Genomic DNA, 72,089 nt, shown 5'->3' with positions numbered 1-72,089 from the left:
ATTACTGGTCGAGGTATAAATTTGATCGTAGAGAGCACATGACATAAAGATGTTCCCTAAACTTTGTAATTAATGCTGCGTTCAGTGGACCTTAGTAAATACGATGACAGAATGCCCGGAAATCACAAGCTCTGACCTCTCACTTTGTGATTGCGATAAAGTAGTGACGATGGTGGGGACAGTGGGTAAACTCGACCATAAACTCAATCTCCCTCCCCAAACTCTGCAAACGCAGGAATGAGGGAGAAGTCAAAATAGTGCCCAATCATTAATGCAATTGTTTGAGATTATGTAGTAGCTCAGAGCATTAACATCAAATTAAATGGCTCTATCCCATGAGCTAAACCAAATCATAGATTCCCTCCAGTTTGGAAGCTGGCCATTTGGCTCATCAATCCTCCAAAGAGCATCCGCCCAGACCCACCCTTCCCTATAACCCTGCATTGCCCATGGCTAACCCACCCAGCCTGCACATCCCTGGACACTATGTGGCAATTTAGCACTGCCAATCCTCCCTAACCTGCAAATACTTGGACACTATGGGACACTTTAGCACGGCCAATCCACGCTAACCTGCACATCCCTGGACACTATGGGACAATATAGCATGGCCAATCCACCCTAACCTGCACATCCCTGGACACTATGGGACAATTTAGCATGGCCAATCCACCCTAACCTGCACATCCCTGGGCACAATGGGGGCAATTTAGCACAGCCAATCCACTCTAACTTACACGTCCCTGGTCACGATGTGCAATTTAGCACGACCAATCCACCCTAACCTGCACATCATCAGACTGTGGGAGGAAACCCATGCAGATATAGGGAGAATGTGCAAACTCCACACAGACAGTCACCCGAGGGTGGAATCGAACCTGGGTCTCTGGCGCCGTGAGGCAGCAGTGCTAACCACTGAGTAACTACAAATAGTTCAAGTTACCTGCTGGCTTGTTCAACATCCAAATACATCATAAACTGACAAGTCTATCTAAGCAGGGACATTCTGACTGTTTTGCCCAAAGGTACAATTGTTAACCAAAGCACACTGTAGAGTAGTTCCATTCACTAGCTCAGTCAGGATAAACAAAGTCTACAGCACTATCAATCCTGGCCTCGGTGAACACTTTAGATATAGAGGTTTATAAACCTGATAGAGGTTTATAAAATCATGAGGACAATAGATAAGGTGAATGCCAGTGTTTTTGTCTGAGGGTGGGGGATTTGAAGACTGAGGGGCATATTTTTAAGGTGAGAGGAAAAAGATTTGTAAAAAAGGCATGAGGGGCAAAGTTTTTACACAGAGGGTGGTTCATGGGTGAAATGAGCTCCCAGAGGAAGTGGTGGATGCAGGTACAGTTAGAACATTTAAAAGGCATCTGGATAAGTACATGAACAGGAAAGGTTTGGAGGGATATGGATCAGGAGCAGGCAGCTGGGACTGGTTTAGTTTGGGATTATGGATGGCACGGACTGGTCGGGCCGAAGGGTCTGTTTCTGTGCTGTCTGACTTGAGAAATGAGTGCAAAGGGTGATGTTTGGGAAATGTGTGAAAGCTAATATATAAGCTATGAAGAAGGAGACATGATTATATTTTCCCTTCTTCATTGGTGCAAGACAGTTATATATTCAGTGGAGAATGGGGGTGAGACGAATGAATAAAAATAAAAGTAATTATGTTCATTTAAGTTTTGAAAGAGCAAAATTAACTTGTAATTAATGCAACACTGAATGTACGAATTGCTGAACGGATTATGCTGAAGGTGTAGATTCTGAATTCACTCTGTGCTGATACTGTTAACGTCAATTTCTCTGTCCCACAGGATCGGGTGGTTATGGAACAGGTACGCTCAATCAGTTTAATGGTCGGTTTTACACATGACAGAGGGACTGAGCACCAGAGCTGTTGATGTTACCCACCACATCATTATACTGCAATGTGGCATCTACTCTTTGGTTATACAGAAGTAATGGATTGAATGCTTGAAATTACTGGTCGAGGCATAAATTTGATCGTAGAGAGCACATGACATAAAGATGTTCCCTAAACTTTGTAATTTATGCTGCGTTCAGTGGACCTTAGTAAATACGATGACAGAATACCCGGAAATCACAAGCTCTGACCTCTCACTTTGTGATTGCGATAAAGTAGTGACGATGGTGGGGACAGTGGGAAAACTCGACCATAAACTCAATCTCCCTCCACAAACACTGTAAAGGTAGGAATGAGGGAGAAGTCTAAATAGTGCCCAATCATTAATGCAATTGTTTGAGATTATGCAGTAGCTCAGAGCATTAACATCAAATTAAATGGCTCTCTCCCATGAGCTAAACCAAATCATAGATTCCCTCCAGTTTGGAAGCTTGCCATTTGGCTCATCAATCCTCCAAAGAGCATCCGCCTAGACCCACCGTTCCCTATAACCCTGCATTGCCCATGGCTAACTCACCCAGCCTGCACATCCCTGGACACTACAAGACAATTTTGCACAGCTAATCCACCCTAACCTGCACATCCCTGGGCACAATGGGGGCAATTTAGCACGGCCAATCCACCCTAACCTGCACATCATCAGACTGTGGGAGGAAACCCATGCAGATACAGGGAGAATGTGCAAACTCCACACAGACAGTCACCCGAGGGTGGAATCGAACCTGGGTCCCTGGTGCCGTGAGGCAGCAGTGCTAACCACTGAGTAACTACAAATAGTTCAAGTTACCTGCTGGCTTGTTCAACATCCAAATCCATCATAAACAGACAAGTCTATTTAAGCAGGGAGATTCTGACTGTTTTGCCCAAAGGTACAATTGTTAACCAAAGCACACTGTAAAGTAGTTCCATTCACTAGCTCAGTCAGGATAAACAAAATCTACAGCACTATCAATCCTGGCCTCAGTGAACACTTTAACATGTTCATTAAACAGCAGATAGCTCACTCATTCATTGTCCCCAACGGATCTGACTAAACATATTGCCAAAAGGAACATAAGGCAGATAGAGTTTAAAGTGGATAAACGCAAGGTTTTGTATTTTTGTCAAAAAAACGAGGGCAGGTCTTAAACAATTAAAAGTCAGGCCCTGGTTAGTGTTGTAGAACAGAGAAACCTAGGGGTTCAGATCTTTGAAGTTCTCATTACATATAGACAGGGTAATTAAGAAGGCATTTAACATAGGTTCCTTCAGTGCTCCCACCTTTGAGTATAGGAGTTGGAACGTCATGTTCAGATTATGACCAGTTCTGGTTGCCCAGTTATAGGAAGGATACTTTTAAACTAGAGAAGGTTCAGAAGAGATTTACCAGGATGTTGCCGGGAATGGAGGGTTTGTGGGACGGCATGGAGGCTCAGAACATTTTTCCTTGGCGCGTAGGAGGTCAAGGAGTGACCTTATAAAGGTTTATATAATCCTGAGAGGTGTAGGTGAGAGGAGAAAGATGTATAAAAGGATATAAGGGGCAAAGTTTTTACACAGGGAGTGGTTTGTGTGTGAACTGAACTTCCTGAGGAAGTGGTGACTGTGGATACAGTTACGATGTTTAAAAGACATTTGGATAAGGACATGAAAAGGATGGGGTTCGAGGGATATGGCCAAGTGCAGGCAGGCAGGATTGGTTTAGTTTGAGATTATGGTCGGCATGGACTGGTTGGGCCGAAGGGTCTGTTTCTGTGCTGTATGACTCCATAAGTGAGTGCAATAGGTGATGTTTCCAAAATGTATCAAAGCTAATATATTAACTATGAAGAAGGAGTAATAATTATATTTTATCTTCTTCTTTTGTGCTAGACTGTGTCCAGTTCCGGCCACCCTGTTATAGGAAGGATATTATTAAACTGGAGAGATTTACCAGAAGGTTGCTGGGAATGGAGGGTTTGCGTTATAAGGAGACGCTGGATAGGCTGGGACTTTTTTCACTCTAGTGTAAGAAGTTGAGAGGTGACCTCATAGAGGGTTATAAAGCCATGAAGAGTATAGATAATGTGAATGGCAGGTGGCTTTCCCCGAGGTTGGAGATTTTAAGACTAGGGGCATATTTCTAAAACAAGAGCAGAAAGATTTAACAAAGACATGAGGGGCAATTTTTTTTTAATGCAGAGAGTGGTTTGTGTTTGAAATGAACTTCCCGAGGAAGTGGTGGATGCAGGTACAGGTACAGTGTTTAAAAGATATTTGAATAAGTCCAGGAGTAGGAAAGGGTTGGATGGATATGAGCCAGGAGCAGGCAGGTGGGACTAATTTAGGTCCAGATTATGTTTGGCACAGACTGGTTGGACGGACGGGTCTGTTTTGATGCTGGATGACTCTGTACATGAGTGCAAAGGGTAATGTTTGCAAATTGTGTAAACATTAATATATAAAGTATGAAGAAGGAGAAATGATTATATTTTACCTTCCTCTTTGCTGCATGAAAGTTCGATATTCAGCTGAGAACAGAGGTGAGGTGAATGAACTGAAACAAAAATAATTATAAATGATAATTTTTATTACATTTTTCAAAGAGCACAATTAATTTGTGATTAATGCAACACTGAATGTAAGAATTGCTGAACTGATTATGTGTAGATTCTGAATTCTCTCTGTGCTGACACTGTTAACATCAATTTCTCTGTCCCACAGGATCGGGTGGTTATGGAACAGGTATGCTCATTCAGTTTAAAGACCGGTTTAACAAAATGACAGAGTGACTGTGCACTATAGCTGTTGATGTCAAACACCACATCATTATTCTGCAATGTGACTTCTGATGAATACATAAAAACATAAGAACTAGGAGCAGGAGGAGGTCATCTTGTCTCCCCAGCCCGCTCCACGCTTCAATAAGATCATGGCTGATCTTCCTCATGGACACAGTTCCACTCATCCACCCACTCCCCTAACCCTGAATTCCTTTACTGTTCCAAAATCTCTCAATCAACATTCAAGGATGTAGTCCCAACTGCTTCCCTGGGCAGGAAATTTCACAGATTCACAACTCTTTTGGTGAAGAACTTCCTCCTCAACTCCGTCCCAAATCTGCTCCTCTTATTTTAAGGCTATGCCTCCCCCGCCTTCCCCCCCCCCGTTCTAGTTTCACATGTCAGTGGAAACAGCCTCCTTGCTTCTATCTTATCTACTCCTTTCATCATTATATATGTTTCTGTAAGACTCCTTAATCTTGGGTGCTTAATCTAGGATAGAAGTTCGGCACAACATCGTGGGCCGAAGGGCCTGTTCTGTGCTGTATTGTTCTATGTTCTATGTTCTATGTCCTCCCCACCCCCCCCCAATTCTTCTCGATTGCAATGGGTATAGTCCCAGTCTGCTCATTTCCTCCTCATAACCCTCTCAATTCCGGAATCAACCTCGCGAACCTCCTCTGCATCCCCTCCAGTGCCAGTACATCCTTTCTCAAGTAAGGAGACAAGAATTGTGGACAGTACTCCAGGTGGTGGCCTCCCCAGCACCCAAAACGTCCCTGCTTTTAAACTCCATCCCCTTAGCAATGAAGGTGAAAATTCCATTTGCCTCCTTCATCACCCTCAGTACACGGACACCCAGTTCCCTGTGCACCCGGACTCCCAGGTCCCTGTGCACCCGGACTCCCAGGTCCCTGTGCACCCGGACTTCCAGGTCCCTGTGCACCCGGACTCCCAGGTCCCTCTGCACCCGGACTCCCAGGTCCCTGTGCACCCGGACTTCCAGGTCCCTGTGCATCCATACTCCCAGGTCCCTGTGCACCCGGACTCCCAGTTCCGTCAGCACCCAGACTCCCAGGTCCCTCTGCATTCAGACTCCCAGGTCCCTCTGCACCCGGACTCCCTGGTCCCTGTGCACCCGGACTCCCAGGTCCCTCTGCACCTGGACTCCCAGGTCCCTCTGCACCCGGACTCCCAGGTCCCTCTGCACCTGGACTCCCAGGTCCCTGTGCACCCGGACTCCCAGGTCCCTCTGCACCTGGACTCCCAGGTCCCTCTGCACCCGGACTCCCAGGTCCCTCTGCACCCGGACTCCCTGGTCCCTGTGCACCCGGACTCCCAGGTCCCTCTGCACCTGGACTCCCAGGTCCCTGTGCACCCGGACTCCCAGGTCCCTGTGCACCCGGACTCCCAGGTCCCTGTGCACCCGGACTCCCAGGTCCCTGTGCACCCGGACTCCCAGGTCCCTGTGTACCCGGACTCCCAGGTCCCTCTGCACCCGGACTCCCTGGTCCCTGTGCACCCGGACTCCCAGGTCCCTGTGCACCCGGACTCCCAGGTCCCTGTGCACCCGGACTCCCAGGCCCATGTGCACCCGGACTCCCAGGCCCATGTGCACCCAGACTCCCAGGTCCCTCTGCACCAGACTCCCAGGTCCCTCTGCACCCAGACTCCCAGGTCCCTCTGCACCCAGACTCCCAAGCCCCTCTGCACCCAGACTCCCAGATCCGTGTGCACTCAGACTCCCAGGTCGCTCCGCCCCTGAACTCCCAGGTCCCTCTGCACCCGGACTCCCAGTTCCCTCTGAACCCGGACTCCCAGGTCCCTCTGTACCCGGACTCCAGTTCCCTGTGCACCCGGACTCCCAGATCCATCTGCACCCAGGTTCCCAGGTCCCTCTGCACCCGGACTCCCAGGTCCCTCTGCACCCGGACTCCCAGGTCCCTCTGCACCCGGACTCCCAGGTCCCTCTGCCCCTGGACTCCCAGATCCCGGTGCACCCGGACTCCCAGGTCCCTGTGCACCCGGACTCCCAGTTCCCTCTGCACCCAGACTCCCAGTTCCCTCTGCACCCAGACTCCCAGGTCCCTCTGCACCTGGACTCCCAGGTCCCTCTGCCCCCGGACTCCCAGTTCCCTCTGCACCCGGACTCCCAGGTCCCTCTGCACCTGGACTCCCAGGTCCCTCTGCCCCAGGACTCCCAGTTCCCTCTGCACCCGGACTCCCAGATCCATCTGCACCCAGATTCCCAGTTCCCTCTGCACCCAGACTCCCAGGTCCCTCTGCACCTGGACTCCCAGGTCCCTGTGCACCCGGACTCCCAGTTCCCTCTGCACCCGGACTCCCAGGTCCCTCTGCACACAGACTCCCACGTCCCTCTGCACTGCAGCACGCTGTGATTTTTCACCATTTCAATAACGGTCCATTTTGCCGTTAGCCCTATGGAAATGGATGACCTGACATTTCCTAACAGCTGCCAAACCCTTGCTCACTCACTTAACGTCTCTCCATCCCTCTTCAGACCTTCAGTGTCCTCTGTACATTTTGCTCTCCAACACTGATCCCTGAGACACGCCACTAGCCACTGATTGCCAACTAGAAAAAGACACATTTCTCCCCACTCTTTCAGCACTGCGCTCTTAGCACTGATTAATGCTGAGGTTATCCACCTTTGACCTGAAATGTGGCATCTACTCTTTGGTTATAAAGAAGTTGAAATAACCGCACTGAGTTGAGTAACCCATCGCCAAGTCACCCTTTATTTAATTGTGCATGGTACATAGCCTGTGACCAGCCGGCTCAGAGTCAGTCCCTGGACTGAGGAGATCCTAATCTCCTAGTTATTTTTTTTCAAGATGATGTTTACTATTAAATTAGCCACTTCAAGACATATTGAATGGATTGGATCTTTCAGCATCCTGTGCCATACATTTGTAAATAATTTGGTAGCAGAGAGCACACGAGATAAAGGTGTTTGCCAAACTTTGTAGTTAACGGTACATTCAGTGGACCTGAGTAAATATGATTACATTAGCCCGGAAATCACATGCTCTGACCTCTCACTTTGTGATTGCGATAAAGTAATGACAATGGTGGGGGCAGTGGGTAAACTCGATCATAAACTCACTCTCCCTTCCCAAATTCTGCAAACGCAGGAATTAGAGAGAAGTCAAAATAGTGCCCAATCATGAATGCAATTGTTTGAGATTATTCAGCAGCTCAGAGCATTAACAGCAAATTAAGTGGCTCGATCCCACGAGTGAAGCCAAATCATAGAATCCCGACAACGTAGAAGTGGACCATACCGTCCTTCTGTAGGGCATCACACCCCACTGACCATATCCCTGTATTTGCCATGTTTAACCCATTCAGCCATCACATCCCTGGTCACCATGGGACAATATAGCATTGGTAATCCAGGTGAACCAGCACACTTTAGGACTGTGGGAGGAAGCTAGAGGAAACCCACGCTGAACATGCGCACAGTTTCCCGAGGGTGGAATTGAACCCAGGTCCCTATCGCTGTGAGGCAGCAGTGCTAACCATTTGAGCTATTGTGCCAATTTGCTGGCTCAGGTAACATGCAAGTATATCATAAACATATCATTCTATCCAAGCAGGGAAATTCTGACAGTTTTGCCTGAAAATTGTTAACCAAAGCACAGTAAGGATAGCTCAGTAAGGATAAACAAAATCTACAGCACTATCAATCCTGGCCTCAGTGAACACTTTAACATGTTTATTAAACAGCAGACAGCTCACTCAGTCATTGTCCCCAACGGATCTGACCCAACATATTGCCAAAGCGAACATAAATAAGTTGAGATGAAGCAAGTGTTCATGATAAAATGTGTTAGCGATTGTGGATTTTGACGGGCGGAATATATATTCTCATTTTCGTTTGATGTAAGATCATTAAATATTAATCTGAGAAGGGAGAATTATTCCTATTTTTAATGAGAAAGCGCACACACAATTCATAATAATATGAATGAACCAACTGTCGAAACAATTGTGTTGAATGTGTAAGTTCCCCATTAGTTTTTTGCAACGTTCATTAACCCTCTCTGCTTCGGTACCTTCCACAGGAAAAGACCATGGTACTACAGGTACAGTCTTTAATGTTAGAAACTGGCTTTAGAGATTACGGTGAAGTCCCTATTTAAACAAGTGAGACAACTCTGACCGGAATGTTATGAATGTTTTCTCCCAGGTGTCCCACAATTCTGAGGCGAACACGAACCGGTGCCAACGCAAAACACTCCCAAGTTTATGAGGAAACACATTATAATAACCCTTAATACTAAACATATTCTCTCATCCTATTCGGCCCCTTAAGCTTACAATACATCCTGAGTCTCTTGTAGATTCATGAAGTTGTTTGCATTCTGGCTTTGACTCTGCAAAGCTGATTTCTCTCTTCCTCTCTCTCTATCTCTCGCTTCCTCTCTCTCTCTCTATCTCTCTCTCTCTCTCCCTCTTTCTGAATAGCCAGCTGGTTTCTCCCCCTTGCCATGCTGGTCCCCTCAGAAGGTCTAAGAGAATTCAAGAGAGCAGTCTGCAGGCAAACCCTGTTTTTATACCTTTTTGGATGGTTTGCTGGGAGCTTTCTGCACTTCTGGCCAATCAGGGAGACACACTTAACAGTTTGAAACATTGTCAATCATTTAGATGTCAGTTTGTTTATGTAGCAGGACCCAGTACCTTTCTGTCTGGGCCCTGTATTGTTTGGTGGGTAAGTTATTGGGGGATATGTCTGTCCAGGATAACTGCTACCTTTTACAATATGCTTATGTCACTAGCCCCCAGCTGCTGTGTTTGCACTGTGTCTGGTGTGTGGGTTTTATGATTTCAAAGTTTTACTTGGCCAATGTTCCCAGCATCCTTTGCTCCTTGGCCAAGTTAGCATCTATCTGTGACTTATCAGCCAGGAGGCTGCTGCAAATGACAGGGACTGAGCAGTAAACAATGTCAGTGAGAGACACACACAAAGTGTCACTGCATCAGAACCCTAAACATGGACAACTGTTCACCTAGGACAAAGTGATAATGGGGAGAAGATCCTGCTCTTCAATTTACAGCACTCACAAGAGAAAAGGCTTTGCTCAAACGTTGTAATTGACTAAGACTGTGAAATATAGTGACTGTAAATATATCAGATCCTGTCTGGGAAAGGCCACAATGCTGCTCTCGAACTTTGAGATTGGAATAGTACAGGAAGGACACTAACAGTGCTGGGTGAATATAGACAGTGGGATAACCCCCCCCCCCCCCCCCCCTCCCCCTCCCCTCCACCAGCTAACCATATCACCCAGGATCCTTCAGCACCACCTCCCAAACCAGTGACCTCTTCGGGCAGGACTTATACAGTTAATGGTAGGGCCCTGGGGTGTGCTGTTGAACAGAGAGACCAAGGGGTTCAGGTACATATTTCAGTGAAAGTTGGGTCAAATGTAGACAGGATGGTTAAGAAGGTGTTTAGCATACTTGCCTTCATTGCTCAGACAATGAGTATAGGTACTGGGTCGTCATGCTGTACAGGACATTGGTGAGGCCTCTTCTGGAATATTGTGTCCAGTTCTGGCCGCCCTGTTATAGGGAGGAGATTATTAAACTGGAGAGAGATACCAGGATGTTGCTGGGATTGGAGGGATGGCGTTATAAGGAGAGGCTGAGACATTTTTCACTAGTGTATAGGACGTTGAGAGGTGACCTTATAGAGCTTTATAAAGTCATGAAGAGCGTAGATAAGGTGAATGGCAGGTGGCTTTTCCCTAGGGTGGGGGGTTTGAAAATGAGGGACATAAGTTTTCAATGTAACAGCAGAAACAGCATGAGAGGCAATTTGTTTACACAGAGAGTGGCTGATGTATGAAACGAACTTGATGAGGAAGTGATAGATGCAGGTACAGGTACAGCATTTAAACTACATTTGGATAAGTACATAAATGGGAAAGGGTTGGAGGGATATGGGGCAGGGGCAGGCAGGTGGGACTAATTTCGGTTTGGATTATGTTTTTGCACAGACTGGTGGGACTGAGCATCTGTTTCTGTGCTGTATGACTCGATAAGTGAGTGCAAAGGGTGATGTTTGCAAACAGTGTAAATATTAATATATAGAATAAGAAGAAGGAGAGATGATTATATTTTACCTTCTTCTTTGGTGCATGAGAGTTAGATATTCAGCTGAGAATCGAGATGAGATGAATGAACTGGAACAAAACTAATTATAAATGGTAATGTTCATTAAATTTTTGAAGGAGCAAAATTAATATCTAATTAATGCAACACTGAATGTAGGAATTGCTGAACTGATTATGCTGAAGGTGTAAATTCATTCTGTGCTGATACTGTTAACATCAATTTCTCTGTCCCACAGGATCGGGTGATTATGGAACAGGTACGCTCATTCAATTTATGATCGGTTTTACAAAATGGAGAAATGACTTTTGGAATGTTGAGTGCAATTCTAGTCTTGGTCCTAGCGGAAGGATGTTGTGAAACTTGAAAAGGTTCTGAGAAGATTTACAAGGATGTTGCCAGGGTTGGAGGGTTTGAGCTACAAGGAAAGGCTGAATGGGCTGGGGCTGTTTTCTCTGGAACATTGGAGGCTGAGGGGCGAACCTACAGAGGTTTATAAAATCATGAGGATCATGGATTGGATAAATGGTCTTTTCTCTGGGGTGGGGGAGTCCTGAACTAGAGGGCAGAGGTTTAAGGTGAGAAGGGAAACATTTAAAAGGGACCTGAGGGGCAACATTTTCATGCAGAGGGTGGTGCATGTATGGAACAAGCTGCCAGAGGAAGTGGTGGAGGCTGGTACAATTACAGCATTTAAAAGGTGTCTGGGTGAGTACATGAATCGGAAGGGTTTGGAGGGATTTTGGCCAAGTGCTGGCATATGGGACGAGATTAGTTTAAAATACCTGGTTGGCATTGGACACGGTGGACTGAAGGGTCTGTTTCCATGCTGTACATCTCTGTGACATTATGACCTCGATGGATGGCTGATGTTAGCCATTGTCCCATTATCCTGCAATGTGACATCTACTCTGTGGTTATAAAGAAGTAATGGAACATACAACCTTCTGTTGAAATTAATGGTCGAGAGGTAAATTTGATAGTAGAGAGCACATGACATGAAGATGTTGCAGAAACTTTGTAATGAACGATACATTTAGTGGACCTTAGTAAATACGATGACAATCGTCTGGAAATCACAAGCTCTGACCTCTCACTTTGTGATTGCGATAAAGTAGTGACGATGGTGGGGACAGTGGGTAAACTCGATCATAAACTCACTCTCCCTCCCCAAACTCGGCAAATGCAGGAATGAGGGATAAGTCAAAATCGTGCCCAATCATGAATGCAATTGTTTGAGATTATGCAGCAGCTCAGAGCATTAACAGCAAATTAAATGGCTCGATCCCAAGAATGAAGCCAAATTATAGATTCCCTACAGTGTGGAAGCTGGCCATTCCACCCATTGAGTCCACACTGACCCTCCAAAGAGCAGCCCACCCACACCAAACCCTGTATTTCCCCTGGCTAACCCACCTAGCCTGTACATTCCTGGGTACTTTCCCATGGTCAATCCACTTAAATGCACATTGTTGAATTGTGGGAGGAAGGCCATGCAGACACAGTGAGAATGTGCAAACTCCACACAGACAGTCACCCAAAGGAGGAATTGAACCCAAGTCTCTAGTCCTGGGAGGCAGCAGTGCTAACCACTGAGCCACCGTGCCTCCTCTCATAGATCCAGTTCTAAGTCAATAGCCAAGTATATCACAAACATAATTCTATCCAAGTAGGGAGGGTCTGATGGTTTTGCCCTAGAATTGTTAACCAGAGCACACTGTAAAGTAGTTCCATTCGATAGCTCAGTAAGGATAAACAAAATCTACAGCACTATCAATCCTGGCCTCAGTGAACACTTTAACATGTTCATTAAACAGCAGACAGCTCACTCAGTCATTGTCCCCGATGGATCTGACCAAACGTATTGTCAAAGGGAACATGAATAAGTTGGAAATGAAGCAAGTGTTAATGTTAAAATGTGTTAGCGATTGTGGATTGATGCCTTTTTGAAGGGGGGAGTATATTTTCATTTGATTTGATGTAAAATCATTAGGTATTAATCTGAGAAGGGAGAGTTATTCCTTTAGTACTTGTTTTTAATAAGAGATGCACGCACACACAATTTGTAATAATCTGAATGAACCAACTGTTGAAACAATTGTGTTGAACGTGTAAGTTCCCCGTTTATTTTCTGCAATTTTCACTAACCCTCCCTGCATCGGTACCTTCCACAGGAAAAGGCTATGGAACTACAGGTACAGTCTTTAATGTTAGAAACTGGTTTTAGAGATTACTGTGTTTTCTAGTCCCTCTTTAATCAAGTGAGGCAGCTCCAACCAGAATGTTATGAATGTTTTCTCCCAGGTGTCCCACAATACCGAAGTAATCAATTCACAGCAAACACAAGCCGGTGCCAACACAAAACAGTCCCAGCTTTATGAGGAAACAAATTACAATGACCCTTAATACTAAACATACTCTCTCTCATCCTATTCGGGAAGTTTACAATACATCCCAAGTCTCTTGGAGATGTACATAGTCGGTCGCTCTCTGGCTCTGTCTCTGCAATGCTGATTTCACTCTTCATCTCTCGCTCTTTCTCCCTCCCTCACTCTGAATGGCCAGCTTGTCTCTTCCTTTTGCCATGCTGGTCTCCTTAGAAGGGTCTAAGAGGGTCTAAGAGAGCAGTCTGCAGGCAAACCCTGTTTTTATTCCTTTTTGGATGGTTTGCTGGGAGCTTTCTGCACTTCTGGCCAATCAGGGAGACGCACTTAACAGTTTGAAACATTGTCAATCATTTAGATGTCAGTTTGTTTGTGTAGCAGGACCTAGTACCTTTCTGTCTGGGCCCTGCATTGTTTGGTGGGTAAGTTGTTGGGGGACTATGTCTGACCAGGATAACTGCTGCCTTGCTCTTTGGCCAAGTTAGCATCTATCTGTGGTTTATCAACAAGGAGGCTGCTACAAAGGATAGGGACTGACCAATAAACGATGTCAGTGAGACACATACACAAAGTGTCACTGCATCAGAACCCTGAACATAGACAACTGTTCACTTGGGACAAAGTGATAATGGGGAGAACATCCTGCTCTTCAACTTACAGCACTCACAAGAGAAAAGGCTTTGATCAAACTTTGTAATTGACTAAGACACTCAGCAGTCCATGTGAAATATAGTGACTGTAAATATATCAGCCCCTGTCTGGGAAAGGCCACAGTGCTGCTCTCGAACTTTGAGATTGGAATAATACTGGGAGGACACTAACAGTGCTGGGTGAATATAGACAGTGGGATAACCCCCGCGCCCCCCCCCTCCCCCCACCACTCCACCAGCTAACCATATCACCCAGGATCCTTCAGCACCACCTCCCAAACCAGTGACCTCTTTGGGCAGGACTTATACAGTTAATGGTAGAGCCTTGGGGAGTACTGTAGAACAGAGAGACCTAGGGGTTCAGGTACATAGTTCAGTGAAAATTGGGTCAAATACAGGATGGTTAAGAAGGTGTTTAGCATACTTTCCTTCATTGCTCAGACAATGAGTATAGGTATTGGGTCGTCATGCTGTACAGGACATTGATGAGGCCTCTTCTGGAGTACTGTATCCAGTTCTGGTCGCCCTGTTATAGGGAGGAGATTATTAAACTGGAGAGATTTACCAGGATGTTGCTGGGATTGGAGGGATTGTGTTATAAGGAGAGGCTGGATACGCTGGGATTTTGTTTCACTCGAGTGTAGGAAGTTGAGCGGTGAGCTTATAGAGGTTTATAAAGTCGAGAGGGGCATAGATGAGGTGAATGGCAGGTGGCTTTTGCTGAGGGTACGGGATCTGAAGACGAGGGGCATATTTTTTCAATATAATAGCGGAAAGATTTAAAAATAACATCTGGGGCAATTTGTTTACACAGAGAGTGTCTGGTGTGTGGAACCAACTTCCTGAGGAAGTAGTGATGCAGGTACAGGTACAGCGTTTAAACGACATTTGGAGATGTTCGTGAATAGGAAAGGGTTGGAGAGATATGGACCAGGAATGGGTGGGTGGGACTAATTTAGATTCGGATTATGTTTGGCATGGACTGGTGGGACCGAAGGTTCTGTTTCAGTGCTGAGTGACTCTATAAATGAGGGCAAAGGGTGATGTTTGCAAACTGTCTAATATATATAATTAATAATTAATATATAAAGTATGAAGAAGGAGACATGAGTATATTTTACCTTCGTCTTTGGTGCATGAGTGTTAGATATTCAGCTGAGAACAGAGGTGAGAGGAGTGAACTGAAACAAAATAATTATAAATGGTATCATTCATTAAATTTTTGAAAGAGCAAAAGTAACTTGTAATTAATACAACACTGAATGTACGAATTGCTGAACTGATTATGCTGAAGGTGTAGATTCTGAATTCACTCTGTGCTGATACTGTTAACATCAATTTCTCTGTCTGACAGGATCTGGTGGTTATGGAACAGGTACGCTCATTCAGTTTAATGATCGGTTTTACAAAATGGAGAAATGACATTTGGAATAGTGGTTGCAATTCTGGTCTCCCTCCTATCGGAAGGATGTTGTGAAACTTGGAATGGATTCAGAGAAGATTTAGGAGGATGTTGCCAGGGTTGGAGGGTTTGAGCTGTAGGGAGAGGTTGGATCAGCGTGGGCATTTTTCTCTGGAGCGTCGGAGGCTGAGGGGTGAACTTACAGAGTTTTATAAAATCATGAGATGAATGGAAAGGGTAAATGATCTTTTCTCTGGATTGGGGTGTCCAGAACTAGAGGGCATGGGTTTCAGATGAGCGGGGAATAATTCCAAAGTGACCTGAGGGGCAACATTTGCATGCAGAGAGTGGTACAGATATGGAACGAGCTGCCAGAGGAAGTGGTGGAGGCTGGTACAATTACAGCGTTTAAAAGGCATCTGGATGAGTAAATGAATAGGAAGGATTTATAAGGATATGGGCCAGGTGCTGGCAAACGGGACTAGATTAGGTTAGGATATCTGGTCAGCATGGGTGCAATGGACTGAAGGGTCTGTTTCCATGCTGTTCGTCTCTATGACCTCGGACGGATGGCTGATGTTAGCCATGTTCCCATTATCCTGCAATGTGACATCTGCTCTGTGGTTATAAAGAAGTAATGGAATGCACAACCTTCCTTTGAAAGTAATGGTCGAGGTATAAATTTGATAGTAGAGAGCACATGACATGAAGATGTTGCAGAAACTTTGTAATTAACGGTACGTTCAGTGGACCTTAGTAAATACGATGACAGAATGCGCAGAAATCACAATCTCTGACTTCTCACTTTGTGATTGCAGTAAACTGGTGACGATGGTGGGGACAGTGGGTAAACTCGATCATAAAATCAATCTCCCTCCCCAAACACTGTAAAGGTAGGAATGAGGGAGAAGTCAAAATAGCGCCCAATCATTAATGCAATTGTTTGAGATTATGCAGCAGCTCAGAGCATGAACATCAAATTAAATGGCTCTATCCCATGAGTGAAGCCGATTCTGTTATACATTTACATAGTCGCTCGCTCTCTGGCTCTGGCCCTGTACTGCTGCTTTTTCTCTTTCTCTCTCTCTCCCTTTCTCTCTCCCTTTCCCTCTCCCTCCCTCCCTCTCTCCCTCCCTCTCTCTCTCACTCCCTGAACCTCTCCCTCTCTCTCTCTCCCCTCTCCCTCTCCCTCTCCCTCTCTCTGAATTGCCAGCTAGTCTGTCCCCTTGCCTTGGCCAAAGAGGGTTAAAGAGCAGTCTGCGTGCGAACCCTATTTTTATACCTTTTTGGATGGTTTGCTGGGAACTTTCTGTACTTCTGGCCAATCAGGGAGACGCACTTAATAGTTTGAAACATTGTCAATCATTTGGATGTCAGTTTCTGTGTGTAGCAGGACCCAGTATCTTTCTGTCTGGGCCCTGCATTGTTTGGTGGCTAAGTCATTGGGGGATATGTCTGTCCAGGATAACTGCTACCTTTTACATTATGCTAATGTCACTAGCCCCTGGCTGTTGTGTTTGCACTCTCTCTGCTGTGTGGGTTTTGTGATTTCAGAGTTTTATTTGGCCAATGTACCCAGCATCCCTTGCTCCTTGGCCAAGTTAGTATCTATCGGTGATTTATCAGCCAGGAGGTTGCTACAAAGGACAGGGACTAGTAAACGATGTCAGTGAGAGACACACACAAAGGTCACGGCATCAGAAACCTGCTCATGGACAAATGTTCACCTGGGACAAAGTGATAATGGGGTGAAGTTCCTGCACTTAAACTTACAGCAATCACAAAATAAAAGGCTTTGATCAAACATTGTAATTGATGTAGCTGTTCAGAAGTCCCTGTGAAATATAATGACTGTAAATATCAAACCCTGTCTGGGAAAGGCTACAGTGAAGCTCTCTAACTTTGAGATTGGAATATTACAGGGAGGACACTGACTGTGCTGGGTGAATATAGACAGAGGGATAAACAACGAGGTAAAAACAATGACTGCAGATGCTGGAAACCAGATTCTGGATTAGTGGTGCTGGAAGAGCACAGCAGTTCAGGCAGCATCCATATAGCTTCGAAATCGACGTTTCGGGCAAAAGCCCTTCATCAGGAAAGGGGCTTTTGCCCGAAACATTGATTTTGAAGCTATTTGGATGCTGCCTGAACTGCTGTGCTCTTCCAGCACCACTAATCCAGAAGAGGGATAAACGACCCCCAGCTAACTAAATCACCCAGGATCCTTCAGCACCACCTCACAAACCAGTGACCTCTTCGGGCAGGATTTATACAGTAAATGGTAGGGCCCTGGGGAGTGTTGTCAAACAGAGAGACCAAGGGGTTCAGGTACATAGTTCAGTGAAAGTTGGGTCACATGTAGACAGGATGGTTAAGAAGGTGTTTGGTACGCTTGTATTCATTGCTCAGACAATGAGTATAGCATTTGGGACGTCATGTTGAGGTAGTACAGGATATTGATGAGGCCTCTTCTGGAGTACTGTGTCCAGTTCTGATTGCCCTGTTAGAGGACGGATATTATTAAACTGGAGAGATTTACCAGAGAGTTCCTGGGAAAGGAGGGTTTGTGTTATACGGAGAGGCTGGATAGGCAGGGACTTTTTTCACTCGAGTGTAGGAAGTTGAGAGGTGACCTTATAGAGGTTTATAAAGTCAAGAGGGGCATAGAAAAGGTGAATGGCAGATGGCTGTTCCCGAAGGTGGGGGACTTGAAGAGGCATATGTTTTGAATGTAACAGCAGAAAGATTTAAAAACGACATGAGGGGCAATTTTTTTACATAGAGAGTGGCTGGTGTGTGAAACCAACTTCCTGAGGAAGTGATGGATGCAGGTACAGGTACAGTGTTTAAATGACATTTGGATAAGTACATGAATAGGAAAGGGTTAGAGGGATATGGGCCAGGAGCGGGCAGATGGGACTAATTTCGGTTCAGATTATGTTTGGCATGAACTGGTGGCACGGAAGGCTCTGTTTCGGTGCTGGATGACTTGATAAATGAGTGCAAAGGGTGATGTTTGCAAACTGTGTAAACATTAATATATAAAGTATGAAGAAGGAGAAATGATTATATTTTACCTTCGTCTTTGGTGCATGAGAGTTAGATATTCAGCTGAGAATGGAGATGAGATGAATGAACTGAAACAAAAATAATTATAAAAGATAATGTTCATTAAATATTTGCAAAAGCAAAATTAATTAGTAATTAATGCAACACTGAATGTAGGAATTGCTGAGCTGATTATGCTGAAGGTGTAGATTCTGAATTCACTCTGTGCTGATACTGTTAACGTCCATTTCTCTGTCCCACAGGATCGGGTGGTTATGGAACAGGTACGCTCAATCAGTTTAATGATCGGTTTTACAAAATGACATTTGGAATAGTGGTTGCAATTCTGATCTCCCTCCTATCGGAAGGATGTTGTGAAACTTGGAATGGATTCAGAGAAGATTTAGGAGGATGTTGCCAGGGTTGGAGGGTTTGAGCTGTAGGGAGAGGCTGGATCAGCGTGGGCATTTTTCTCTGGAGCGTCGGAGGCTGAGGGGTGAACCTACAGAGGTTTATAAAACCATGAGGAGGATGGATAGGGTAAATGATCCTTTCTCTGGGGTGAGGGAGTCCAGAACTAGAGGGCATGGGTTTAGGGTGAGAGAGGAAAAATTCTAAAGGGACGTGAGGGGTAACATTTTCACGCAGAGGGTGGTGCATGCATGGAATGAACTGTCAGAGGAAGTGGTGGAGGCTGGTTCCAATTACACCATTTAAAAGGCATCTGGATGAGTATATGAATAGGAAGGGCTTAGAGGGATATGGGCCAGGTGTTGGCAAATGGGACGAGATTAGGTTACGATATCTGGTCAGCATGGACGTGATGGACCAAAGAGTCTGTTTCAGTGCTGTACATCTCTGTGACTCTGTGACCTAGGATGGACAGCTGATGTTAGCCATTGTCCCATTATCCAGCAATGTGGCATCCAATCTACGATTATAAAGAAGTAATGGAATGTACAACCTTCCTTTGAAATTAATAGTCGAGAGATTACATTTTATTAGCAGAGAGCACCCAACACAAAGATGTTCCCTAAACATTGTAATTAACAGGAAGTTCGATGGACCTTAGTAAGTAGGATGACAATAGCCTGGAAATCACAAGCTCTGACCTCTCACTTTGTGATTGCGATAAACTGGTGATGACGGTGGGAACAGTGGGTAGATGCTATCATAAACTCAATCTCCCCCACCAAACACTGCAAACGCAGGAATGAGGGAGAAGTCAAAATAGTACCCAATCATGAATGCAATTGTTTGAGATTACGCAGCAGCTCAGAGCATTAACATCAAATTAAATGGCTCGATCCCATGAATGAAGCCAAATCATAGAATACCCACAGTGTGCAAGCTGGCCATTCAGCCCACTGAGTCTACACAAACCCGCAGAACAGCAGCCCACCTATACACTCCTCATCCCTGTAATCCTTCATTTCCCCAAGAAACCCACAACTCCTGTACGTCCCTGGTCACTATGGGCAATTTCCTATGGCCAATCCACCCTAATCTGCACATTGTCGAATTGTGGGAGGGAACCCACGCAGACACAGTGAGAATGTGCAAACACCACACAGACAGTCACGCAAGGGTGGAATCATACCCTGGTCCCTAGTTCTGTGCGGCAGCAGTGCTAACCACTGAGCCACCATGCCTCCCCTCATAGTTCAAGTTGTAGGTCAACAGCCAAGTATATCACAAATATAAGATCATTCTATCCAAGTAGGGAGGGTCTGACGGTTTTGCCCTAGAATTGTTAACCAGAGCACACTGTAAAGTAGTTCCATTCGCTAGCTCAGTAAGGATAAACAAAATCTACAGCACTATCAATCCTGGCCTCAGTGAACACTTTAACATGTTCATTAAACAGCAGACAGCTCACTCAGTCATTGTCCCCGATGGGTCTGACCAAACGTATTGTCAAAGGGAACATGAATAAGTTGAAATGAAGCAAGTGTTAATGGCAAAATGTGTTAGTGATTGTGGATTGATGCCTTTTTGAAGGGGGCAGTATATAATTCTCATTTTGGTTTGATGGAAGATCATTAGATATAAATCTGAGAAGGTAGAATTATTCCTTTAGTGTTTGTTTTTAATGAGAGATGCACACACACCACTTATCATAATCTGAATGAACCAACTGTTGAAACAATTGTGTTGAATGTGTAAGTTCCCTGTTTGTTTTCTGCAATGTTCACTAACCCTCCCTGCTTCGGTACCTTTCACAGGAAAAGGTTATGGTACCACAGGTACGGTCTTTAATGTTAGAAACTGGTTTTAGAGATTACAGTGTTGTCTCGTCCCTCTTTGATCAAGTGAGGCAACTCCAACCAGAATGTTATAAATGTTTTCACTGAATGTACGAATTGCTGAACTGATTATGGTGATGGTGCAATAAACGATGTCAGTGAGAGACACACACAAATGTCACTGCATCAGAACCCAGAACGGTGGACAACTGTTCACCTGGGACAAAGTGGTAATGGGGGTGAAGTTCCTGCTCTTCAACTTACAGCAATGACAAGGGAAAAGGCTTTGATCAAACGTTGTAATTGATGGAGACCTTCAGCAGTCCCTGTGAAATATACTGACTGTAAATATATCAGATCCTGTCTGGGAAAGGCCACAGTGCAGCTCTCGAACTTTGAGATTGGAATAATACAGGGAGAACACTAACAGTGCTGGGTGAATATAGACAGTGGGATAACCCCCCCTCCACCAGTTAACCATATCACCCAGGATCCTTCAGCACCACCTCCCAAACCAGTGACCTCTGAGCTCAGGACTTATACAGTTAATGGTAGAGCCTTGGGGAGTACTGTAGAACAGAGAGACCGAGGGGTTCAGTTACATAGTTCAGTGAAGGTTGGGTCAAATGTAGACAGGATGGTTCAGAAGGTGTTTAGCATACTTGCCTTCATTGCTCAGACAATGAGTATAGGTATTGGGTTGTCATGCTGTACAGGACATTGGTGAGGCCTCTTCTGGAGTACTGTATCCAGTTCTGGTCGCCCTGTTATAGGGAGGAGATTATTAAACTGGAGAGAGATTTACCAGGATGTTGCTGGGATTGGAGGGATTGTGTTATAAGGAGAGCCTGGATATGCTGAGATTTTGTTTCACTCGAGTGTAGGAAGTTGAGCAGTGAGCTTATGGAGGTTTATAAAGTCGAGAGGGGCATCGATGAGGTGAATGGCAGGTGGCCTTTGCTGAGGGTGCGGGATCTGAAGAGGAGGGGCATATTTTTTCAATGTAACAGCGGAAAGATTTTAAAAAGACATCTGGGGCAATTTGTTTACACAGAGAGTGTCTGGTGTGTAGAACCAACTTCCTGATGAAGTGGTGGATGCAGGTACAGGTACAGCGTTTAAATGACATTTGGAGCTGTTCGTGAATAGGAAAGGGTTGGAGAGATATGGACCAGGAATAGGTGGGTGGGACTAATTTAGATTCGGATTATGTTTGGCATGGGCTGGTGGGACCGAAGGCTCTGTTTCAGTGCTGACTGACTCTATAAATGAGTGCAAAGGGTGATGTTTGCAAACTGTCTAATATATATCATTAATAATTAATATATAAAGTATGAAGAAGGAGACATGAGTATATTTTACCTTCCTCTTTAGCGCATGACAGTTAGATATTCAGCTGAGAACAGAGATGTGATGTATGAACTGAAACAAAAATAATTATAAATGGTATTGTTCATTACATTTTTGAAAGAGCAAAAGTAACTTGTCATTAATACAACACTGAATATAGGAATTGCTGAACTGATTATGCTGATGGTGTCGATTCTGAATTCACTCTGCGCTGATACTGTTAACATCAATTTCTCTGCCCCACAGGATCGGGTGGTTATGGAACAGGTACGCTCAATCAGTTTAATGATCGGTTTTACAAAATGGAGAAATGACATTTGGAAGAGTGATTGCAATTCTGGTCTCCCTCCTATCGGAAGGATGTTGCGAAACCTGGAAAGGATTCAGAGAAGATTTAGGAGGATGTTGCCAGGGTTGGAGGGTTTGAGCTGTAGGGAGAGGCTGGATCAGCGTGGGCATTTATCTCTGGAGCGTCGGAGGCTGAGGGGTGAACCTGCAGAGGTTTATAAAACCATGAGGAGGACGGATAGGGTAAATGATCCTTTCTCTGGGGTGAGGGAGTCCAGAACTAGAGGGCATGGGTTTAGGGTGAGAGAGGGAAAAGTCTAAAGGGACCTGAAGGGTAACATTTTCACGCAGAGAGTGGTGCATGCATGGAATGAACTGCCACAGGAAGTGGTGGAGGCTGGTTCCAATTATACAATTTAAAAGGGATCTGGATGAGTATATGAATAGGAAGGGCTTAGAGGGATATGGGCCAGTTGCTGGCAAATTGGTCGTGATTAAATTAGGATATCTGGTCGGCATTGACGGGTTGGACCGAAGGGTCTGTTTCCATGCTGTACATCTCTATGACATGAAGATGTTGCAGAAACTTTGTAATTAATGCTGCGTTCAGTGGACCTTAGTAAATACGATGACAGAATGCCCGAAATCACAATCTCTGACCTCTCACTTTGTGATTGCGATAAAGTAGTGACGATGGTGGGACAGTGGGTAAACTCGATCATAAACTCACTCTCCCTCCCCAAACACTGTAAAGGTAGGAATGAGGGAGAAGTCAAAATAGTGCCCGATCATGAATGCAATTGTTTGAGATTATGCAGCAGCTCAGAGCATTAACAGCAAATTAAAGGACTCGATCCCATGAGTGAAGCCGATTCTCTTGTACATTTACATAGTCGCTCGCTCTCTGGCTCTGTCTCTGCACTGCTGCTTTCTCTCTCTCTATCTCACTTTTCTTCACTCTCTCTCTCTCTCTCTCTCTCTTCCTCCCTCCCCGTCTCTCTGAATGGCCAGCTAGTCTGTCCCCTTGCCTTGGTCAAAGAGAGCAGTCTGCATGCAAACCCTGTTTTTATACCTTTTTGGATGGTTTGCTGGGAACTTTCTGTACTTCTGGCCAATCAGGGAGACGCACTTTACAGGTTGAAACATTTTGTCAATCCTTTGGATGTCAGTTTCTGTGTGTAGCAGGAACCAGTACCTTTTTGTCTGGGCCCTGCATTGCTTGGTGGGTAAGTTGTTGGGGGATATGTCTGTCCAAGATAACTGCTACCTTTACATTATGCTAATGGTATTAGCCCCCAGTGGCTGTGTTTTCACTCTCTCTGGTGTGTGGGTTTTGTGATTTCAGAGTTTTATTTGGCCAATGTACCCAGCATCCCTTGCTCCTTGGCCAAGTTAGCATCTATCTGTAATTTATCAGCTTGGAGTTGCTAGAAAGGACACACACTGAGCAATAAACAATGTCAGTGATAGACACACACAAATGTCACTGCATCAGAATCCTATGCATCAATGACTGTTCACCTGGGACAAAGTGATAATGGGGTGAAGTTCATGCACTTAAGCTTACAGCAATCACAAAATAAAAGGCTTTGATCAAACATTGTAATTGATGTAGCTGTTCAGCAGTCCCTGTGAAATATAATGACTGTAAATATCAAACCCTGTCTGGGAAAGGCTACAGTGAAGCTCTCTAACTTTGAGATTGGAATATTACAGGGAGGACACTGACTGTGCTGGGTGAATATAGACAGAGGGATAAACAACCCCCAGCTAACTAAATCACCCAGGATCCTTCAGCACCACCTTGCAAACCAGTGACCTCTTTGGGCAGGACTTATATAGTTAATGGTAGGGCCCTGGGGAGTGTTGTCAAACAGAAAGACCAAGGGGTTCAGGTACATAGTTCAGTGGAAGTTGGGTCACATGTAGACAGGATGGTTAAGAAGGTGTTTGGTACGCTTGTATTCATTGCTCAGACAATGAGTATAGCATTTGGGACGTCATGTTGAGGTAGTACAGGATATTGATGAGGCCTCTTCTGGAGTACTGTGTCCAGTTCTGATTGCCCTGTTATAGGACGGATATTATTAAACTGGACCACTGCAACGGACAGCTGGAACTGACAACCGGAAGCGGCAGATTCAAACCACTATAAATGCCGGAGGAAACATCACAGAAGCGCTTCACAGGAGGCTCCCAAGCACTGAGGATGTCACCTAGACAGGGGACGAAACGTCTGCAACACAAATTCCCAGCTCGGCGAACAGAACCACAACAACGAGCACCCGAACTACAAATCTCCTCACAAACTTTGATTAAACTGGAGAGATTTACCAGAGTGTTCCTGGGAAAGGAGGGTGTGCGTTATATGGAGAGGCTGGATAGGCAGGGACTTTTTTCACTCGAGTGTAGGAAGTTGAGAGGTGACCTTATAGAGGTTTATAAAGTCAAGAGGGGCATAGATAAGGTGAATGGCAGATGACTGTTCCCGAAGGTGAGGGACTTGAAGAGGCATATGTTTTGTATGTAACAACAGAAAGATTTAAAAATGACATGAGGGGCAATTTTTTTACATAGAGAGTGGCTGGTGTGTGAAACCAACTTCCTGAGGAAGTGGTGGATGCAGGTACAGGTACAGTGTTTAAATGACATTTGGATAAGTACATGAATAGGAAAGGGTTAGAGGGATATGGGCCAGGAGCGGGCAGATGGGACTAGTTTCGGTTCAGATTATGTTTGGCATGAACTGGTGGGACCGAAGGCTCTGTTTCGGTGCTGGATGACTTGATAAATGAGTGCAAAGGGTGATGTTTGCAAACTGTGTAAACATTAATATATAAGTATGAAGAAGGAGAAATGATTATATTTTACCTTCGTCTTTGGTGCATGAGAGTTAGATATTCAGCTGAGAATGGAGGTGAGATGAATGAACTGAAACAAAAATAATTATAAATGGTAATGTTCATTAAATATTTGTAAAAGCAAATTTAATTAGTAATTAATGCAACACTGAATGTAGGAATTGTTGAAGTGATTATGCTGAAGGTGTAGATTCTGAATTCACTCTGTGCTGATACTGTTAACGTCAATTTCTCTGTCCCACAGGATCGGATGGTTATGGAACAGGTACGCTCAATCAGTTTAATGATCAGTTTTACGAATTGCAGAAATGACATTTAGAATGTTGGGTGCAGTTCTGGCCTGAGAAGATTTCGAAGGATATTGCCAGGGTTGGAAGCTGAGTGGGCTGGGGTGTTTTTCTCTGGAGCGTCAGAGACTGAGGGGTGACCTTACAGAGATTTTTAAAATCATGAGGGGCATGGATAGGAGAAACAGACCAAGTTGTTTCCCTGGGGTGAGGGAGTCCTGAACTAGAGGACACAGGTTTAGGGTGAGAGGGGAACGATTTAAAAGGGATCTAAGGGGCATCTTTTTCACGCAGAGAGTGGTGCATTCATGGAACGAGCTGCCAAAGGAAGTGGTGGAGACTTGTACAATTGCAGCATTTAAGAAGCATCTCGATGAGTACATGAATAGGAAGGGTTTAGAGGGATATGAGCCATGTGCTGGCAAATGGGACTAGATTAGGTTACGATATCTGGTCAGCATTTGGGACATCGTGTTGAGGCTGTACAGGATATTGATGAGGCCTCTTCTGGAGTACTGTGTCCGGTTCTGATTGCCCTGTTATAGGACGGATATTATTAAACTGGACCACTGCAACGGACAGCTGGAACTGACAACCGGAAGCGGCAGATTCAAACCACTATAAATGCCGGAGGAAACATCACAGAAGCGCTTCACAGGAGGCTCCCAAGCACTGAGGATGTCACCTAGACAGGGGACGAAACGTCTGCAACACAAGTTCCCAGCTCGGCGAACAGAACCACAACAACGAGCATCCGAGCTACAAATCTTCTCACAAACTTCGGGACGGACTGAAGGGTCTGTTTCGGTGCTGTACATCTCTGTGACTCTATGACCTCAGACGGAGAGCAGCTGGTAGCCATTGTCCCATTCTCCTGCAATGTGGCATCTACTTTGTGGTTATAAAGAAGTAATGAATGAACAACCTTCCTTTGAAATTAATGGTCGAGAGATACATTTGATAGCAGAGAGCACATGACATAAAGATGTTCCCTAAACTTTGTAATTAACAGGAAGTTCAGTGGACCTTCGAAAATATGATGACAGAATGCCAGGAAACCACAAGAAATGCTATAGCCTCTCACTTTGTGATTGCGATAAACTGATGATGACGGTGGGAACAGTGGTTAAACTCGATCATAAACTCAATCTCCCCCACCAAACACTGCAAATGCAGGAATGAGGGAGAAGTCAAAATAGTGCCTAATCATTAATGCAATTGTTTGAGATTATGCAGCAGCTCAGAGCATTAATATCAAATTAAATGGCTCGATCCCATGAATGAAGCCAAATCATAGAATACCCACAGTGTGCAAGCTGGCCATTCAGCCCATTGAGTCTACACAATCCCTCAGAACAGCAGCCCACCTATACACTCCTCATCCCCATAATCCCTCATTTCCCCTAGCAAACCTACACAGCCTGTACATCCCTGGTCACTATGGACAATTTCCCATGGCCAATCCAGCCTAATCTGCACATTGTTGAATTGTGGGAGGGAACCCACCCAGACACGGACAGAATGTGCAAACTCCACACAGACAGTCACCCGAGGGTGAAATCAAACCCTGGTCCCTAGTCCTGGGAGGAACAGTGCTAACCACTGATCCAGCATGCCACCCCACATAGTTCAAGTTGTAGTTCGATAGCCAAGTATATCACAAAAATAAGGTCATTCTATCCAAGCAGGGAAGTTCTGAAGGTTTTGCCTTAGAATTTGGGGCGGCACGGTGGCACAGTGGTTAGCACTGCTGCCTCACAGCGCTAGAGACCTGGGTTCATTTCCCGCCTCAGGTGACTCTCTGTGTGGAGAAGGAGCGTCGCTCTGAAAGCTCGTGTGCTTCCAATTAAATCTGTTGGACTATAATCTGGTGTAGCCTTTTACATTATGCTAATGTCACTAGCTCCCTGCAGCTGTGTTTGCACTCTGTCTGCTGTATGGGTTTTGTGATTTCAGAGTTTTACTTGACCAATGTACCCAGCATCCTTTGCTCTTTGGCCAAGTGAGCATCTATCTGTGATTCATCAGCCAGGAAGCTGCTACAAGGGACAGGGACTGAGCAATAAACGATGTCAGTGAGAGACACACACAAATGTCACTGCATCAGAACCCTGCTCATGGACAACTGTTCACCTGGGGCAAAGTGATAATGGGGTGAAGTTCCTGCCCTTCAACCTACAGCAATCACAAGAGAAAAGGCTTTGATCAAATGTTGTAATTGATGCAGACCTTCAGCAGTTCCTGTGAAATATAGTGACTGTAAATATATCAGACCCTGTCTGGGAAAGGCCACAGTGCTGCTCTCGAACTTTGAGATTGGAATAATACAGGGAGGACACTGACAATGTTGGGTGAATAGAGACAGTGGGAAAATGCGCATTACAAGGAGAGGCTGGATAGGCTGGGACTTTTTTCACTAGAGTCCAGGATGTTGAGAGTTGACCTCATACTTGTTTATAAAGTCAAGAGGGGCAGAAATAAAGTGAATGACAGGTGGCTTTTCGCTCGGGTGGGGGATTTGAAGACTAGGCGCCACAATTTTAAAGTGACAGGAAAATGATTTTAAAAAAAACATGAGGGGCATTTCTTTTGTACAGAGAGTGGTTTGTGGGTGAAACCAACTTCCTGAGGAAGTGGTGGATGCAGGTACAGGTACAGCGTTGAAACGACATTTGGATAAGTCCATGAATAGGAAAGGGTTAGAGGGATATGGGCTAGGAGCGGGCAAGTGGGACTGGTTCAGATTGTGATTGTGTTCGGCACGGACTTGTGGGACCAAGCATCTGTTTCGGTGCTGGATAAATGAGTGCAAAGGGCGATGTTTGCAAAATGTGTCAACATTAAAATATAAAGTATGAAGAAGGAGAAATGATTATATTTTACCTTCGTCTTTGGTGCATGAGACTTAGATATCGAGCTGAAGATCGAGGTAAGAGGAATGAATTAAAACAAAAATAATTATAAATGGTAATGTTAATTAACTGTTTTAAGCGCAAAATTAATTAGTAATTAATGCAACACTGAAAGTAGGAATTGCTGAACTGATTATGCTGATGGTGTAGATTCTGAATTCACTCTGTGCTGATATCGTCAATGAGGTACACTCATTCAATTTGAAGATCAGTTTTACAAAATCAAGAAATGACATTTGGAATATTGGGTGCAGTTCTGATCTCCATCCTATCAGAAAGATGTTGTGAAACTTAGAAAGATTCAGAGAAGATGTAGAAGGATGTTGCCAGGGTTGGAGGGTTTGAGCTATGGGGAGAGGCTGAATACGTTGGGGCTGTATTCCTTGGAGCGTCATAGGCTGAGGGGTGACCTTACAGAGGTTTATAAAATCATGAGGGTTATGGATAGGGTGATGGGTCTTTTCCTAGAGGTGGGGGAGTCCAGAACTAGAGTTCACAGGTTTGGGTGAGAGGGGAAACGTTTAAAAGGGACCTAAGGGGCATCTTTTTCACGCAGAACGTGGTGCATGTATAGAATGGTCTACCAGAGAAAGTGATGGAGAATGGTACAATTACAACATTTAAAAGGCATCTGGATGAGTACTTGAATAGGAAGGGTTTGGGGGGATATTGGCCAAGTGCTGGCACATGAGATGAGATTAGATTAGGATATTATAGAATCCCTAAATTGTGGAAGCTGACCAATCGGCCCATCGACTCCACAAAGAGTAGCCCACCAAGACCCATACCATCCCCATAACCCTGGCTAACACAAAGAACCTGTACATTCCCGGATATTATGGGCAGTTTCCCATGATCAATCCGCGCTCATCTGCACATTGTCGAATTGGGGGAGACACGGGGAAGAATGTGCAAACTCCACACTGACTGTCACCCAAGGCTGGAATTGAACTCAGGTCCCTAGTCCTGGGAGGAGCAGTGCGAACCACTGAGCCACCATGCCTCCCCTCTTAGCTCAGGTTATAGGTCAATACTCAAGCATATCACAAATATAATACAATTCTATCCAAGCAGGGAAGCTTTGACGGTTTCACCCGAGAATTGTTAACCAGAGCACACTGTAACGTATTTCCATTCGCTAGCTCAGTAAGGATAAACAAAATCTACAGCACTACCAATCCTGACCTCAGTGAACACTTTAACATGTTCATTAAACAGCAGACAGCTCACTCAGTCATTGTCCCCGATGGGTCTGACCAAACATATTGCTAAAGGGAACATGAATAAGTTGAAATGAAGCAAGTGTTAATGGCAAAATGTGTATGTGATTGTGGATTGATGCCTTTTTGAAGGGGGTGTATATAATTCTCATTTTGGTTTGATGGAAGATCATTAGATATAAATCTGAGAAGGTAGAATTATTCCTTTAGTGTTTGTTTTTAATGAGAGATGCACACACACAATTTATAATAATCTGAATTGTTGGGACAATTGTGTTGAATGTGTAAGTTCCCTGTTTGTTTTCTGCAATGTTCACTAACCCTCCCTGCTTCGGTACCTTCCACAGGAAAAGGTTATGGTACCACAGGTACGGTCTTTAATGTTAGAAACTGGTTTTAGAGATTACTGTGTTGTCTCGTCCCTCTTTGATCAGGTGAGGCAACTCCAACCAGAATATTATAAATGTTTTCACTGAATGTACAAATTGCTGAGCTGATTATGCTGAAGGTGTAGATTCTGAATTCACTCTGTGCTGATACTGTCAACGTCAATTTCTCTGTCCCACAGGATCGGGTGGTTATGGAACAGGTACGCTGATTAAGTTTAATGATCGGTTTTACAAAATGGAGAAATGACATTTGGAATGTTGGGTGCAATTCTGGTCTCATTCCTAAACTCGATCATAAACTCACTCTCCCTCCCCAAACACTGCAAATGCAGGAATGAGGGAGTAGTCAAAATAGTGCCCAATCAGTAATACAATTGTTTGAGATTATGTAGCAGCTCAGAGCATTAGCATCAAATTAAGTGGCTCAATCCAACGAGTGAAGCCAAATCATAGATCCCCTACAGTGTGGACCCTGGACATTCAGCCCATCAAGTCCACAGATACCTTCCAAAGAACAGACCACGTAGACCCACCCCATTCCTGGAACCCTGCCTAACCCACTGAGCATGTTAATCCCTGGTCACTATGGGCAATTTCCCATGGCCAATCCACCTTAATCTGCACATCGTTGGATTGTGGGAGGATACTCACACAGACACAGGGAGAATGTGCAAACTCCACACAGACAGTCGCCTGAGGCTGGAATCGAACCCACGTTCCTAGTCCAAGTTCCGAATCTGAATGAACCAACTGTCGAAACAATTGTGTTGAACCTGTAAGTTAATTTTCTGCAATGTTCATTAACCCTCTGTGCTTTGTACCTTCCACAGGAAAAGGCCATGGTACTACAGGTACGGTCTTTAATATTATAAACTGGTTTTAGAGATTACTGTGTTATCCAGACCCTCCTTAATCAAGTGAGACAACTCTGACCAGAATGTTGTGAATGTTTTCTCCCAGGTGTCCCACAATATTTAAGTAGTCAAATCACAGTGAACACAAGCCGTTGCCAATGCAAAACAGTCCCAAATTTATGACGAAACAAGTTACAATGACCTATAATGCTAAACTTACTCTCTCTCTCATCCCATTCGGCCCCTTGAGGTTACAAAACTTCCCAAGTGTCTCGTAGATTTACGCAGTCACTTGGTCTCTGGCTCTGTCTCTGCACTGCTGCTGTCTCTCTTCCTCACTCTCTATCTCTCTCTTCATCTCTCTATGTCTCTATTCCTCTCTGTCTCTGTCTCTCTCTTCATCTCTCTATCGCTCTTCCTCTCTTCCTCTCTCTTCATCTCCCTATCTCTGTCTGAATAGCCAGCTGGTCTCTTCCCCCTTGCCATGCTGGTCTCCTCAGAAGGTCTAAGAGAGTGCAAGAGGGCAAGCTGGAGATGAACCCTGTTTTTATACCTTTTTGGATGGTTTGCTGGGAGCATTCTGTAGTTCTGGCCAATCAGGGAGATGCACTTAACAGTTTGAAACATTCCAGGAGAAAGTGAGGACTGCAGAAGCTGGAGATCAGAGCTGAAAATGTGTTGCTGGAAAAGCGCAGCAGGTCAGGCAGCATCCAAGGAGCAGGAGAATCCTTGGATGCTGCCTGACCTGCTGCGCTTTTCCAGCAACACATTGTCAGTTTGAAACATTGTCAATCATTTGGATATCAGTTTCTATGTGTAGCAGGAGCCAGTACCTTTCTGTCTGGGCCCTGTATTGTTTGGTGGGTAAGTTGTTGGGGGATATGTCTGTCCAGGATAACTGCTGCCTTTTACATTATGCTTAATGTCACTAGCCTGCACTCCCTCACAGACTTAAGACACTCTACACTCACTACACTCTCTCTCACACTCACAACCCCCAACCCAGACACACACACACACACAGACAAAGACCCACATGCACACATATATTTTGTGGGGTGAATTTGTACTTGCAGAGTTACATTGTACTTTGCTCAAAAACTGCATGCATTCATGTAAAACTCTATAATCTCACTTTTTAGATTAGAATCAATCTAAACATCATGGCATAGACAGAGAACACAGGGGGCTAACACCTTCAACATATTGTCTAGCTATCACCATTGTTAACAGCTAACCCGAGCATGCAACTTTTAAAAACAAGGTTTTGTGATTTACACGTGAAAGAAGTGAAACTATCGTGGTATTCAAACAGATGAAAGACTCAACAGACAATCAAGGTATTTGTCAATGTATAATTTCAGTTACATCACACTGTAAATGTTTGCTATAAATTCTAGGTCTTAGGATTGAGTCCTCCACTATCACCTGATGAAGGAGCGTTGCTCCAAAAGCTAGTGTGCTTCCAATTAAACCTGTTGGACTATAACCCTGGTGTTGTGTGATTTTTAACTTTGTACACCCCAGTCCAACACCGGCATTTCCAAATCATCAGCCCTCTGCTAGTGTGTGTGTGAACTCTGTTTGGTGTGTGGATTTTGTGATTTCAGAGATTTACTTGGCCAATGTACCCAGCATCCCTTGCTATTTGGCCAAGTTAGCATCTATCTGTGATTTATCAACCGGGAGGCTGCTACAAAGGACACACACTGAGTAATAAACAATGTTAATGAGAGACACACACAAATATCACTGCATCAGAATCCTAAACATGGACAACTGTTTGCCTAGGACTAAGTGATAATGGGGTGAAGTTCCTGCTCTTCAACTTACAGCAGTCACAAAAGAAAAGTCTTTGATCAAACATTGTAATTGATGGAGACGTTTAGCAATCCCTGTGAAATATAGTGACTGTAAATATTAAACCCTGTCTGGGAAAGTGCTGCTCTCGAACTTTGAGATTGGAATAATACAGGGAGAGGCTCGATTGGCTGGGACTTTTTCACTCAAGTGTAGGATATTGAGAGGCGACCTTATAGAGGTTTATAAAGTCATGAGGGGCATAAATAAGGTGAATGGCAGGTGTTTTTTTTTCCCTTGGGTGAGGGATTTGAAGACTAGGAGGGTACAGTTTTATAGGAACAGGAGAATGATGTAAAAAAGATATGAGGGCGATTTTTTTTTACACAGAGAGTGGCTGGTGCGTGAAACAAACTTGCTGAGGAAGTGGTGGACGCAGGTACAGGTACAGCGTTTAAAAGATATTTGGGGAAGTACATAAATAGGAAAGGGTTGGAGGGATATTGGCCAAGTGCTGGCAAATGGGACGAGATTAGGTTCGGATATCTGGTTGGCATGGACACATTGGACTGAAGAGTCTGTTTCCATGCTGTACATCTCTATGACTCTGTGACATAGAATGGAGAGCTGATGTTAGCCATTGTCCCATTATCCTGAAATGTGACATCTACTCTGTGGTTACAAAGAAGTAATGGAATGTACAACCTTCCTTAAAAATTAATGGTTGAGAGATACATTTGATAGCAGAGAGCACATGACATCAAGATGTTGCAGAAACTTTATAATTAACGGTACGTATAGTGGGCCTTAATAAATACGATGACAGTAGCCCGATAATCACAAGCTCTGACCTCTGACTTTGTGATTGCGATAAACTGATGATGACGGTGGGGGCAGTGGGTAAACTCTATCATAAACTCAATCTCCCTCCCCAAAGTCTGCAAACGTAGGAATGAGGGAGAAGTCAAAATAGTGCTCAATCATTAATGAAATTGTTTGAGATTATGTAGCAGCTCAGAGCATTAACATTAAATTAAATGTCTCTATCCCATGAGTGAAGCCAAATCATAGATTCCCTACAGTGTGGAAGCTGGCCATTCTGCCCATTGATCCACACATACCCTCAGAAGAGGATCCCACCCATACTGACCCCATCCCCGTAATCCCGCACTTCCCCAGGCTAACCCACCGAGCCTGTACATCCCTGAACACGATTTCCCATGGCCAATCCACCCTAATTTGCACATTATTGAATTGTGGGAGGAAACCCATGCAGACACAGAGTGAATGTGCAAACTCCACAGAGAGAGTCACCGAAGGGTGGAATCGAACCCAGGTCCCTAGTCCTGGGAGGCAGCAGTGCTAACCACTGAGCCAACATGCCTCCCTTCATAGATCAAGTTCTAGGTCATATTACCCAGGATTCTTCAGCACTACGTCCCAAACCAATGACCTTTTCGGGCAGGACTTACACAGTTAATGGTAGGACCTTGGGGAGTGCTGTTGAATAGAGAGACCTAGGGGTTCAGGTACATAGTTCAGTGAAAGTTGGGTCACATGTAGTCAGGATGGTTAAGAAGGTGTTTAACATGCTTGCATTCATTGCTCAGACAATGAGTATAGGCATCGGGACGTCATGTTGAGTTTGAACAAGACGTTGGTGAGGCCTCTTTTGGAGTGCTGTGTCCAGTTCTGGTCGACCTGTTATAGGAAGGATATCAATAAACTGGAGAGATTTACCAGAAGGTTGCTGGGAATGGAGGGTTTGCGTTATAAGGAGACGCTGGATAGGCTGGGACTTTTTTCACTCTCGTGTAAGTAGTTGAGAGGTGACCTCATAGAGGGTTATAAAGCCATGAAGAGCATAGATAATGTGAATGGCAGGTGGCTTTCCCCGAGGGTGGGGGATTTTAAGACTAGGGGCATATTTCTAAAATAACAGCAGAAAGATTTAACAAAGACATGAGGGGGCAAATTTTTTTGATGCAGAGAGTGGTTTGTGTGTGAAATGAACTTCCCGAGGAAGTGATGGATACAGGTACAGGTACAGTGTTTAAAAGATATTTGGAGAAGTACATGAATAGGAAAGGGTTGGAGGGGTATGGGGCAGGAGCAGGCAAGTGGGACTAATTTAGATTCAGATTATGTTTCACACGGACTGATTGGACCAAAAGCTCTGTTTCTGTGCTGTATGACTCGATAGGTAAGTGCAAAGGGTGATGTTTGCAAACTGTGTAAACATTAATATATAGAGCATGAAGAAGGAAAATGATTATATTTTACCTTCCTCTTTGCTGCATGAAAGTTAGATATTCAGCTGAGAACAGAAGGTGAGATGAATGAATGGAAACAAAAATAATTATAAATGGTAATGTTCATTCAATGTTTTAAAGAGCAAACTTCATTTGTAATTAATACAACACTGAATTGCTGAACTGATTATGCTGAAGGTGTAAATTCACTCTGCTCTGATACTGTTAACATCAATTTCTCTGTCCCACAGGATCGGGTGGTTATGGAACAGGTATGCTCATTCAGTTTAATGATCAGTTTTACAAAACGAAGGAATGACTTTTGGAACATTGGTTGCTATTCAGGTTTTCCTCCCATTGGAAGGATGTTGTGAAACTTGAAAGGGTTCAGAAAAGATTTCCAATGATTTTGCCAGGGTTGGAGGGTTTGAGCTGTCATCATCGTCGTTTCAAACCCTCAAAGTCAAGAATGACGGTCTTCACTCTGTTGATATATTTACGGGCTCTCAATGGTCTTTGAGTGGTTTGAGCTATAGGGAAGAGGCTGAATAGGCTAGGGCTGTTTTCCCTGGAGAGTCGGAGGCTGAGAGGTGACCTTACAGAGTTTATAAAATCATGAGGGGCATGGATAGGGTAAGTGGCCTTTTCTCTGGGGTGAAGGAGTCCTGAACTAGAGGGCACGGGTTTAGGGTGAGAAGGGAAAAACGTTAAAGGGACCTAAGGGGCAACATTTTCTTGCAGAGAGTGGAACATGTATGGAACCAGCTGCCAGAGGAAGTGGTGGAGGCTGGTACAATGACAACATTTAAAAGGCATCTGGATGGGTACATGAAGAGGAAGGGTTTCAAGGGATATCGGCTCAGTTCTGGCAAATGGGACGAGATTAGGTTCGGATATCTGGTTGGCATGGACACATTGGACTGAAGAGTCTGTTTCCATGCTGTACATCTCTATGACTCTGTGACATAGAATGGAGAGCTGATGTTAGCCATGGTCCCATTATCCTGAAATGTGACATCTACTCTGTGGTTACAAAGAAGTAATGGGATGTACAACCTTCCTTAAAAATTAATGGTTGAGAGATACATTTGATAGCAGAGAGCACATGACATAAAGATGTTGCAGAAACTTTGTAATTAACGGTACGTATAGTGGGTCTTAGTAAATACGATGACAGTAGCCCGATAATCACAACCTCTGACCTCTGACTTTGTGATTGCGATAAACTGATGATGACGGTGGGGACAGTGGGTAAACTCTATCATAAACTCAATCTCCCTCCCCAAAGTCTGCAAACGTAGGAATGAGGGAGAAGTCAAAAGAGTGCTCAATCATTAATGAAATTGTTTGAGATTATGTAGCGGCTCAGAGCATTAACATTAAATTAAATGTCTCTATCCCATGAGTGAAGCCAAATCATAGACTCCCTACAGTGTGGAAGCTAGCCATTCTGCCCATTGATCCACACATACCCTCAGAAGAGGATCCCACCCATTCTGACCCCATACCCGTAATCCCGCACTTCCCCAGGCTAACCCACCGAGCCTGTACATCCCTGAACACGATTTCCCATGGCCAATCCACCCTAATTTGCACATCATTGAATTGTGGGAGGAAACCCATGCAGACACAGAGTGAATGTGCAAACTCCACAGAGAGAGTCACCGAAGGGTGGAATTGAACCCAGTCCCTGGTCCTGGGAGGCAGCAGTGCTAACCACTGAGCCAACATGCCTCCCTTCATAGATCAAGTTATAGGTCATATTACCCAGGATTCTTCAGCACTACGTCCCAAACCAATGACCTTTTTGGGCAGGACTTACACAGTTAATGGTAGGACCTTGGGGAGTGCTGTTGAATAGAGAGACCTAGGGGTTCAGGTACATATTTCAGTGAAAGTTGGGTTACATGTAGTCAGGATGGTTAAAAAGGTGTTTAACACGCTTGCATTCATTGCTCAGACAATGAGTATAGGTATTGGGACGTCATGTTGAGTTTGAACAAGACGTTGGTGAGGTCTGTTTTGGAGTGCTGTGTCCAGTTCTGGTCGCCCTGTTATAGGAAGGATATCAATAAACTGGAGAGATTTACCAGAAGGTTGCTGGGAATGGAGGGTTTGCGTTATATGGAGACGCTGGATAGGCTGGGACTTTTTTCACTCTAGTGTAAGTAGTTGAGAGGTGACCTCATAGAGGGTTATAAAGCCATGAAGAGCATAGATAATGTGAATGGCAGGTGGCTTTCCCCGAGGGTGGGGGATTTTAAGACTAGGGGCATATTTCTAAAATAACAGCAGAAAGATTTAACAAAGACATGAGGGGGCAAATTTTTTTGATGCAGAAAGTGGTTTGTGTGTGAAATGAACTTCCCGAGGTAGTGATGGATACAGGTACAGGTACAGTGTTTAAAAGATATTTGGAGAAGTACATGAATAGGAAAGGGTTGGAGGGGTATGGGGCAGGAGCAGGCAAGTGGGACTAATTTAGATTCAGATTATGTTTCACACGGACTGATTGGACCAAAAGCTCTGTTTCTGTGCTGTATGACTCGATAGGTAAGTGCAAAGGGTGATGTTTGCAAACTGTGTAAACATTAATATATAGAGCATGAAGAAGGAAAATGACTATATTTTACCTTCCTCTTTGGTGCATGAGAGTTAGATATTCAGCTGAGAACAGAAGGTGAGATGAATGAATGGAAACAAAAATAATTATAAATGGTAATGTTCATTCAATGTTTTAAAGAGCAAACTTCATTTGTAATTAATACAACACTGAATTGCTGAACTGATTATGCTGAAGGTGTAAATTCACTCTGCTCTGATACTGTTAACATCAATTTCTCTGTCCCACAGGATCGGGTGGTTATGGAACAGGTATGCTCATTCAGTTTCATGATCAGTTTTACAAAACGAAGGAATGACTTTTGGAACATTGGTTGCTATTCAGGTTTTCCTCCCATTGGAAGGATGTTGTGAAACTTGAAAGGGTTCAGAAAAGATTTCCAATGATTTTGCCAGGGTTGGAGGGTTTGAGCTGTCATCATCGTCGTTTCAAACCCTCAAAGTCAAGAATGACGGTCTTCACTCTGTTGATATATTTACGGGCTCTCAATGGTCTTTGAGTGGTTTGAGCTATAGGGAAGAGGCTGAATAGGCTAGGGCTGTTTTCCCTGGAGAGTCGGAGGCTGAGAGGTGACCTTCCAGAGTTTATAAAATCATGAGGGGCATGGATAGGGTAAGTGGCCTTTTGTCTGGGGTGAAGGAGTCCTGAACTAGAGGGCACGGGTTTAGGGTGAGAAGGGAAAAACGTTAAAGGGACCTAAGGGGCAACATTTTCTTGCAGAGAGTGGTACATGTATGGAACCAGCTGCCAGAGGAAGTGGTGGAGGCTGGTACAATGACAACATTTAAAAGGCATCTGGATGGGTACATGAATAGGAAGGGTTACAAGGGATATTGGCTCAGTTCTGGCAAATGGGACGAGATTAGGTTCGGATATCTGGTTGGCATGGACACATTGGACTGAAGAGTCTGTTTCCATGCTGTACATCTCTATGACTCTGTGACATAGAATGGAGAGCTGATGTTAGCCATGGTCCCATTATCCTGAAATGTGACATCTACTCTGTGGTTACAAAGAAGTAATGGGATGTACAACCTTCCTTAAAAATTAATGGTTGAGAGATACATTTGATAGCAGAGAGCACATGACATAAAGATGTTGCAGAAACTTTGTAATTAACGGTACGTATAGTGGGCCTTAGTAAATACGATGACAGTAGCCCGATAATCACAACCTCTGACCTCTGACTTTGTGATTGCGATAAACTGATGATGACGGTGGGGACAGTGGGTAAACTCTATCATAAACTCAATCTCCCTCCCCAAAGTCTGCAAACGTAGGAATGAGGGAGAAGTCAAAAGAGTGCTCAATCATTAATGAAATTGTTTGAGATTATGTAGCGGCTCAGAGCATTAACATTAAATTAAATGTCTCTATCCCATGAGTGAAGCCAAATCATAGACTCCCTACAGTGTGGAAGCTAGCCATTCTGCCCATTGATCCACACATACCCTCAGAAGAGGATCCCACCCATTCTGACCCCATACCCGTAATCCCGCACTTCCCCAGGCTAACCCACCGAGCCTGTACATCCCTGAACACGATTTCCCATGGCCAATCCACCCTAATTTGCACATCATAGAATTGTGGGAGGAAACCCATGCAGACACAGAGTGAATGTGCAAACTCCACAGAGAGAGTCACCGAAGGGTGGAATTGAACCCAGTCCCTGGTCCTGGGAGGCAGCAGTGCTAACCACTGAGCCAACATGCCTCCCTTCATAGATCAAGTTATAGGTCATATTACCCAGGATTCTTCAGCACTACGTCCCAAACCAGTGACCTTTTTGGGCAGGACTTACACAGTTAATGGTAGGACCTTGGGGAGTGCTGTTGAATAGAGAGACCTAGGGGTTCAGGTACATATTTCAGTGAAAGTTGGGTTACATGTAGTCAGGATGGTTAAAAAGGTGTTTAACCCGCTTGCATTCATTGCTCAGACAATGAGTATAGGTATTGGGACGTCATGTTGAGTTTGAACAAGACGTTGGTGAGGTCTGTTTTGGAGTGCTGTGTCCAGTTCTGGTCGCCCTGTTATAGGAAGGATATCAATAAACTGGAGAGATTTACCAGAAGGTTGCTGGGAATGGAGGGTTTGCGTTATAAGGAGACGCTGGATAGGCTGGGACTTTTTTCACTCTAGTGTAAGTAGTTGAGAGGTGACCTCATAGAGGGTTATAAAGCCATGAAGAGCATAGATAATGTGAATGGCAGGTGGCTTTCCCCGAGGGTGGGGGATTTTAAGACTAGGGGCATATTTCTAAAATAACAGCAGAAAGATTTAACAAAGACATGAGGGGGCAAATTTTTTTGATGCAGAGAGTGGTTTGTGTGTGAAATGAACTTCCCGAGGTAGTGATGGATACAGGTACAGGTACAGTGTTTAAAAGATATTTGGAGAAGTACATGAATAGGAAAGGGTTGGAGGGGTATGGGGCAGGAGCAGGCAAGTGGGACTAATTTAGATTCAGATTATGTTTCACACGGACTGATTGGACCAAAAGCTCTGTTTCTGTGCTGTATGACTCGATAGGTAAGTGCAAAGGGTGATGTTTGCAAACTGTGTAAACATTAATATATAGAGCATGAAGAAGGAAAATGATTATATTTTACCTTCCTCTTTGGTGCATGAGAGTTAGATATTCAGCTGAGAACAGAAGGTGAGATGAATGAATGGAAACAAAAATAATTATAAATGGTAATGTTCATTCAATGTTTTAAAGAGCAAACTTCATTTGTAATTAATACAACACTGAATTGCTGAACTGATTATGCTGAAGGTGTAAATTCACTCTGCTCTGATACTGTTAACATCAATTTCTCTGTCCCACAGGATCGGGTGGTTATGGAACAGGTATGCTCATTCAGTTTCATGATCAGTTTTACAAAACGAAGGAATGACTTTTGGAACATTGGTTGCTATTCCGGTTTTCCTCCCATTGGAAGGATGTTGTGAAACTTGAAAGGGTTCAGAAAAGATTTCCAATGATTTTGCCAGGGTTGGAGGGTTTGAGCTGTCATCATCGTCGTTTCAAACCCTCAAAGTCAAGAATGACGGTCTTCACTCTGTTGATATATTTACGGGCTCTCAATGGTCTTTGAGTGGTTTGAGCTATAGGGAAGAGGCTGAATAGGCTAGGGCTGTTTTCCCTGGAGAGTCGGAGGCTGAGAGGTGACCTTACAGAGTTTATAAAATCATGAGGGGCATGGATAGGGTAAGTGGCCTTTTCTCTGGGGTGAAGGAGTCCTGAACTAGAGGGCACGGGTTTAGGGTGAGAAGGGAAAAACGTTAAAGGGACCTAAGGGGCAACATTTTCTTGCAGAGAGTGGTACATGTATGGAACCAGCTGCCAGAGGAAGTGGTGGAGGCTGGTACAATGACAACATTTAAAAGGCATCTGGATGGGTACATGAATAGGAAGGGTTTCAAGGGATATCGGCTCAGTTCTGGCAAATGGGACGAGATTAGGTTCGGATATCTGGTTGGCATGGACACATTGGACTGAAGAGTCTGTTTCCATGCTGTACATCTCTATGACTCTGTGACATAGAATGGAGAGCTGATGTTAGCCATGGTCCCATTATCCTGAAATGTGACATCTACTCTGTGGTTACAAAGAAGTAATGGGATGTACAACCTTCCTTAAAAATTAATGGTTGAGAGATACATTTGATAGCAGAGAGCACATGACATAAAGATGTTGCAGAAACTTTGTAATTAACGGTACGTATAGTGGGCCTTAGTAAATACGATGACAGTAGCCCGATAATCACAACCTCTGACCTCTGACTTTGTGATTGCGATAAACTGATGATGACGGTGGGGACAGTGGGTAAACTCTATCATAAACTCAATCTCCCTCCCCAAAGTCTGCAAACGTAGGAATGAGGGAGAAGTCAAAAGAGTGCTCAATCATTAATGAAATTGTTTGAGATTATGTAGCGGCTCAGAGCATTAACATTAAATTAAATGTCTCTATCCCATGAGTGAAGCCAAATCATAGACTCCCTACAGTGTGGAAGCTAGCCATTCTGCCCATTGATCCACACATACCCTCAGAAGAGGATCCCACCCATTCTGACCCCATACCCGTAATCCCGCACTTCCCCAGGCTAACCCACCGAGCCTGTACATCCCTGAACACGATTTCCCATGGCCAATCCACCCTAATTTGCACATCATTGAATTGTGGGAGGAAACCCATGCAGACACAGAGTGAATGTGCAAACTCCACAGAGAGAGTCACCGAAGGGTGGAATTGAACCCAGTCCCTAGTCCTGGGAGGCAGCAGTGCTAACCACTGAGCCAACATGCCTCCCTTCATAGATCAAGTTATAGGTCATATTACCCAGGATTCTTCAGCACTACGTCCCAAACCAGTGACCTTTTTGGGCAGGACTTACACAGTTAATGGTAGGACCTTGGGGAGTGCTGTTGAATAGAGAGACCTAGGGGTTCAGGTACATATTTCAGTGAAAGTTGGGTTACATGTAGTCAGGATGGTTAAAAAGGTGTTTAACACGCTTGCATTCATTGCTCAGACAATGAGTATAGGTATTGGGACATCATGTTGAGTTTGAACAAGACGTTGGTGAGGTCTGTTTTGGAGTGCTGTGTCCAGTTCTGGTCGCCCTGTTATAGGAAGGATATCAATAAACTGGAGAGATTTACCAGAAGGTTGCTGGGAATGGAGGGTTTGCGTTATAAGGAGACGCTGGATAGGCTGGGACTTTTTTCACTCTAGTGTAAGTAGTTGAGAGGTGACCTCATAGAGGGTTATAAAGCCATGAAGAGTATAGATAATGTGAATGGCAGGTGGCTTTCCCCGAGGGTGGGGGATTTTAAGACTAGGGGCATATTTCTAAAATAACAGCAGAAAGATTTAACAAAGACATGATGGGGCAAATTTTTTTGATGCAGAAAGTGGTTTGTGTGTGAAACGAACTTCCTGAGGAAGTGATGGATGCAGGTACAGGTACAGTGTTTAAAAGATATTTGGATAAGTCCAGGAATAGGAAAGGGTTGGAGGGGTATGGGACAGGAGCAGGCAAGTGGGACTAATTTAGATTCAGATTATGTTTCACACGGACTAGTTGGACCAAAAGCTCTGTTTCTGTGCTGTATGACTCGATAGGTAAGTGCAAAGGGTGATCTTTGCAAACTGTGTAAACATTAATATATAGAGCATGAAGAAGGAAAATGATTATATTTTACCTTCCTCTTTGGTGCATGAGAGTTAGATATTCAGCTGAGAACAGAAGGTGAGATGAATGAATGGAAACAAAAATAATTATAAATGGTAATGTTCATTCAATGTTTTAAAGAGCAAACTTCATTTGTAATTAATACAACACTGAATTGCTGAACTGATTATGCTGAAGGTGTAAATTCACTCTGCTCTGATACTGTTAACATCAATTTCTCTGTCCCACAGGATCGGGTGGTTATGGAACAGGTATGCTCATTCAGTTTAATGATCAGTTTTACAAAACGAAGGAATGACTTTTGGAACATTGGTTGCTATTCAGGTTTTCCTCCCATTGGAAGGATGTTGTGAAACTTGAAAGGGTTCAGAAAAGATTTCCAATGATTTTGCCAGGGTTGGAGGGTTTGAGCTGTCATCATCGTCGTTTCAAACCCTCACAGTCAAGAATGATGGTCTTCACTCTGTTGATATATTTACGGGCTCTCAATGGTCTTTGAGTGGTTTGAGCTATAGGGAAGAGGCTGAAAAGGCTAGGGCTGTTTTCCCTGGAGAGTCGGAGGCTGAGAGGTGACCTTACAGAGTTTATAAAATCATGAGGGGCATGGATAGGGTAAGTGGCCTTTTCCCTGGGGTGAAGGAGTCCTGACCTAGAGGGCACGGGTTTAGGATGAGAAGGGAAAAACTTTAAAGGGACCTAAGGGGCAACATTTTCTTGCAGAGAGTGGTACATGTATGGAACCAGCTGCCAGAGGAATTGGTGGAGGCTGGTACAATGACAACATTTAAAAGGCATCTGGATGAGTATATGAATAAGAAGGGTTTCAAGGGATATTGGCTCAGTTCTGGCAAATGGGACTAGATTACGTTCGGATATCTGGTCAGCATGGACAAGTTGGACCGAAGGGTCTGCTTCTGTGCTGTATGATTCGATAAGTAAGTGCAAAGGGTGATGTTTGCAAACTGTGTAAACATTAATATATAGAGCATGAAGAAGGAGAAATGATTATATTTTACCTTCTTCTTTGGTGCATGAGAGTTCGATATTCAGCTGAGAATGAAGATGAGATGAATGAATTGAAACAAAAATAATTATAAATGGTAATGTTCATTACATTTTTCAGAGAGCAAAACTAATTTGTAATTAATGCAACACTGAATGTACGAATTGCTGAACTGATTATGCTGAAGGTGTAGATTCTGAATTCACTCTGTGCTGATACTGTTAACGTCAATTTCTCTGTCCCACAGGATCGGGTGGTTATGGAACAGGTACGTTCATTCAATTTAATGATCAGTTTTACAAAATGAAGAAATCGGAAGGATGTTGTGCAGCTTCAAAGAGTTCAGAGAAGATTTACAAGGATGTTACCAGTGTTGGAGGGTTTGAGCTATAGGGAAAGGCTGAATCGGCATGGGTTTTTTTTTCCCTGGAGCGTCGGAGGCTGAGGGGTTGCCTTACAGAGGTTTATAAAATCATAAGAGGCACGATAGGGTAAGTGGTGTTTTCCATGGGGTGGGGGAGTCCCAAACTAGAGGGCACAGTTGAGGGTGAGAGGGGGAAATTTACAAGGGATCGAAGGGACATCTTTTTCACATGGGGGTGGTGTGTGTATGGAACGAGCTGCCAGAGGAAGTGGTGGAGGCTGGTTCCAATTACAACATTTAAAAGGCATCTGGATGAGTATATGAATAGGAAGGGTTTAGAGGGATATGGGCCAAGTGCTGGCAAATGAGACAAGATTAGGTTAGGATATTTGGTCGGCATTGAACCAAAATGTCTGTTTCCGTGCTGTACATCTCTATGACTCTATGACCTCAGACGGAGAGCCATGGTCCCATTATCCTGCAATGTGGCACCTACTCTGTGGTTATAAAGAAGTAAAAGAGTGAACCCGCGTCCTTTGAAATTATTGGTCAAGAGATCATTTTGATAGGAGAGAGCACATGACATGAAGATGTTGCAGAAACTTTGTAATTAATGCTGCGTTCAGTGGACCTTAGTAAATACGATGACAATCACCTGGAAATCACAAGCTCTGACCTCTCACTTTGTGACTGCGATAAAGTAGTGACGATGGTGGGGGCAGTGGGTAAACGCGATCATAAACTGAATCTCCCTCCCCAAATACTGCAAACGCAGGAATGAGGGAGAAGTCAAAATAGTGCCCAATCATTAGTGCAATTGTTTGAGATTATGCAGCAGCTCAGAACATTAACATCAAATTAAATGGCTCTATCCCATGAATGAATCTAAATCATAGATTTCCTACAGTGTGGACATTGGCCATTTGGCGGTCCACACTGACCCTCCAAAGAGCAGCCCACCCCTTCCCAACCCATCCCTGTAATCCCGCATTTCCCCTGGCTAACCCACCTAACCTTTACATCCCTGGACACAGTAGCCAATCCACCCTAACCTGCACATTGTTGAAGTGTGGGAGGACACAGAGTGAATGCACAAACTCCACTCAGACAGTCGCCCAAGGGTGGAATCGAACCCAGGTCCCTAGTCCTGGGAGGCAGCAGTGCTAACCATTGAGCCACCGTGCCACCCTTCATAGTTCAAATTATAGGTCATATTACCCAGGGTCCTTCAGCACTACCTCCCAAACCAGTGACCTCTTTGGACAGGACTTACACAGTTCATGGTTGGTCCCTGGGGAGTGCTGTAGAACAGAGAGTCCTGGGAGTTCAGGTACATAGTTCAGTGCAAGTTTCATCACATGTAGACAGGATGATTAAGGAGGTGTTTAGCACGCATGCATTCATTGCTCAGACAATGAGTATAGATTAGATTAGATTAGATTTCCTACAGTGTGGTAACAGGCCCTTCTGTCCTGTCCAACAAACTCACACCAACCCTCCGAAGAGCAGCCTGCCCAGACCCACTCCCTTACATTTACCCCTGACTAATCCACCTAACACTATGGGCAATTTAGCATGGCCAATCCACCTAACCTGCACATCTCTAGGATTTGGGACGTCATGTTGAGTTTGAACAGGATGTTGGTGAGGCCTCTTTTGGAGAACTGTGTCCAGTTCCGGTCACCCTGTTATAGGTAGGATATTATTAAACTGGAGAGATTTACCAGGATGTTGCTGGGAATGGAGGGATGGAATTATAAGGAGAGGCTGGATTGGCTGTGACTTTTTTCACGAGAGTGTAGGACGTTGAGAGGTGACCTTATAGAGATTTACAAAGTCATGAGGGGCATAGATAATGTGAATGGTAGGTTCGGGGATTTTCCCTTGGTTGGGGGATTTGAAGACTCAGGGCATACTTTAAAGGTAACAGGAGAAACATTTTAAAAAGACATGGGGCAATGTTTTTGGTTTGTGGGTGAAACAAACTCCCTGAGGAAGTGATGGATGCAGGCACAGGTACAGTGTTTAAAACACATTTGGATAAGTACATGAATAGGAAACATTTGGAGAGATATGGGTCAGGAGTAGGCAAGTGGGACTATTTTAGATTCAGATTATATTTGGCATGGACAGGTTGGACCAAAGGGTCTTTTTCTGTACTGTATGATTCGATAGGTGATTGCAAAGGGTGATGTTTGCAAACTGTGTAAAACGTAATATATAAAGTATGGAGAAAGAGACATGATTATATTTTACCTTTTTCTTTGGTGCATGAGAGTTAGATATTCAGCTGAGAACAGAGGTGAGATGAATGAATGGAAACAAAAATAATTAAATGGTAATGTTCATTAAATGTTTTAAACAGCAAAATTAATTAGTAATTAATGCAGCGCTGAATGTACGAATTGCTGAGCTGATTATGCTGAAGGTGTAGATTCTGAATTCACTCTGCGCTGATACTGTTAACATCAATTTTTCTTTCCTACAGGATCGGGTGGTTATGGGACAGGTACGCTCAATCAGTTTACTGATCGGTTTTACAAAATGGAGAAATTACATTTGGAATGTTGGGTGCAATTCTGGTCTCCCTCCTATCGGAAGGATGTTGTGAAACTTGAAAGGGTTCAGAAAAGATTTGCGAGGATGCTGCCAGGGTTGGAGGATTTGAGCTGTCATCAACTTTGTTTCTAATCCTCGAAGTCAAGGATGTTGGTCTTCATTCTGTTGATATATTTATGGGCTCTTAATGGTCTCTGAGTGGTTTGAGCTATGGGGTAAGGCTGAATAAGCTGGGGCTGTTACCCTGGAGAGTCAGAGGTTGAAGGGCAACCTTACAGAGGTCTATAAAATCATGAGGGCCATGGATAGGGTACGTGGTCTTTTCTCTGGGGTGGGGGAGTCCCAAACTAGAGGGCACAGGTTTAGGGTGAGAGGGGAAAAATTTTAAAGGGGATTGTGGGGCAACCTTTTCACACAGAGGATGGTGCGTGTTTGGAACAAGCTGCCAGAGGAAGTGGTGGAGGCTGATACAATGTCTAAATTTAAACAGCATCTGGATGGGTACCTAAATAGGAATGGTTTTGGCGGTTATCTGCTCAGTCCTGGCAAATGTGACTAGATTAGGTTAGCATATCTGGTCAGCATGGATAAGTTCGACAGAAGGGTCTGTATCTGTGCTGTATAATTCAGTAAGTGAGTGCAATGGGTGATGTTTGCAAACTGTGTAAAACTTAATATATGAAGTAGGTAGAAGGAGAAATGATTATATTTTACCTTTTTCTTTGGTGCATGAGAGTTAGATATTCAGCTGAGAACAGAGGTGAGATGAATGAATGGAAACAAAAATAATTATAAATGGTAATGTTCATTAAGTGTTTTAAACAGCAAAATTAATTAGTAATTAATGCAGCGCTGAATGTACGAATTGCTGAGCTGATTATGCTGAAGGTGTAGATTCTGAATTCACTCTGTGCTGATACTGTTAACGTCAATTTCTCTGTCCCACAGGATCATCTGGTTATGGAACAGGTATGCTCAATCAGTTTAATGATCGGTTTTATGAAATGGAGAAATGACATTTGGAATGTTGGAATGTTCTGGTCTCCCTCCTTTCGGAAGGATGTTGTGAAACTTGAAAGAGTTCAGAGAAGATTTACAAGGATGTTACCAGTGTTGGAGGGTTTGAGCTATAGGGAAAGGCTGAATCGGCATGGGTTTTTTTTTCCCTGGAGCGTCGGAGGCTGAGGGGTTGCCTTACAGAGGTTTATAAAATCATAAGAGGCACGATAGGGTAAGTGGTGTTTTCCCTGGGGTGGGGGAGTCCCAAACTAGAGGGCACAGTTTTGGGTGAGAGGGGGAAATTTACAAGGGATCGAAGGGACATCTTTTTCACATGGGGGTGGTGTGTGTATGGAACGAGCTGCCAGAGGAAGTGGTGGAGGCTGGTTCCAATTACAACATTTAAAAGGCATCTGGATGAGTATATGAATAGGAAGGGTTTAGAGGGATATGGGCCAAGTGCTGGCAAATGAGACAAGATTAGGTTAGGATATTTGGTCGGCATTGAACCAAAATGTCTGTTTTCGTGCTGTACATCTCTATGACTCTATGACCTCAGGTGGAGAGCTGATGTTAACCATGGTCCTATTATCCTGCAATGTGGCATCTACTCTGTGGTTATAAAGAAGTAAAAGAGTGAACCCGCGTCCTTTGAAATTATTGGTCAAGAGATAATTTTGTTAGGAGAGAGCACGTGACATGAAGATGTTGCAGAAACTTTGTAATTAATGCTACGTTCAGTGGACCTTAGTAAATACGATGACAATCACCTGGAAATCACAAGCTCTGACCTCTCACTTTGTGACTGCGATAAAGTAGTGACGATGGTGGGGGCAGTGGGTAAACTCGACCATAAACTCAATCTCCCTCCCCAAACACTGTAAAGGTAGGAATGAGGGAGTAGTCAAAATAGTGACCAATCATTAGGGCAATTGTTTGAGATTATGCAGCAGCTCAGAACATTAACATCAAATTAAATGGCTCTATCCCATGAATGAATCTAAATCATAGATTTCTTACAGTGTGGACATTGGCCATTTGGCGGTCCACACTGACCCTCCAAAGAGCAGCCCACCCCTTCCCAACCCATCCCTGTAATCCCGCATTTCATATTACCCAGGGTCCTTCAGCACTACCTCCCAAACCAGTGACCTCTTTGGACAGGACTTACACAGTTCATGGTTGGTCCCTGGGGAGTGCTGTAGAACAGAGAGTCCTGGGGGTTCAGGTACATAGTTCAGTGCAAGTTTCATCACATGTAGACAGGATGATTAAGGAGGTGTTTAGCACGCATGCATTCATTGCTCAGACAATGAGTATAGATTAGATTAGATTAGATTTCCTACAGTGTGGTAACAGGCCCTTCTGTCCTGTCCAATAAACTCACACCAACCCTCCGAAGAGCAGCCTGCCCAGACCCACTCCCTTACATTTACCCCTGACTAATCCACCTAACACTATGGGCAATTTAGCATGGCCAATCCACCTAACCTGCACATCTCTAGGATTTGGGACGTCATGTTGAGTTTGAACAGGATGTTGGTGAGGCCTCTTTTGGAGTACTGTGTCCAGTTCCGGTCACCCTGTTATAGGTAGGATATTATTAAACTGGAGAGATTTACCAGGATGTTGCTGGGAATGGAGGGATGGAATTATAAGGAGAGGCTGGATTGGCTGTGACTTTTTTCACGAGAGTGTAGGACGTTGAGAGGTGACCTTATAGAGATTTACAAAGTCATGAGGGGCATAGATAATGTGAATGGTAGGTTGGGGGATTTTCCCTTGGTTGGGGGATTTGAAGACTCGGGGCATACTTTAAAGGTAACAGGAGAAACATTTTAAAAAGACATGGGGCAATTTTTTTGGTTTATGGGTGAAACAAACTTCCTGAGGAAGTGATGGATGCAGGCACAGGTACAGTGTTTAAAACACATTTGGATAAGTACATGAATAGGAAACATTTGGAGAGATATGGGTCAGGAGCAGGCAGGTGGGACTATTTTAGATTCAGATTATATTTGGCATGGACAGGTTGGACCAAAGGGTCTTTTTCTGTGCTGTATGATTCGATAGGTGATTGCAAAGGGTGATGTTTGCAAACTGTGTAAAACGTAATATATAAAGTATGGAGAAAGAGACATGATTATATTTTACCTTCCTCTTTGCTGCATGAGAGCTAGAATTCGGCTGAGAATGGAGGTGAGATAAATGAATTGAAACAAAAATAAGTATAAATGGTATCGTTCATTAAATGTTTTGAAGAGCAAAATTAATTTGTAATTAATGCAGCGCTGAAGGTACGAATTGCTGAGCTGATTATGCTGAAGGTGTAGATTCTGAATTCACTCTGCGCTGATACTGTTAACGTCAATTTCTCTGTCCCACAGGATCGGGTGGTTATGGGACAGGTACGCTCAATCAGTTTAATGATCAGTTTTACAAAATGGAGAAATTACATTTGGAATGCTGGGTGCAATTCTGGTCTCCCTCCTATCGGAAGGATGTAATGAAACTCGAAAGGGTTCAGAAAAGATTTGCGAGGATGTTGCCAGGGTTGGAGGATTTGAGCTGTCATCAACTTTGTTTCTAATCCTCGAAGTCAAGGATGATGGTCTTCATTCTGTTGATATATTTATGGGCTCTTAATGGTCTCTGAGTGGTTTGAGCTATGGGGTAAGGCTGAATAAGCTGGGGCTGTTACCCTGGAGAGTCGGAGGCTGAGGGGCGACCTTACAGAGGTCTATAAAATCATGAGGGCCATGGATAGGGTACGTGGTCTTTTCTCTGGGGTGGGGGAGTCCCAAACTAGAGGGCACAGGTTTAGGGTGAGAGGGGAAAAATTTTAAAGGGGATTGTGGGGCAATCTTTTCACACAGAGGATGGTGCGTGTTTGGAACAAGCTGCCAGAGGAAGTGGTGGAGGCTGATACAATGACTAAATTTAAACAGCATCTGGATGGGTACATAAATAGGAATGGTTTCGGGGGTTATCTGCTCAGTCCTGGCAAATGTGACTAGATTAGGTTAGCATATCTGGTCAGCATGGATAGGTTGGACTGAAGGGTCTGTATCTGTGCTGTATAATTCAGTAAGTGAGTGCAATGGGTGATGTTTGCAAACTGTGTAAAACTTAATATATGAAGTCGGTAGAAGGAGAAATTATTATATTTTACCTTTTTCTTTGGTGCATGAGAGTTAGATATTCAGCTGAGAACAGAGGTGAGATGAATGAATGGAAACAAAAATAATTATAAATGGTAATGTTCATTAAATGTTTTAAACAGCAAAATTAATTAGTAATTAATGCAGCGCTGAATGTACGAATTGCTGAGCTGATTATGCTGAAGGTGTAGATTCTGAATTCACTCTGTGCTGATACTGTTAACGTCAATTTCTCTGTCCCACAGGATCATCTGGTTATGGAACAGGTACGCTCAATCAGTTTAATGATCGGTTTTATGAAATGGAGAAATGACATTTGGAATGTTGGAATGTTCTGGTCTCCCTCCTTTCGGAAGGATGTTGTGAAACTTGAAAGTGTTCAGCAAAGGATGTTGCCAGGGTTGGAGAATTTGAGCTACAGGGGGGTGCTGAATAGGCCTGGGCTATTTTCTCTGGAGCGTCAGAGGCTGAGGGGTGACCTTACACAGGCTTATAAAATCATGAGGGGGCATGGATAGAGTAAGTGGTCTTTTCTCTGGGGTGGGAGAGTCCTGAACTAATTGGCACAGGTTTGGGGTGAATGGGGGAAAATTTATAAGGGACCAAAGGGACATTTGTTTCACACAGAGGGTGGCGCGTGTATGGAACGAGCTGCCAGAGGATGAAATGGAGGCTGGTACAATGACAACATTTAAAAGGCATCTGGATGAGTTCATGAATAGGAAGGGTGTAGAGGGATATTGACCAAGTGCTGGCTAATTGGAACGAGATGAGGTTAGGATATCTGGTTGGCATTGGACGCATTGGACCGAAGAGTCTGTTTCCGTGCTGCACATCTCTTTGACTCTGTGACATAGGACGGATAGCTGATGTTAGCTATGGTCCCATTATCCTGCAATGTGACATCTGCTCTGTGGTTATAAAGAAGTAATGGAATGTACAACCTTCCTTTGAAATTAATGGTCGAGAGGTAAATTTGACAGCAGAGAGCACATGACATGGTGAGAGGGGAATGATATAAAAGAGACCCAAGGGGCAACCTTTACACCCAGAGGGTGGGTACGTGTATGGAATGAGCTGCCAGAGGAAGTGGTGGAGGCTGGTACAATTGCAACATTTAAGAAGCATTTGGATGGGTATATGAAGAGGAAGGGTTTGGAGGGATATGGGCTGGGTGCTGGCAAGTGGGACTAGATTGGGTTGGGATATCTGGTCGGCATGGACGGGTTGGACTGAAGGGTCTTTTTCCATGCTGTACATCTCTATGACATGAAGATGTTGCAGAAACTTTGTAATTATCGGTACATTCAGTGGACCTTAGTAAATACGATGACAGAATGCGCAGAAATCACAAGCTCTGACCTCTCACTTTGTGATTGCGATAAACTGATGATGACGGTGGGGGCAGTGGGTAAACTCGACCATAAACTCAATCTCCCTCCCCAAACTCTGCAAACGTAGGAATGAGGGAGAAGTCAAAATAGAGACTGATCATGAATGCAATTGTTTGAGATTATGCAGCAGCTCAGAGCATTAACAGCAAATTAAATGTGTCTATCCCATGAGTGAAGGCAAATCATAGATTCCCTACAGAATGGATCGCGGACATTCAGCCCATCGAGTCCACAGTTACCCTCCGAAGAGCAGACCACCTCAACCCACCCTATTCCTGTAAGCCTGCCTAACCCACCGAGCATGTTAATCCCTGGTCACTATGGGCAATTTCCCATGGCCAATCCACCCTCATCTGTACAACGTTGGATTCTAGGAGGAAACCCACACAGACACAGGGAGAATGTGTAGACTCTACACAGAAAGTCGCCTGAGGCTAGAATCGAACTCAGGTCCCTAGTCCTGGGAGGAGCAGTGCTAACCACTGAGCCACCATGCATCCCTTCATAGTTCACATTATAGGCCAATAGCCAAGTATATCGCAAATATAACATCATTCTATCCAAGTAGGGAGGGTCTGACGGTTTTGCCCTAGAATTGTTAACCAGAGCACACTGTAAAGTAGTTCCATTCGCTAGCTCAGTAAGGATAAACAAAGTCTACAGCACTATCAATCCTGGCCTCAGGGAACACTTTAACATGTTCATTAAACAGCAGATAGCTCACTCATTCATTGCCCCCGATGGGTCTGACCAAGCATATTGTCAAAGGGAACATGAATAAGTTGGAAATGAAGCAAGTGTTAATGTTAAAATGTGTTAGTGATTGTGGATTGATGCCTTTTTGAAGGGGGGAGTATATTCTCATTTGATTTGATATAAAATCATTAGATATTAATCTGAGAAGGGAGAGTTATTCCTTTAGTACTTGTTTTTAATAAGAGATGCACGCACACACAATTTATAATAATCTGAATGAACCAACTGTTGAAACAATTGTGTTGAACGTGTAAGTTCCCTGTTTGTTTTCTGCAATTTTCACTAACCCTCCCTGCTTCGGTACCTTCCACAGGAAAAGGTTATGGTACCACAGGTACAGTCTTTAATGTTAGAAACTGGTTTTAGAGATTACTGTGTTGTCTACTCCCTCTTTAATCAAGTGAGGCAACTCCAACCAGAATGTTATGAATGTTTTCTCCCAGGTGTCCCACAATACCGAAGTAATCAATTCACAGTGAACACAAGCCGGTGCCAACGCAAAACAGTCCCATCTTTATGAAGAAACAAGTTACAATAATCTAGAATGCTAAACATACTCTCTCTCATCCTATTCAGCCCCTTAAGCTGACAAAACTTCCCAAGTCTCTCATAGATTTACACAGTCACTCGGTCTCTGGTTCTATCTCTACTGCTGCTGTCTCTCTTCCTCTCTCTTGATCCCTCTCTTCCCCTCTCTCTCTCCCTCTTCATCTCTCTATCACTCTCTTCCTCTCTCTCTCTTCAGCTCTCTCTCTCTCTTTCTCTCTCTCCCTCTCTCTGAATAGCCAGCTTGTCTCTCCCCCTTTCCATGCTGGTCTCCTCAGAAGGTCTAAGAGGCTCTAAGAGAGCAGTCTGCAAGTGAACCCTGTTTTTATGCCTTTTTAGATGCTTTGCTGGGAGCTTTCTGTAGTTCTGGCCAATCAGGGAGACAATCCTAACAGTTTGAAACATTGTCAATCATTTAGTTCTCAGTTTCTTTGTGTAGCAGGACCCAGTACCTTTCTGTCTGGGCCCTGCATTGTTTGGTGGGTAAGTTATTGGGGGAATATGTCTGACCAGAATAACTGCTACCTTTTACATTATGCTAATGTCACTAGCCCCCTGCAGCTGCTGTGATTGAACTGTCTGGTGTGTGGGCTTTGTGATTTCAGAGATTTACTTGGCCAATGTACCCAGCATCCCTTGCTGTTTAGCCAAGTTAGCAATTTATCTATGTTTTAGTAGCCAGGAGGTTGCTACAAAGGACAGGGACTGGGCAATAAATGATGTCAGTGAGAGACACACACAAAGTGTCACTGCATCAGAACCCAACGCATGGACAGCAGTTCACCTTGGACAAGGTGATAATGGGGTGAAGTTCCTGCCCTACAACTGACAGCAATCACAAGAGAAAAGGCTTTGATCAAACGTTGTAATTTTCTATAGTCACAGGTGAGGTGTTGGAAGACTGGAGGTTGGCTAACGTGGTTTAAGAAGAGTGGTAAGGACAAGCCAGGGAACTATAGACCAGTGAGCCTGACGTTGGTGGTGGGCAAGTTGTTGGAGGGAATCGTGAGGGACAGGATGTACATGTATTTGGAAAGGCAAGGACTGATTAGGGATAGTCAACATGGCTTTGTACGTAGGAAATCATGTCTCACAAACTTGATTGAGTTTTTTGAAGAAGTGAAAATGTGTTGCTGGAAAAGCGCAGCAGGTCAGGCAGTATCCAAGGAACAGGAGAATCGATGTTTCGGGCATCAGCCCTTCTTCAGGAATGAGGAAAGTGTGTCCAGCAGGCTAAGATAAAAGGTAGGGAGGAGGGACTTGGGGGAGGGGCATTGGGAATGCGATAGACGTAGTCGACGATGCCCTCCACCACATCTCTTCCACTTCCTGCTCCTCCGCCCTTGAGCCCCACCCCTCCAACCGCCACCAGGACAGAACCCCACTGGTCCTCACCTACCACCCCACCAAACCCCATGTCCAACGTATCATCCGCCATCTTTTCCGCCACCTCCAAATGGACCCCACCACCAGGCACATATTTCCCTCTCCTCCCCTATCAGCGTTCCGAAAAGACCACTCCCTCCATGATTCCCTCATCAGGTCCACACCCCCCACCAACCCAACCTCCACTCCCGGCACCTTCCCCTGCAACCGCAAGAAATGCAAAACTTGTGCCCACGCCTCCCCCCTTACCTCCCTCCAAGGCCCCAAGGGACACTTCCATATCCGCCACAAATTCATCTGCACCTCCACACACATCAACTATTGCATCCGCTGCACCCGATGTGGCCTCCTCTATATTGGGGAGACAGGCTGCCTACTTGCGGAACGTTTCAGAGAACACCTCTGGGACACCCCGACCAACCAACCCAACCACCCCGTAGCTCAACACTTCAACTCCCCCTCCCACTCCACCAAGGACATGCAGGTCCTTGGACTCCTCCATCGCCAGACCACGGCAACATGACGGTTGGAGGAAAAGCGCCTCATCTTCCGCCTGGGAACCCTCCAACCACAAGGGATGAACTCAGATTTCTCCAGTTTCCTCATTTCCCCTCCCCCCACCTTGTCTCAGTCAAATCCCTCAAACTCAGCACCGCCTTCCTAACCTGCAATCTTCTTCCTGACCTCTCCGCCCCCACCCCACTCCAGCCTATCACCCTCACCTTGACCTCCCTCCACCTATCGCATTCCCAACGCCCCTCCCCCAAGACCCTCCTCCTACCTTTTATTTTATCCTGCTGGACACACTTTCCTCATTCCTGAAGAAGGGCTGATGCCCGAAACATCGATTCTCCTGTTCCTTGGATGCTGCCTGACCTGCTGCGTTTTTCCAGCAACACATTTTCAGCTCTGATCTCCAGCATCTGCCGTCCTCACTTTCTCCTTTTTTGAAGAAGTAACAAAGAGGATTGATGAGGGCAGAGTGGTGGCGTAATCTATATGGACTTCAGTAAGGCGTTTAGCAAGGTTAAATCTCATGGAATACAGAGAGAATTAAGCATTTGGATACAGAACTGGCTCAAAGGTAGAAGACAGAGGGTGGCAGTGAAGGGTTGTTTTTCAGACTGGAGGCCTGTGACCAGTGGAGTACCACAAGGATCAGTACTGGGTCCACTACTTTTCACCATTTATATAAATGATTTGGTTGTGAGCCCAAGAGGTATAGTTACTAAGTTTGAATGTGTCATCAAAATTGGAGGTGTAGTGGACAGCGAAGAGGGTTACCTCAGATTACAACAGGATCTTGACCAGATGGGCCAATGGGCTGAGAAGTGGCAGATGGAGTTTAATTTAGATAAATGCAAGGTGCTGCATTTTGGGAAAGCAAATCTTAGCAGGACTGATACACTTAATGGTAAGGTCCTAGGGAATGTTGCTGAACAAAGAGACCTTGGAGTGCAGGTTCATAGCTCCTTGAAAGTGCAGTCACAGGTAGATAGGATAGTGAGGAAGGCGTTTGGTATGCTTTCCTTTATTGGTCAGAGTATTGAGTACAGGAGTTGGGAGGTCATGTTGCGGCTGTACAGGACACTGGTTAGGCCACTTTTGGAATATTGCATGCAATTCTGGTCTCCTTCCTATCGGAAAGATATTGTGAAACCTGAAAGGGTTCAGAAAAGATTTAACAATGATGTTGCCACGGTTGGAGGATCTGAGCTACAGGGAGAGGCTGAACAGGCTGGGACTGTTTTCCCAGGAGCGTCGGAGGCTGAGGGGTGACCTTACACAGGTTTATAAAATCATGAGGGGCATGGATAGGATAAATAGACAAAGTCTCTTCCCTGGGGTGGGGGAGTCCAGAACTAGAGGGCATAGGTTTAGGGTGAGAGGGGAAAGATATCAAAGAGACCTCAGGGGCAACGTTTTCACACAGAGGGTGGTACGTGTGAAAAGCTGCCAGAGGAAGTGATGGAGGCTAGTACGATTGCAACATTTAAAAGGCATCTGGATGGGTATATGAATAGGAAGGGTTTGGAGGGAGACGGGCTGGGTGCTGGCAAGTAGGACTAGATTGAGTTGGGATATCTGGTCGGCATGGATGATTTGGACTGAAGGGTCTGTTTCCGTGCTGTTCATCTCTACGTCTCTATGTAGACACTCAGCAGTCCCTGTGAAATATAGTGACTGTAAATATATCAGACCCTGTCTGGGAAAGGTCACAGTGCTGCTCTCGAACTTTGAGATTAGAATAATACAGGGAGGACACTGACAGTGTTGGGTGAATATAGACAGTGGGATAACTCCCCCAGCTAACCATATCACCCAAGATCCTTCAGCACCACCTACAAAACCAGTGGCCTCTGAGGGCAGGACTTACACAGTTAATGGTAGGGCCCTGGGGAGTGCTGTAGAACAGAGAGACCTCGGGGTTCAGGTACATAGTGAAAGTTGGGTCACATGTAGACAGGGTGATGGGAGGTGTTTAGCATGCTTGCCTTCATTCCTCCGTTAATGAGTACAGGATTTGGGATGTCTTCTTGAGGTTGTACAGGATATTGGTGAAGCCTCTTCTGGAGTAACGTGTCCAGTTCTGGTCGCCCTGTTATAGGGGGGAGATTATTAAACTGGAGAGGATTCAGAAAACGATGTCACTGGGATTGGAGGGTGAGAGTTATGACGAGAGGCTGAGAATTTTGTTTCACTGGAGTGTAGGAAGTTGAGACGTGACTCTCTAGAGGTTTATAAAGTCATGAGGGGCATAGATAAGATGAATGGCAGGTGCCTTTTCCCTAGGGTGAGGGATTTGAAGAGTAGGTGGCATATTTCTAAGGTGAGAGGTGAAAGGTTTTAAGAGGAAATTTGTTTCCACAGAGGGTGGTTCGTGTGCGAAATGAACTTCCAAAGGAAGTGGTGGTTGCGTGGACAGTTACAATGTTTAAAAGGCCATAAGACAAAGGAGCTGAAATTAGGCCATTCGGCCCATCGAGAATGCTCTGCCATTCGATCATGGCTGATAGGCTTCTCAACCCCATTCTCCCACTTTCTTCCCTTAACTCTTGATCCACTTGACAATCAGGAACCTATCTATCTCAGTATTGAGTAGACTCAATGACCTGGTCTTCACAGCCTTCTGTGGCAGTGAAGTTCATAGATCCACCACTCTCTGGCTGAAGAAGGTTCTCCTTATCTCCATTCTAAAAGGTCTTCCCTTTACACTAAGGCCATGTCCTGGGGCCCTTGTCTCTCCTACTGATGGAAACATCTTCCCAACCTCCACTCTGTCTAGGACATTCAGTTTGCTGTCAGTTTTGATTAGATCCCCTCATACCCTTGTAAACTCCATTGAGTGTAGACTCAAAGTCTTCAAACGTTCCTCAACTGTTAAGACTTTCGTTCCTGGAATCATTCTCGTGAACCTCCTCTGGACATGCCCTAGGGCCAGTACATCCTTCCTGAGGTGTAGGGCCCAAAATAGCATTTGGATGAGTGCATGAATGGGAAAGAATTGGAGGGATATGGGCCAAGCGCAGGCAGGTGGGACTGGTTTAGTTTGGGATTATCTTTGGCCTGGATTGGTTGGGCTGAAGGGTCTGTTTCTGTACTGTATGACTCGATAAGTGAGTGCAAAGGATGATGTTCACAAGATGTGTTAAAAAGAAACTGATATATAAACTATGAAGAAGGAGAAATGATTATATTTTACCTTCGTCTTTGATGCAAGATGAGTATTTAGCTGAGAACAGAGGTGAGATAAATGAACTGAAAGAAAAGTAATTATAAATGGTAATGTTCATTAAATGTTTGAAAGAGCAAAATTACTTTGTAATTAATGCAACACTGAATGTACGAATTGCTGAACTGATTATGCTGAAGGTGTAGATTCTGAATTCACTCTGTGCTGATACTGTTAACGTCAATTTCTCTGTCCCACAGGATCGGGTGGTTATGGAACAGGTACGCTCAATCAGTTTAATGGTCGGTTTTACACATGACAGAGGGACTGAGCACTATAGCTGTTGATGTCAACCACCACATCATTATACTGCAATTTGCTTTTAGGTTATAAAGAAGTAATGGCGTGAACATCCTTCCCTTGAAATTAATGGTTGAGGGATAGAATTGATAGTAGAGAGCACCTGACATAAAGATGTTCCCCAAACCTAATTTGGGATGATGGACTGGTTGGACCGAAGGGTTTCTTCCTATGCTGCCAGACTCAGTGACTTTATAAGTTGAAATGCAGCAAATGTTACTGGCAAAATGTGTTTGTGACTGAGCACTGATGCTAAATTAGCAATTTTGAAAGGGCGAAACATATTTTCTCACTTTGCTTTGGTCAGATAATTAGATATGAATCTGAGAAGCGAAAATTATTCCTCCAGTATTTGTTTTTTAATGAGAGATGCACACAAACAATTCGTAATAATCCGAATGAACCAACTGTTAAAACAATTGTGTTGAACCTGAAAGTTCCCCGTTTATTTTCTGCAATTTTCACTAACTCTCTCTGCTTCGGTACCTTCCACAGGAAAAGGCCATGGTACTGCAGGTATGGTCTTTAATGTTCGAAATTGGTTTTAGAGATTCAGGGGTTGTCTGGTCTCAACTTTAAGATGAAAGGAGAAAGATTTAAAAGGGACCTGAGGGGCAATTGTTCACACAGAGGGTAGTTTGTGTGTGGAATGAACTGCCAGAGGAAGTGGTAGATGTGGGTACAGTTACAATGCTTAAAAGACATTTTTGACAGGAGCTTGAATAGGAAAGAGTGAGAGGCACACAGGGCAAATGCTGGCAAATGGTTCCATTTGGGAAACTTGGTCTGCATGGACGAGATGGGCCGAGGGGTCTGTTTCCGTGCTGTATGACTTGGTGCATCAGATGCGTAGTTAGAGTGCCATTCGAGAAAGGGTTAACAGAGGGCTTTTGCCCGAAACGTCGATTTCGAAGCTCCTTGGATGCTGCCTGAACTGCTGTGCTCTTCCAGCACCACTAATCCAGAATCTGGTTTCCAGCATCTGCAGTCATTGTTTTTACCAACATGGGACAAAGCAGAGGTGTTTGAGTCCATAGGTCACAGTACAGTACTGTGGGAGCTCGGCACTGCCAGAGGCGCCACCTCCTGGACAAGACGCTGAACTGATGCCCATCAATTGATTTGCCAGAGCTTGCATTATTGCAAAGGAAGGGCTGGGGAGAGCTCGAGGGCATCCTGGTCTAGCAACTGTCCCTCAGCCACCATTACCACTGCGAAGATTAACCTGTCCATTGCCACACTGGGGGCTGTGGAATCTTACTATGCATCACAGTGAGCGACCCTTCTATTTCTTGAAGGGAGACACGTTGAACATGAAGCTCAGGGCCTCCACCAAAGGCCTGACCCGTTGCGTATAGTTACACTGAGGCATGAACGAGAAGTGCCTTGTCAACACTCTCCATGTCTGTCCGTGAATTTACATTCAGCGTCATTAGAATAAACGGGTTTTCAGTCATGTGGGACAGTCATTCAAAGATTCACTGCTGTCCTCGAAGGGAATAAAATCCAGGGAGACCTTCCCACTGCAGTACTGAGGGATCGCTGCATTGTTGGGGTTCTGGCCTTCCTGATGGGATAATCTCCTTGAGGGAAGCAAACCTGTCGTCCTTACCCTGTCCTGTGAATGTTCTCTCCTGGTCCTGCACAATGTCGCTGCTTCTCAATGTCACAATGAAGCATTATCACTGAAGTTAAAAATCACACAACGCCAGGTTATAATCCAACAGGTTTATTTGGAAGCACTAGCTTTCGGAGCGCTGCTCCTTCATCAGGTAGCTAGCTCTTTCACAACACCGATATCAACAGAAATATCACTAAAAGATCATTGCCAAGGATTATACTGCAGCATCAAGTGTTGGTTTTGATTGAGACCTGGATTGCTCTCTGCTCGAGGGTCTAGATCAGATTAGTGCTGGAAAAGCACAGCAGGTCAGGGAGCATCCAAGGAGCAGGAAGATCAACGTTTTGGGCAAAAGCCCTTCATCAGGAATTTCTGCTCTATGGAATGCTCTATGTGAAATAACGCAACTTACCCACTGCTGAGCTGTCAGGGAATGTCAAAACTAAATTGGCACAGCAGAGGGAAACCAGGGAGAAAGGGGGAAGGTATGGGGTTACAGAGAGAAGGTGGGAAAATGGCACTGAGCGGGGTCGCTCCGTCAGAGACCTGGTGGAAACATGATGCGGGATTTCTGCTCTGTAACAGTTTGGTGTGACAAAGATTTGTCTCACATCATCCTTACTCCCTTTACACATCATCTAGGCCCTCTGGCTCTTGGTCCTGTTTGGGGAACAGTTTCTACTCTGTCCAGCAGCATCCCCACCTCACAATTTCAAAAGCCTCTATCAGAGCTCCCTCTCTGCTTCCTTCTCTCCAAGGAGATCAGTTTCCATTTCTCCAATCTATCTTCTTCGCTGAAGTTTCTCATCTTTGGGATCATCGATCGCTTCCACACTGTCACTCTAATGGCTTCCCATCTTCCCAGTCATGTGGTGCCAACAACTGTAGGCAATAGGTAAAAACAATGACTGCAGATGCTGGAAACCAGATTTTGGATTAGTGGTGCTGGAAGAGCACAGCAGTTCAGGCAGCATCCGAGGAGCAGTAAAATCGACGTTTCGGGCAAAAGCCCTTCATCAGGAATAAAGGCGGTGAGCCTGAAGCGTGGAGAGAGAAGCTAGAGGAGGTGGGGGTGGGGAGAAAGTAGCATAGAGTACAATGGGTGAGTGGGGGAGGGGATGAAGGTGATAGGTCAGGGTGGAGAGGGTGGAGTGGATAGGTGGAAAAGAAGGTAGGCAGGTAGGACAAGTCATGGGGACAGTGCTGAGCTGGAAGTTTGGAATTAGGGTGAGGTGGGGGAAGGGGAAATGAGGAAACTGTTGAAGTCCACAGTGATGCCCTGGGGTTGAAGTGTTCCGAGGCGGAAGATGAGGCGTTCTTCCTCCAGGCGTCTGGTGGTGAGGGAGAAGCGGTGAAGGAGGCCCAGGACCTCCATGTCCTCGGCAGAGTGGGAGGGGGAGTTGAAATGTTGGGCTACCGGGCGGTGTGGTTGATTGGTGCGGGTGTCCCGGAGATGTTCCCTAAAGCGCTCTGCTAGGATGCGTCCAGTCTTCCCAATGTAGAGGAGACTGCATCGGGAGCAATGGATACAATAAATGATATTGGTGGATGTGCAGGTAAAACTTTGATGGATGTGGAAGGCTCCTTTGGGGCCTTGGATGGAGGTGAGGGAGGAGATGTGGGTGCAGGTTTTACAGTTCCTGCGGTGGCAGGGGAAGGTGCCAGAATGGGAGGGTGGGTTGTAGGGGAAGGTGGGGGGGTGGGGCATGGACCTGACCAGGTAGTCACAGAGGGAACGGTCTTTGCGGAAGGCGGAAAGGGGTGGGGAGGGAAATATATCCCTGGTGGTGGGGTCTTTTTGGAGGTGGCGGAAATGTCGGCGGATGATTTGGTTTATGCAAAGGTTGGTAGGGTGGAAGGTGAGCACCAGGGGGGTTCTGTCCTTGTTACGGTTGGAGGGGTGGGGTCTGAGGGCCTTGTATCGGTTGGAGGGGTGGGCTCTGAGGGCCTTGTATCAGTTGGAGGGGTGGGGTCTCCACATCCCGCACCTCCACCCTCAGACCCCACCCCTCCAACCGTAACAAGGACAGAACGCCCCTGGTGCTCACCTTCCACCCTACCAACCTTTGCATAAACCAAATCATCCGCCGACATTTCCGCCACCTCCAAACGGACCCCATCACCAGGGATATATTTCCCTCCCCACCCCTTTCCGCATTCCACAAAGACCATTTCCTCCGTGACTACCTGGTCAGGTCCACGCCCCCCTACAACCCACCCTCCCATCCTGGCACTTTCCCCTGCCACCGCAGGAATTGCAAAACCTGCGCCCACACCTCCTCCCTCACCTCCATCCAAGGCCCTAAAGGAGCCTTCCACATCCATCAAAGTTTTACCTGCACATCCACCAATATCATTTATTGTATCCGTTGCTCCCAATGCGGTCTCCTCTACATTGGAGAGACTGGGCGCCTCCTAGCAGAGCGCTTTAGGGAACATCTCCGGGACACCCGCACCAATCAACCACACCGCCCCGTAGCCCAACATTTCAACTCCCCCTCCCACTCTGCCGAGGACATGGAGGTCCTGGGCCTCCTTCGCCACCGCTCCCTCATCACCAGACGCCTGGAGGAAGAACGCCTCATCTTCCGCCTCGGAACACTTCAACCCCAGGGCATCAATGTGGACTTCAACAGTTTCCTCATTTCCCCTTCCCCCACCTCACCCCAGTTCCAAACTTACAGCTCAGCACAGTCCCCATGACTTGTCCTACCTCCCTATCTCCTTTTCCACCTATCCACTCCACCCTCTCCTCCTTGACCTATCACCTTCATCCCCTCCCCCACTCACCCATTGTACTCTATGCTACTCTCTCCCCACCCCCACCCTCCTCTAGCTTATCTCTCCACGCTTCAGGCTCACTGCCTTTATTCCTGATGAAGGGCTTTTGCCTGAAACTGTACACAATATTCTTGTTGAGCTGCAGGTTATTTCTGGGTTCGAATCCCACCTTGGCAGATAGTGGAAATTGAAATTTTTTTTAAAATCTGGAATTATGAGTCTTATAGTGATCACAGTAGGTCATAGGTAGTGACACACACATCAACCAACCTCACCACCCTGAGGACGAACACTTCAACTCCCCCTCCTACTCTGCCAAGAACATGCAAGTACTGGGCCTCCTCCATTGCCAAGCTATTACCACCCAATGCCTGGAGGAAGAATGCCTCATCTTCCACCTTGGGACCCTCCATCCACACATGTCCAATGTGGATTTCACCAGTTTCCTCATCTCCCCACCCCCCACCAGATCCAACCCTCCAACTCAGCACCCCCCTCTTGACCTGTCCATCTTCCTTCCCACCTATCCGCTCCACCCTCTGCTCCGACCTATCACCCTCACCCATCACCTCCATCTACCTATCGCATTCCCAGCTAGCTTCCCACCCAGCTCCACACCCCTCCCATTTCTCTCTTAGCCCCCTTGGCTCCCCCCACCCTTTCCTAATGAAGGGTTTATGCCCAAAACATCGACTCTCCTGCTCCTCGGACACTGCCTGACCTGCTGTGCTTTGCCAGCACCACACTTTTTGACTCCAATAAGTGATCAAAGTCAATTGTCATGAGATCCCACCTGGTTTACTAATGTCCTCGAGGCAAGGAAATCTTCCGTTCTTATCCGGTCTGTCCTACATGTGACTCCAGACTCCACAATTAGGGATGGGCAGTAACTGGCCTAGACAGCGACGCCCACATCCTGTGAATACATCTCTACAAAAGTTACCTTTTTCAGGTCTGACCAGATCCTTCCTCAAGATGGTCCTGAACACTGACTTCAACTTTGGAAATGAACTGTTCCCAAGGTGCATGACCAGCTAGCACGTTTCCTGTGCAATTACACAGGACATGGACCAGTACAGCACCGGGACAGACCCTTCGGCCCACCCTCTCTGTGCTGACTGCGACACCATTCTAAATTAATCCCATTTGCCTACACACACGGTGCATAGCCGTCTATTCCCTGCCTGTTTGTGTTGGCAGAAATGTGTTTCTAACAGATCTGCTTCTCCCATCTTCCTTAATAGCACGTTCTAGGCACCCACTGGCCTTTGGGTAAAAACCTTTCCTTGCACATTTGCTTTCTCCAATGTCTACCATCGGGGAGAAGCTACAGAAGCCTGAACACACGCACCAGCCGGTTTCGGAACAGTTTCTACTGTTGTTAGAATACTGAATGGACTCACAAACTCTTAACATTCGCCTGTCCCTGTGTTTTTGTTTTTGCTGCTGTTTACCTATTATTTACTATCTACGCTATTTAACTCTGTGATCTTGCCTGCATTGCTCACAAAACAGAGCTTTTCACTATGCCTCGGTACACATGACAATAAATTCAATTCAATTCCTTTTGACTTTGCCCTCTCACACCTTAAGGCAAAAGTGAGGACTGCAGATGCTGGAAACCAGAGTTTAGATCAGAGTGGTGCTGGAAAAGCACAGCAGGTCAGGCAGCGTCCGAGCAGCAGAATGCTCTGCGATGTTTTCCCTCTTCCCTCTCACCTTAAACCTAGTATTGACATTCCCACCAGCTTCCTACAAGCAGATGATAACTGATCATCTCACACTTTAAAGACCACAGCAAATGCGAACAGGAGACCATTCAGCCCCTCGAGGCTGCTCCTCCATTCAATAGGATCATGGCTGATCCAACATAGAGATGTACAGCACAGAAACAGACCCTTCAACCCAACTCGTCCCATGCTGACCAGCTATCCTAAATTCATCTCATTGCATTTGCCAGCACTTGGCCCATATCCCTCCAAACCCTCCCTATTCATATACCCATCCAGATGCCTTTTAAATGCTGTAATTGTACCAGCCTCCACCACTTCCTCTGGCAGCTCATTCCATACACAGATCCCCCTCTGTGTGAAGAAGTTGCCCCTTAGGTCCCTTTTATATCTTTCCCCTCTCACCCTAAACCTATGCCCTCTAGTTCTGGACTCTCTCACCTCAGGGAAAAGACCCTGTCTGTTTACCCTATCCATGCCCCTCACGATTTTTTATAGACCTCTGTAAGGTCACCCCTCAGCCTCCGACGCTCCAGGGAAAACAGCCCCAGCCCATTCAGCCTCTCCTTATAGCTCAAGCCTTCCAACCCTTGGCAACACCTGTCCAAACCATTTCTGAACCCTTTCAAGTTTTACAACATCCTCCTGATAGCAGCTACTGGTGGGGTGGTGCCAGGGTTGGACCAGACGGGGCAAGGTCAGAAGTCACACAATGGCAGGTAAGAGTCCAACAGGCTCTCTTGAAATCACAAGCTTTCGGAGCGGTGCTCCTTCATCGGGTCCATGGACATCGGCTGTGGGCTTTGGCACAACCAGTAGTAAGCCATTCGGTCCATCAAACCTGCTCCACCATTCAATAAAACCATGCTTGATCTTTCTGTTGAACTCAGTTCCATGTCAACTGAAGGAGCAGCTTGTGATTTCAAATAAGCCTTTTGGACTAAGGGAGAGGCTGAACAGGCTGGGGCTGTTTTCCCTGGAGTGTCGGAGGCTGAGGGGTGACCTTATAGAGGTTTATAAAATCATGAGGGGCATGGATAGGGTAAATAGACAAGGTCTTTTCCCTGGGGTCGGGGAGTCCTGAACTAGAGGGCATAGGTTTAGGGTGAGAGGGGAAAGATATAAAAGGGACCTAAGGGGCAACATTTTCACCCAGAGGATGATACGTGTATGGAATGAGCTGCCAGAGGAAATGGTGGAGGCTGGTACAATTGCAATATTTAAGAGGCATCTGGATGGGTATATGAATAGGAAGGGTTTGGAGGGATATGGGCCAAGTGCTGGCAAGTGGAACTCGATTGGGTTGGGATATCTGGTTGGCATGGTCCGAAGGGTCTGTTTCCGTGCTGTACGTCTCTATGACTCCATGGCTATAATCTGGTATCGTGTGTGACTTCTGACTTTTTCCTCTCAGAAGGAGACTAGAATTGAACACATTATTCCAATAGTGGCCCGTACAACATGACTTCCCAATTCCTATACTCAATACACTGACCGATAAAGGCAAACTTGCCAAATGCCATCTTCACTGTCCTGTCCACTGCGACTCCGATTTCAAAGAACTATGAACCTGACCGTGTTTCCGTGGGATATTTTATCCCAGTCCTGCCTCAAAATCCAACTGGGCGAAAGGGAGGACTGCAGATGCTGGAGATGAGAGTCAAGAGTTGACTCTTCTGCTCCTTTGATGCTGCCTGACCTGCTGTCCTTTTCCAGCACCATGTACTGGACTCAAAATCCATCTGTCCTTACCATTGCTGCTCTCCGTCCTCACTCATCCACCCAAGACAGACTGAGATATTTGGATCTTCCAGCCAATTGCTGATACTTCCCAATGCCCCCGCTCTCCAAGATGGCGCAACGTTGTGGTTGGTGACTGAACTAACTACAGACCTGGGTCAAAATGGTACAATTGCATATTCGGGGGACAGGTTTGGCTGTCTTTCCAATGAAACGCAGGTCGTGGGGATGGTGATGGTGAAGGCGCGGGGTGGGGGACATTAACTGAGGGGAGTGGGGAACACCCAACCTTTGGAATCGAACATGGAGTGGAACGATTTGGAAACGACGTGGTGTGGGGGAGGTGGGGTGGTGTGGAATGGAAATAGAGCTTCACATCCATGTGGAAACGCAGCTTGCGCATTTGAATGGCACCACAAAGGGGTGTGCTGGGGGGAAGAGGGTTGGCGACGGGCTGGTATGCGGTGCCCATTCCTCCTCACTGTGGGGCGGGGTCATAATGGTTTCTCCTGTCTTTCCCCGACGCGTTGTCGGGGTGGGGGGGTTGACAGGGACTCCTGGTGTCAGTGTGGGAGGGGCTAGCTGAATTCAGGCCCTCCCCCACACATGCCCGCGGGATACCAAATGCCGCCAAACTGACCTCACCTTATTCCCCTGCAGATTATTGCTCAAGCAACAAAGACTGCCATTCTGGCTACACATGTCACAAAGGATACTGTAAGCCCACAGGTCAGCCTGGTAAATACTGACCCCTGGCTTTTCCCGGTAAGTCCATCCTTCAGCAGCTTGGGGAGGGGTGAAGGGGTGGGGTAACTGCCGTATTCGCTCATGGACCCTCAATGCTGCTGCGGTTCACGGATTCCCAGCCTCACTGTGGTGCTGCGGGGTCTATGGACCACGTCCGCGTTGCTTCCGGGCTTTCACACTCATCAGAACGAGAGCAGGATGAGGCCATTCGGCCCCTCTGGCCCCCCTCCATCGCCATTCAACAGAGTCAGAGAGATGTACAGCACAGAAACAGACCCTTCGGTCCAACCCGTCCATGTCGACCAGATATCCCGACCCAATCTAGTCCCACCTGCCAGCAAGGTAAAAACAAGGACTGCAGATGCTGGAAACCAGATTCTAGATTAGAGTGGTGCTGGAAAAGCACAGCAGGTCAGGCAGCATCCGAGGAGCAGCAAAATCGACGTTTCGGGCAAAAGCCCTTCATCAGGAATACAGGCAGAGAGCCAGCTGCCAGCACCCGGCCCATATCCCTCCAAACCCTTCCTATTCATATACCCATCCAAATGCCTCTTAAATGTTGCAATTGTACCAGCCTCCACCACATCCTCTGGCAGCTCATTCCATATACGTACCACCCTCTGTGTGAAAAAGTTGCCCCTTAGGTCTCTTTTATATCTTTCCCCTCTCTCACCCTAAACCTATGCCCTCTAGTTCTGGAGTCCCCCACCCCAGGGAAAAGACTTTGTCTATTTACCCTATCCATGCCCCTCATTATTTTGTAAACCTCTATAAGGTCACCCCTCAGCCTCCGACGCTCCAGGGAAAATAGCCCCAGCCTATTCAGCCTCTCCCTGGAGCTCAAATCCTCCAACCCTGGTAACATCCTTGTAAATCTTTCCTGAACCCTTTCAAGTTTCACAACATTTTTCCGATAGGAAGGAGACCAGAACTGCACGCAATATTCCAACAGTGGCCTAACCAATGTCCTGTATAGCTGCAACATGGCCTCCCAACTCCTGTACTCAATACTCTGACCAGTAAAGGAAAGCATACCAAACGCCTTCTTCACTATCCTATCTACCTGCGACTCCACTTTCAAGGAGCTATGAATCTGCACTCCAAGGTCTCTTTGTTCAGCAACACTCCCTAGGAATGTACCATTAAGTGTATAAGTCCTGCTAAGATTTGCTTTCCCAAAATGCAGCACCTCGCATTTATCTAACTTACACTCCATCTGCCACTTCTCAGCCCATTGGCTGATCTTTTTATGGACTTAGCTCCACCCACTGCCCTGTGGCCCAACCCTTCAACTCCCCCTACCGCTCCACCACGGTCCTGGGCCTCCTCCATCACCAACCTCTAGCCACCCGACGCCTGGAGGAAGAACGCCTCACTTTCCACCTGGGGACCCTCCAACCATGTGGCATCATTTCACTAGTTTCCTCATTTCCTCTCCCCCCTCCCCACCTCATCCCAGATCCAACTCTCCAACTCAGCAATGCCCTTTTGAACTGTCCTACCCGTCCATCTTCCTTCCCACCTATATGCTCCCACCTCCTCTCTGACGTATCACCATTACCCCCCCCACCTCCATCTACCTATCGCCTCCCCAGCTATATTCCCACCAAGCCCCCACCCCTCCATCTATCTCTCAGCCCCCTTGGCACCCCCTACATTCCTGATGAAAGGCTTTTGCCTGAAACGTCAACTCACCTACTCCTCGGATGCTGCCTGACCTGTCGTGTTTTTCCAGCACCACACTCTTTGACTCTGATCTTTGCAATCCTCACATCTGCCATTTACCCACAGGCTCACTGTAACCCTGAATCCATTTAGTGGTCAAAAATCTATCTTTGAATGAAATAAAATAACACCCATTTCAGTTATTTGAGAAACCTTCTGTTGTGTTTTGGGGTTGCAATTCGACTCCTTAGCTTCAGCCTGCCATGAAGGTTTGTTGGGGGGAGGGGAGATATTCAGAGTTTGGGACCTCTGGTCGGTGTGGACTGAAGGATCTATTTCTGCGCTGATTTTGTCCCTTCCCACTCTGAATGTACCCTGGTGGGTCTACTCCAGGGCAGAGGAGGAGGTGAGGACCGCAGATGCTGGAAATCAGAGTTGAGAGAGCGGTGCTGGAAAAACACAGCAGGCATCCGAGGTGCGGGAGATTTCCTTACGAAGGCCTTAGGCCTGCTTCCTCAGATGCTGCCTGACATTTTCCAGCATCATACTCTGGATTCTGCTCCAGGGCGTGGCCAGGCTGGTTATAAACAGGCCCGGGCAGTGTAGTGAACGGGGAGGGGTTGGGGGAGGATTCCTCACCTGAGTCTCTGCCCATTCAGGATGTACCTTTGCTCGCTGAGGTGGAAGGTTTGTTCTCATACTTTGCATCACTATGTGCGAGTGAGCCTCCGATGGAGGGTTGGTACTCTGTCCTGCTTACTATTTATGTCTGGTCTGGTCCTCTCCTGCAGTTATGTACAAGCTGAGTGCCATAGAATCACAGAGATGTACAACATGGAAACAGAGCCTTCGGTTCTAAATTAACCTAGTCTCACCTGCCAGCACCTAGCCCATATCCCTCTAACCCCTTCCTATTCATATACCCACCCAGATGCCTTTTAAATGCTGTAATTGTACCAGCCTCCACCACTTCCTCTGGCAGCTTGTTCCATACGAGCACCACCTTCAGTGTGAAAAAGTTACCCCTTAGGTCCCTTTTTTCCCCTCCCACCTCAAACCTATGCCCTTTACTTTTGGATCTCCCCACCCCAGGGAAAAAAAAGACCTTGCCTACTCATCCTAACCACGCCCCTCATGATTGTATAAACCTCTATAAGGTCACCCCCTCAGCCTCTGATGTTTCAGGGAAAACAGCCCCAGCTTATTCAGCCTCTCCCTGCAGCTCAAACCCTCCAAAACTTGTAAATCTTTTCTGAACCCTTTCAAGTTTCACAACATCCTTCCTACAGCAGGGAGACCAGAACTGTTCGCAATATTCCAAAAGTGGCCTCACCAATGTCCTGTACAGCCGGACCATGACCTCCCAACTCCTGTACTGAATACACTTACCAGTAATGGCAAGTCTAGCAAATACCATCTTCACTATCCTACCTACTGGAATGTGCTGTGTCCAGCAACACTCTTGTTGCCTTGAGAGAGAGAGAGAGAGAGAGAGATGGGGACCAAGGAGGGAGGGAATACAGTGCTTCATCTTCCTGCTCCAAAACTAGAGGGCATAGATTAGATTAGATTCCCTACAATGTGGAAACAGGCCCCTTCGGCCCAACAAGTCCACACCGACCCTCTGAAGAGTAAACCACCATTTCCCTCTGACTAACGCACCTAACTCTATGGGTCATTTAGCATGGCCAATTCACCTGACCTGCACATCTTTGGACAGAGAGGAAACCCACGCAGATACAAGGAGGATGTGCAAACTCCACACAGACAGTCGCCCGAGGCTGGAATCGAACCCAGGTCCCTGGCGCTGTGAGGTAGCAGTGCTAACCACCATAGGTTTAGGGTGAGAGGGGAAAGGTTTAAAAGCGACCTCAGGGGAAACTTTTTCACACAGAGGGTGCTGCGTGCATGGAATGAGCTGCCAGAGGAAGTGGTGGAGGTTGGTACAATGACAACATTTAAAAGGCATCTGGATGGGTGTATGAATCGGAAGGGCTCAGTGGAATATGGGCCAAGTGGGGTGATGCTGGAAAAGCACAGCAGATCAGGCAGCATCCGAGGAGCAGGAAATTCGACGTTTCGGGCAAATGCTGCCCGACCTGCTGTGCTTTTCTTGCACCACTCTCATCTGGATTCTAATCTCCAGCATTTGCAGTACCCACCTTCATCTATGGGCCAATGGGGTTCGGATTGGGATCAGCATGGACGAGTTGGGCCGAAGGGTCTGTTTCTGTACTGGTTCAGTCCCTTCCCTTCTCTCCCCCCGTCCCCCCGCCCCCCCCACCCCGTCATCTCACCATTCCCTACCACGGGTTTTGCCCGGCTGTAATCAATTGGCAATAGGGTTGTTTTTCACTGCTGGCAGTTACTAGAGACGGCACGGCGATTGTGGTGGTGGTGGTGGGGGGGGGGGACACACGGGAGTCAATCCGCAGACAGGAGGTTCCCACAAACACCGACGCAATAACCATCACCCCCTCCCCCCCTCCGAGACAGTAACTTGGATCTGCAGTAGGCCATTCGGCCCACTCGCCTCACCACCCTGTGAGACCGTGGCGTGGTTTGCGGTGCCCCGAATTCACTCAACTACCCGACAGTGCCCCCTCCCCGATTCCCTGGCCAAGCGAGACTCTATCAGCCAGATCGTTTCACGCCTTGACATCCATACGCCATGCACTGGGGGACGGGGGGGGGGGGGGGGGGGGGGATGGTTTTCGATGTACCCTCTCTGAGCTGGTGGGAGGGGAGGCTCTGTTTAATGTCACACCTTGAAAAGGTGCACCCCCCCCCCCTTCAGACAGCGCGGTACCAACCTTGGGGTCTGGTGCCCGATCCCCGGACTGGGGCGGGAGGTTGGAGCCATGAGAGGGAGGGGTGGTGGGGAGGAGGGGGCTGGTGCCACTGAGACACACCCCCACCCCCACCCGGCTCAGCAAGTAAAGCTGGGCAACCGACAGCTGCCTGCATTGGCATAGCGCCTCCAGTGTCCTGGGAGCATCCTGGGATACGGTGATGG

The 72,089-nt window shown here is 45.6% G+C and overlaps 2 long non-coding RNA genes across 2 annotated transcripts; both read left to right on the top strand.

The window, feature by feature from the left end:
* Positions 1 to 18,561: 18,561 nt before the first annotated feature.
* On the top strand, positions 18,562 to 30,696 carry LOC140492354 (uncharacterized). The gene is made up of 5 exons (XR_011963539.1): positions 18,562 to 18,586; positions 22,145 to 22,165; positions 25,292 to 25,312; positions 30,035 to 30,055; positions 30,686 to 30,696. It is a non-coding gene; the product is annotated as an uncharacterized lncRNA (long non-coding RNA).
* A 15,746-nt stretch (positions 30,697 to 46,442) lies between these two features.
* On the top strand, positions 46,443 to 49,922 carry LOC140492355 (uncharacterized). Its single transcript, XR_011963540.1, has 3 exons — positions 46,443 to 46,464; positions 47,463 to 47,483; positions 49,901 to 49,922. It is a non-coding gene; the product is annotated as an uncharacterized lncRNA (long non-coding RNA).
* Positions 49,923 to 72,089: the final 22,167 nt, after the last annotated feature.

The sequence above is a fragment of the Chiloscyllium punctatum genome, chromosome 21 (assembly GCF_047496795.1).
Source record: "Chiloscyllium punctatum isolate Juve2018m chromosome 21, sChiPun1.3, whole genome shotgun sequence".
NCBI lineage: Eukaryota > Metazoa > Chordata > Chondrichthyes > Orectolobiformes > Hemiscylliidae > Chiloscyllium > Chiloscyllium punctatum.
This window is presented reverse-complemented; position numbering and strand designations above follow the sequence as displayed.